General features: G+C 35.5%; 2 protein-coding genes and 1 pseudogene across 4 annotated transcripts in view; all 3 read right to left on the bottom strand.

Annotated features, from left to right (window-relative positions):
• Positions 1 to 5645: 5645 nt before the first annotated feature.
• Positions 5646 to 6446, bottom strand: LOC141497847 (GTP-binding nuclear protein Ran pseudogene; annotated as a pseudogene).
• A 12553-nt stretch (positions 6447 to 18999) lies between these two features.
• On the bottom strand, positions 19000 to 41313 carry F2R (coagulation factor II thrombin receptor). Of its 2 annotated transcripts, XM_074208596.1 has the most exons (3): positions 40530 to 40592; positions 28557 to 28740; positions 19000 to 27477 (listed from the first exon to the last, which is right to left on the bottom strand). In XM_074208596.1, exons 2-3 carry the CDS (start codon positions 28636 to 28638, stop codon positions 26288 to 26290), a joined length of 1272 nt encoding a protein of 423 aa, XP_074064697.1. In that variant the 5' UTR covers positions 28639 to 28740; positions 40530 to 40592; the 3' UTR covers positions 19000 to 26287. The 2 variants fall into 2 exon arrangements, with proteins under 2 accessions (XP_074064697.1, XP_074064696.1); XM_074208595.1 differs by lacking the exon at positions 28557 to 28740 and having other exon boundaries at positions 40530 to 41313.
• A 26802-nt stretch (positions 41314 to 68115) lies between these two features.
• Positions 68116 to 72089, bottom strand: part of IQGAP2 (IQ motif containing GTPase activating protein 2) — a 347950-nt gene continuing 343976 nt past the window's right edge. For both annotated transcript variants that reach the window (XM_074204624.1, XM_074204625.1), the window contains 2 exons: positions 71828 to 71936; positions 68116 to 69054 (listed from right to left, as the gene is read on the bottom strand). In XM_074204624.1, the coding sequence (XP_074060725.1) occupies positions 68941 to 69054; positions 71828 to 71936 (223 nt within the window). In that variant the 3' untranslated portion in view covers positions 68116 to 68940. The remainder of the gene's footprint in view (positions 69055 to 71827; positions 71937 to 72089) is intronic.

Below are 72089 nucleotides of genomic sequence, written 5' to 3'. Positions count from 1 at the left end.
TCATCCTAACTCAGCAGTCTGAGGTTCCTTCTAACTTTGCATGTATGACTTGATGTGATAAGATTTGAATGACTGGATATAACCTGAAAAAAACAGAACTAAGAGGATAGGACACAGAAGAATGCAAACAATATAAACAAACTGATCACTAAAAGGAAGCTGAATTCTGAGGAATGAAAACATTTTTGAAAGTTCTGGAGAATAGATACCAAAACTCAGTGAGGGGTAGTGTGGAAAACCTTCTCTCCTCTCCTACTCACTGACTACCTATATAACCTTTGGCAAGGGGCTCAGCTTTCCTGGAACTCACCTTCCTCCATGAGATGATTGAACTAGACAACTTTTCCAAAATTCTTTCTGGTCCAGAGTTGTGATCATATAAACTCTCATAATAAAGTGCTTAGTGATTGACTATTAGGATAGAATTTTCTCTCTCTCTCTCTCTCTCTCTCTCTCTCTCTCTCTCTCTCTCTGTGTGTGTGTGTGTGTGTGTGTGTGTGTCTCATATTCAATTATCCTTTCTATTGAATGGATTTGCTAAATAGTTTTTCTTTGTGACAAAGGAAAAGAATCTATATTACAAAAATATTAATTAAAATTATTTTTGTGGTGGCAAGAAACTGGAAACTTGAGGGATACCCATCAACTGGGGAATAGTAAAACTAATTGTGGAATATGATTGTGATGGAATACTACTGTGCTGTAAGAAATGATGGAAAATGGCTTCAGAAATGATTGAACACAACAAAAGTCAGTGATTGGATTCATCTAAGCCTGACTTTTCTTCATGGTATGGAGGTGAACCTGAGAGGTTACATGAATGGAGTACAAACAGATCCAGTAAAGCTAGGAAAGGTCTGAATATGGATCCAACAGATTGTACACCTGTCTTCCAAAGATTAACCTGACTAAATTCAGAGCGACTCATCACCATGTTTTTGGTCATAATAACTTATTAAGACTCTCATTTATAGGGGTGGCTAGGTGGCACAGTAGATAAAGCACCGGCCCTGGAGTCAGGAGTACCTGGGTTCAAATCTGATCTCAGACACTTAATAATTACCTAGCTGTGTGGCCTTGGGCAAGCCACTTAACCCCATTTGCCTTGCCAAAAAAAAAAAAACCTTAAAAAAAAGACTCATTTATGGAATCTCAACTCATTGAACAAATTTTGTTTGATGTCTTAGACCTTTGAATAAATCAAAGTCATTCTTCTATATAAACCTGGAAGGAGACTTTGTTTTGTTGTTGTTTGACTCTGTGATCTCATGGACCATGGTAGAGCAATTTGGAATTATGCTCAAAGGGTAATAAAATTGTTAATAACCTTTGATCCAGCAATACCAATACTAGGTCTATATCTCAAAGAAATCATAAAAAATGGAAAAAGTCTAACATGCCCATGTACCATAGCATGCCAGGTCTTTCTCTCCATTATCTATTGAAGTTTGTACAAGTTCATGGTCATTATTTCCAAGATACCATGTATCCATCACATACTCTGTCATTCCATTTTCCTTTTGCATGCAATCTTTTCCAGCATCAGTCTTTTACAATGAGGGAAGGTATTCCCAGACAGAGGCAATTTTGTCCATATATATATATATATATATATATATATATATATATATATATATATATATATATAATTTCTTATTATGCAATAATATATCTTAAAATACCTTACTGATACCATTTTTTTGTATATCACTGCTACCTTTCACTTTCTCTCCCAGTCCCAATAGAATCCTCCTTTGTAATAAATAAGTTTATTCATATACAATTAGTTAATTTGCCATGTTGGAAAACTCATGCCCTGTTCCATGACTCTCTGCTGAGAGATAGAATGTATACTTCACCATCAGTCTTCCAAACTTATGTTATATCAGGCATTGAGCAGAGTTTTGAAGCCTTTGTTTTCTTCCTTTACATTATTATGGTCTTCCTTTACATTATTATGGTCATTCTATAAATTGTTCTTTCAGGTCTACTAATTTGTCTCTGCATTACTTATCCACCTTATCCAAATTTTCTCTGAAGTTTTTCTATTCATTATTTATTTTTCTAAAAAACTGTAATAATAATGATAACTAACATTTATAAAGCATTTTAGCTCTTGAAAATAACTTTACATATACTATTCATTTCATTCTCACAACAACCCTGAAAGGTAGTTACTATTATTATTCTTATTTTACAGATGAGGAAATTGAGGCAAGTTAAATGATTTGTCTAGGGTCAGAAAATTAGTGAGTGTCTGAGGTCAAATTTGAACTCAGATCTTCCTGACTCCAGATTCAGTATTCAATTAACTATATCACCTAGGTGCCTAGAATTAGAAGAAACTTAGAGTCTTTCAGTTATTTTTATTTTTTAAATTAATGTTTTCAATTAGTAAGTATTACTTTACTATCTGATACAACTTCCTTCCATTAAATAAAAAAAAGAAAAACCCTAATAAACAAGTATGCATAACAAATCTCACATTGCCTATGTCTCAATCTGCATATTTAGCATGTCATTTCTCTGTGTGAAGGTGAGTAACATTCTTTATTATTTGTCCTCCAGAATTATTTTTGATAATTGTGTTGATCAACATTCTTTTTTCTTTTTCAGATTTTTAAATTAATATTTTATTTGTTTACCAGTTATATGCAATAGCAGTTTCTACCCATCATTTTCTGTAAGGCTTTGAATTTTATAATCTTTCCTCCACCCTCCCTTACATTGTTTCCATGCTATACATTGATGAAAATTGAATGTGTTGGGAGAGAAATCATATCCTTGAAGAGAAAGTAAAATATTAGAGATGGCAAAATTATGTAGTACATAAGACACTTTTTTTAAATAAAATAATTGAAGGTAAGAGATGTTGGTCTTTGTTTAAACTCCGCTGTTCTTTCTCTGGGTATAGACAGTATTCTCCAGCACAGGTGCTCTAAAATTGTCTCTGATTATTGCATTGATAGGATGAGCAAATCCAATAAGTTTGATCATCACCCCTGTGTTGCCATTAGGGTGTACAATGTTCTAGTTCTCCTCATTTTGCTCATCATCAATTCACAAGTCTTTCTAGGCTTCTCTAAATTTCCATCCCTCTTGGTTTCTAATAGAACAATAGTATTCCATAACATACATATACCACAATTTTTTCAGTAATTCCCCAGTTGATGGACATTCACTTGATTTCCAATTCTTTGTTAACATAAACAGGGCTGCTATGAATATTTTTGTGCAAGTGATATTCTTACCCTTTTTTCATGATCTCTTCAGGCTATATACCCAATAGTGGTATTGTTGGATCAAAGGATATGCACATTTTTATTGCCTATTGGGCATAATTCCAGGTTTCTCCCAGAAAGGTTGGAAGAGTTTGCAGGTCCATCAAAAATGTATTAGTGTCCAGATTTCCCACATCCTTTACAATATTGAACATTGTCCTTTTGTGGTCATATTGACCAATCTGATAAGTGTGAGATGGTATCTTAGAGCTACTTTAATTTTCATTTCTCTAATCAGTAATGATTTAGAGCAATTTTTTATGACTATAGATAACTTTGATTTCCTCATCTGTATATTGCCTTTGTATATCCTTTGACCATTTGTCAATTGAGGAATGGCTTGTTTTTCTTTTGTGAATTTGACTCAGTTCTCTATATATTTTAGAAATGAGTCTTTTTGTCAGAAATACTAGTTGTAAAAATTGTTTCCCAATTTACTACACTTCTTTTGATCTTGGTTGTAGTGGTTTTGTTTGTGCAAAACCTTTTTAATTTAATAATGTTCTCCATTTCTTCCTTGGTCATAAACTGCTTCCCTTTCCATAGATTTGACAAGTAAACTATTCCTTGATCTCCTAGTTTGCTTATAATATTGTCTTTTATGTCTAAATCCTGTACCCATTTTGATCTTATCTTGGTAGGGGGTGAGATTTTGATCTAATCCAAGTTTCTGCCATACTAATTTCCAATTTTTTTCCAGCAGGTTTTAATCAAAGAAAGAATTCTTATCCTAGAAGCTGGACTCTTAGGGTTTATCAAACAGCAGAATACTATAATCATTTCTGGCTGTCTCTTTTGCATCTAATCTATTCTAATGATCCACCAATCTCTTTCTTAGCCAATACAAGACAGTTTTGATGACTGACACTTTGTAATCTCATTTTAGATCTGGTAAGGGTAAGTCACCTTCTTCAGCACTTATCTCATTAAATCCCTGTATATTCTTGACATATAAAAAATATGAATTTAGTTACAATTTATTCTAGGTCATTAAAGTAATTTTTTTGAAAGTTTGGTTAGGTACTAAATAAGTAGATTAATTTAGGTAGAATTGTCATTTTTGTTATATTAACTCAGCCTATCCATGAGCCCCTGATATTTGCCCAGTTACCCTATTTTATTTGTGTGAAGAGTATTTTATAATTGTTTTCATAGAGTTTCTGAGTCTGCCTTGGCAGGTAGACTCCCAAGTATTTTATATTGTCTGAACTTACTTTAAATGGAATTTCTCTTTCTAGCTCTTGCTATTGTATCTTGCTATTAATATATAGAAATGTTGAGGATTTATGAGGGTTTATATTATATCCTGCAAGTTTGCTAAAGTTGCTAATTGTTTCTAGTAGTTTTTTAGATGCTTTTTTTAGGATTCTCTAGGTCATCTGCAAAAAGTGAATTGTAATTCTTTCAATTTCTTTTTCTTCTCTTATTGCTGAAGCTAACATTTCTAATACAATATTGAATAGTAGTGGTAATAACGAGCATCCTTGTTTCACCCCTGATCTTATTGGGGATGCCTCTAGCTTTTCCCCATTGTATATAATGATTATTAATGCTTTCAGATAGATACTGCTAATTATTCTAATCCATTTCTTCCTATGCTTTCTAGTGTTTTTAGTAGGAATGGGTGTTGTATTTTGTCAAAGGCTTTTTCAACATCTATTGAGATAATCATGTGATTTCTGTTAGGTTTGTTATTGATATAGTCAATTATACTAACAGTTTTCCTAATATTGAATGAACCCTGCATTCCTGGGATAAATCCTGCTTGGTCATAGTGTATTATCCTAGTGATAACTTGCTGTAATCACTTTGCTAAGACTTTTATTTAAGATTTTTGCATCCATATTTAATATTCTTTCTCTGTTTTGACACTTCCTGGTTTAGGTATTAGCACCAGAATGGTGTCATAGAAGGAGTTAGACAGAGTTCCATCTTCACCTATTTTTCCAAAGAGTTTATATAGAATTGGAACCAATTGTTCCTTAAATGCTTGGTAGAATTCACTTGTGAATCCATCTGGCCCTGGAGATTTTTTCTTATGGAGTTAAATGATAGCTTTTTTTTTTTTAGATATTTGAAATACAACTTTATTATGATCTAAACGAAAATGGAATGACAGTAACAAACAAGACTCACCACTGAATATTGTGATGGGACTGCAGCAGTCTTATATTTGAAACTCAAGGGGACGTAATTGCGGTCCAAAACAGCTAAATACGCAGGTCCAAAATATGAATTATATTTTTTTAAACTGCCACATTCACTTGGAAGCCCATTCATCTCCTTCAGCATCCCAAAGATTAAGCACATGTTCTGCTCAGCTATATAATAAAGTGGCAAACACACTACACCACTGACATCACAGGACAGTTGCCTATAAAACTAGACCTCTGACACTGGGCTCTAGCTTCATTCCCTTACAGGTTATCATCTTCATCAGGGAGCGCAGTTGTCTGAGCAATCTGTAAGTCCTGCTCATACTGTGCTGCCAGTGCTGGGTCCATGACAACCTCTGGAGGTGCAAGAGCAGGCATGGCAACAAACTCCAAATTAGGATCTCCAATAAGTTTTCTAGCAAGCCAAAGGAAGGGCTTCTCAAAGTTGTAGTTACTTTTGGCTGAAATGTCATAGTACTGGAGATTCTTCTTCCTATGGAAGACGATTGATTTCGCCTTGACTTTTCTGTCCTTAATATCCACTTTGTTGCCACACAACACTATAGGGATATTTTCATATACTTGTACCACATCTCTATGCCAGTTAGGTACATTCTTGTAAGTAACTCTTGATGTTACATCAAACATTATAATGGCACACTGAGCTTGGATGTAATAACCGTCCCTCAGACCACCAAATTTCTCTTGCCCAGCTGTATCCCATATGTTGAATTTAATGGGACCTCTGTTAGTATGGAAAACGAGGGGGTGTACTTCAACTCCCAAGGTGGCTACATACTTCTTCTCAAATTCACCAGTCAAGTGACGTTTTACAAATGTGGTTTTTCCAGTACCTCCATCACCAACTAATACAAGTTTGAACTGCACTTGGGGTTCTCCTTGGGCGGCCATCGCGATGGTTCTTCCAGAAGCGTCTCCGTCTCCGCCTGACTGAACGATGGAAAGATGGCAGAAGCGCGATTCTAAATGATAGCTTCTTGAATTTCTTTTTCTGAGTTAGGGTTATTTAGGTATTTAGTTTCCTCTTCATTTAACATGGGCAACTTACATGTTTGTAAATATTCATCCATTTCACTTAGCTTATAAAATTTATTGTCATACAGTTGGGCAAAATAATTCCAAATTATTACTTTAATTTCCTCCTCATTGGTGGTGAGTTCACCTTTTTCATTTATGATACTACTAATTTGTTTTTTCTTTCTTTTTTAAATCAAATTAACCAAATGCTTATCAATTTCATTGTTTTTCCCCTTAAAACCAACTCTTGGTTTTATTAATTAGTTCAATAGTTTTCTTGCTTTCAGTTTTATTAATTTCTCCTTTAATTTTTAGAATTGTTAATTTGGTATTTAATTGGGGGGTTTTGATTTGTTCTCTCTCTAATTTTTTTAGTTGCATGCTTAGTACATTGATTTCCTCTTTCTCTATTTTATTCATATAAGCAGTTAAAGATATAATATATCCCATAATAACTGCCTTGGCTGTATCCCCCAAGTTTTGGTATGTTGTCTCGTTATTGTCATTATCAAGAATGAAATCATTAATTCTCTCCATAATTTGTTGCTTGCTTCACTCATTCTTTAAAATGAGGTTATTTATTCCAATTAGTTTTAGGTCTGTCTCTCCATGGCCCTTTATTGCTTGTGATTTTTATTGCATTATGATCTAAGAAGAAAGTATTTACTATTTCTGCCTTCCTGAATTTGATTATAAAGTTTTTATGCCCTAGTACATGGCCAATTTTTGTGCAAATGCCATGTACTGCAGGAAAAAAGTATATTCCTTTCTATCCCCATTCAATTTCTTCTATAGGTCTATCATGTCTAGGTTTTTTAACATTCTAATTACCTCAGTAAGTTCCCTCTTGTTTATTTTATGATTAGATTTATTTAAATCTGAGAGTGGGAGGTTAAGGTCTCCCACTAGTAGAGTTTTGCTTTCTATGTCTTCTTGTAGCTCATTCAGCTTCTCCTCTAAGAATATGGATGTTATACCACTTGGTGTATGCATATTTAGTATTGAGAGGATATAGTTTCCTTCCTTATCTCATTTAATGAAATCTATTTTTGCAGCTGCTTTGTCTGAGATAAGGATTACTACTCCTGCCTTTTTCACTTTAGCTGAAGCAAAATATATTCTGCTCCAACCTTTTACCTTTACTCTATATGTACCTCTTTGCTTCAAATGAGTTTCTTGTAAGCAGCATATTGAAGGATTCTGTTTTTTAATCCACTCTGCTATTCACTTATGTTTTATGGGAGAGTTCATCTCATTCACATTCAAAGTTATAATTACTAATTCTTTATTGCCCTCTATGTTATCTTCCCTCTGTTTGTATTTTTCCCCCTATTTTACTTTATCCATATTCCCCAGTATTTTTACTTATGAATACCACCTCCTTCAGTATATTTTCCCCCTTATATCAACCCTGCCCCTTATCTTTCCCCTTCACCTTTGCCCCTTTTTCCTTTCCTACTTTCTGTTCCCCTTTTCCTCCCCTTCCCCCTTTCCCCTTTTAATATTTGAAAGGTTGATAAGTTTGTTAACTGAGTGTGTGGTTTTCACCTCCTCCCTTCTTCCCCTCTGTTGCAATAGGTCCTTTGTACCTCTTCATGTAATATGATTTACCACACTCAATCTCCTCCATACTCCCATCTCTTTACTGTGTCCCTCTTTTTAAGGAGACATTGTTTTCATATCATTCTGAGTCACAGACAAGTCATGAGGGTCCATTACTTCTGGCTAAGTATATTCTCCCTAATTACAATTCTCAAGAGTTATAAGAATCTTTCTCCCACATTTTCCTTTTTACTTCTTGCAAGGGGCTGGGATTGGATGGCCTGTCCAGGACCACAGGGCCAGGTGGATGCTGGGCCTAAGAGGTGGTAGGGGGGGCTTGGGGCCTCTTGGCCCCAGGACCAGGGATCTCTGTCTGCTGCACCACTCAGCTACCCCTACAGCAGAGTCAGTGTGAAAGGAGAGAGAAAATATAGTAAATTATAGTGGAGAAATACAAAAGGAAGGAGTTGTGATCAGCAATGGCAATGGTGGAAAAATGTGGAAGTAACTTTTGCGATGGACTTACCATAAAGGATATGATCCACCCGCGACAGAGTTGTTGGTGTTGGAACAAAGACTGAAGCACATTTATTTTATTATTATTATTATTATTATTTGGGGGGGGGTGCAGGGCAAATGGGGCTGGGTGGCCTGCCTGGAGCCACATAGCAGGTTGGGTGTCTGAGGCCAGATTTGGACCCGGGTGCTCCTGGCTCAAGGGCTAATGCTCTGTTCACCACCCAGCCACCCCTACTATTATTACTATTTTATTTTATTTTGGATCTTTTTTTTGGTTTTTGCAGGGCAGTGAGGTTGGGGTGGCTTGCATGTCACATGGCTGGGTGATTGTTGGGTGTACAGGGCGGGATATGGGCTCGGGTGCTCCTGGCTCCAGGGCTGGGGTTCCGTCCATTGCACCACCTGGCCATACCTACAATTATTACTATTACTTTTTTTTATTTTAATTTTTTTCTCTCCCCTTTACTTTTTCACTCAAGCAAGTCTGTCTATATTTTGTGGGGGGGTATTCTGTTTACTCTTAAACAAGAATATTTTATTAATGTATAAAAAACATTATTTGTACAAAAAGAGAATAAATAAATATTAAAAAAAATCTCTCTCCCAGATGGGGACATAGCCAGTTACACTTTATTGGATAGAATTTTTTTTCTTTTCCCTTTTTTTCCCTTTTTATGTGTCTCTTTAGTTTCCTGTTTCAAGTTCAAATTTTCTATTTAGCTCTGGTCTTTCCATCAGGAAAAGTTGGAAGTCTCCTATTTCATTTAATGTCCATCTTTTCCCCTGGAAGAAAAGGCTAAGTTTTGCCAGTTAGTGAATTCTTGGCTGCATTCCAATCTCCCTTGCTCTTTGCAATATCATATTCCAGGCTCTTTGATTCCTTAATGTTGATGCAGCCAGGTTCTGTGTAATCTTTACTGTCGTTCCTTGGTATCATAATTGTTTCTTTCTGGCTGCTTGCAAGATTTTTCTCTTTTATCTGATAGTTCTGAAATTTGGCCACAATATTCCTCGTGTTTTCATTTTAGGATCCCTTTCAGAGAGGATTGATGTATTCTTTCAATAACTACTTTGCCCTCTCATTCCAACTCACCTTCTTCCTTTAACTCTTCAGGATTTGTGACAATTAAGTTTTTTCCCTTGAGAAGTGGGGAAAAGGATCATACTTCTTCCTCAGCCAAGTACTACTAATAGCTAACACTTATATAGCACTTATGCACTAAGCAGGGCAACTAAGGTGCCATGTCTGAAGTCAGGAAAACTCATTTTCATGAGTTCAGTCTGGGCAAGTTACTTAACCCTCTTTGCCTTAGTCCTTCATCTCTAAAATGAATTGAAGAAGAAAAAAGACCGTCCACTCCAATTCTTTGCCAAAAAAATAAAAAACCCCAAATGTAGTCACAAAGGCAAACAAATTAAATGACTTTCCCAAGATCACTCAGTTAAGGAAATAGAAAACACAGCTAGCAGGGGAAGGGTGTAGAGCAAATGTCAAGATATATACAATTAAATTATGGTTCATGTGGAACTGAAAAGATGGAGGTGTAGGGGATGGTACAGCAAGAATGGTGGCAAGGAAATCCCTGTGGAGTTACAGATGACTATAGAGAGTGCTTGGAGGAGATGGTATGACTGCTCAGGGAAGCAAACATAGGTAAAGGCAACCTCTGTGGAGCTGAAGGTGGCCAAGAAGGTAATTGGAGTGCATTCTCTGTCACTTAATTATTTTGTGACCTTGGGCAAATTATTTGATCTTACTGAGATCCAGTTTCGCCATCTGTAAAGCAAGGACACTATGCCTCTTAGTTAAGTGTTGTGAGAGAAGATATTTATGAACCAAATTGTAATATGCAATTGGGTGTGAATGTGTGTGTATGTGTAAGCTTGTCATTGTATTGCAAGTCTTTTTTACTGTTATATTAGATTTATGATTAAAACATTTGATCAGTATATAATTGGAATGGTAAGATTACAATAATATTACAATAATAGAAGGAGCTTTCCCTCTTTATTGAGAATACCTAAGTATCATCATTCATCAAAAAGAACAATGGGTGCAGCTGATTCAGTTCACCAGATATTTATTAAGTTCCCTCTTTTTGTTGAATTGAATTGAATGAAATAGGAAGGACTGTGTATTTGTACATAGACCTCATCCTTGATTAGATTATACATTTTTGGGGTGACATCTTTATATCCCTTTCATCAAGTATACTATCCATCATATAGCAAGCACTTTGTTGAATTAAATTCAGTTATTGCTAGAACAAAATCCAATAGTATATTGGAAAGGACAAGATTATATATAATGGTGAGAGGTTAGCTTTGCCAAGAGAGAATGATCTCCCTTTCAGAGACTAAAGGGAATGAATGGGAAAATGTATAGGAGCAAAAGAAATATCTAAGGATGAAAGAAGAGAAATATGGAAGCTCATGCATGGGTGGCACATGATGAGGATTTCAGGATCCTTATAGTCACTCAGGTTCCCAACCTCTGAATCATGCTTTTGGATCCATACTCTTCCTTACCCCCCCCCAAAGCCCATAAATTGCCAAGTCTTGTTGATTCTACTTCTTTCATTTACCCCTTTGTTATCACTAAACTACCATCTTCATTCAGGTCCTCATATTCTCTGCTTTATGTTATTTCTATAGACTCCTAATTGACTTCTCTACCTTAGTTTCTTCCCTTCTCCAATCTATCTTCCATATAATTGCTAAATTTCAAAAGCACCATATCTCCTCCATTCCAATAAGCTTCAGTGACTACCAATTGCTTCTTGGTTAAAATACAGAGTCCTCTGTTTAGCATTTAAAACTTGAAATCTTACTCCAATATATCTTTGCAGACTATTTTTCATTATTCCCCCCCTAACAAAATCTGTTTGTCTATTTACTTACTATTCTCTATATAGGATGTTCTGTTGTCTGACTTTGCAAATTTTGCACAGTGTTTTTCTAATACATTCTTCTTCAACTCTATTTTTTTGAATCCCTCTCTCCCTTGAAAACTCAGCTTAGATGCCACCTCCCAAGGAAGGCCTTTGCTGTTTTCTTCAAATGTTAGAGCTTTCCCTGACTGCCAATTTGCTCTACATTCCTTTGTAAATGTTTTATATTGATCAATCTAGGCACAAGTTGTTTCTCACAGTAGACTATAAAGTCTATTTTTGTCTTTGCATTCCTGGCACTTAATATAATGTCTGATGCACAGTGGGCAGACATTAAATGTTGGTTGAATTGAATTAAAATAGATCCATGGTTTCTATCTTCCCAGTAAGTTAAAAAAGAAAAAGAGGTCAAGTCATCTGTTGAGGGAGATACTGAGGCAGAGATAGAGTTAGGGACTTGAAGGGAGAGAAAAAAGTTTTAAAGAGTCTCTGAAGGAATATAATTTATGATTTAATCATAGATTAGCACAAAATATAGTCATGTAGCATAGATGTCCTAGTTGTGATTAAATAGAATGGATTTTCAGTAAACTTGAGTCAGCATAGTTTCCTTCACTCTTCCAACCATACTCAAAAACCCCAGAGCAAGCATGGAGGAAGCAGATAATGAGAGTTGGAGCAGGTCAAGTTTGGGAAATGATGAGCAAAACAAAATCAGCAGAAACCAGTTACTGAAATGAACAAAGTTCTGGAAATTTTTCTAATCATAGTAATTTTAGAAGAGCTAATATTCTTCAGAATACAATACATAGTTGCAGCAATTATTTGAGTTGGAAGGGAATGGTTGATGAAATGGAAAGAATGCTAGACTTGAATACAGAGGATTGGGGTCGGAATCTGTTATTTACTGCTTCTTGGGCAAGTCTTTTAATTTCTCTGGACCTTACTTTCTTCACCTTTAAAATGAAGGGATTTGATTAGGTAATTTCTAAAGTCCCTTCTCTGGTCCTCTGATCTTTTGATTTTTTTTAGAGAAAGAAACTGAAGAGATAAACACAATGGGGCTGGTTCAACTTCAGATTTGTTTAGCTTGTTATGGGAGTGCTTGTTATATGATGGCTAATATACTCGATGAAAGGTATATAAAGATGTCACCCCAAAATGTACAATTTAATCAAAGATGAGTTATATGTACAAATAACACATAGTCCTTCCTATTTCATTCAATTCAATTCAACAAGTATTTAAGTGACAGCAAAGTTATTTTTACTGGATAGGAAGTGATTTAATTACATCCTAATTAAGATTGATTCACTTCATTTACTATCTACTGGATGAAGGAGCACTATGCTGGCTATTGAAAACCTTGAAGAAATTGATAAGACATGGTACCTGCCTTCATGTTTTTATAGTCTAGCATGAAAATGTGTCACTCATAAAAATATTTATGATTTAAAAATATATGGGAAGTTTATTTTAAGTTATACAAATGTATCCATCTCCCTCTTCTATGTAGAGGAGGGAGATGAAAACCATATTACCAGAAGAAGATCAATGAGCCATTAGGATCTGGATAGAATATTTGTAGGTGTTGGTAACAAATGAACACAATCTAGTGCTCTTGGGGAAAAAAAAAAAACATCTGCTTTCAAGGAACGATTTTAAGACATCTTGTTACAGAACTTTCTTATCCAACTTCAGAGTTCCCTGAGATGTTTCTTTTGGATCTTTGAAAGTATCACAGTAAGTACTAAATCAATTCAGGACCCTATTGGAATGACATAGTATGACTATGTAAGTAGAAAAAATTTATAGGGACAAAAAAAACTAACCAAATCAGATGAGAACATAGAGGGATATGATGTATAAATCCCTTTAGACATAATGAGTCAACATTAATTTATTCTATGAAGGCAGTTATGAAATAAAGTCAGTTAGTTTTGTTGATATTTGAATATTTGAATTCAACTATATTTGAATATTTTGGTGTAACCCTTGTTTATTCTTATAGATACTTTCTGTTAATGAAGACTACAATCCATCCTTTCATTCATCCTACAATCCATCTATCCTTTCTTATGCTGTGGAACTGATTTCTCCTCTTTTTTTGTCCTTAAAATGTTTTTTCTCAATTACATGTAAACAAATATTTTTAACATTTGTTTTTAAAAATGTTGAATTCCAAATTCTTTCCCTCCTCTCTCCTTGAAAAGACAATTATATATATATGTAAATATATATGTATATATATATATATATATATATATATATGTATATATATGTCCATTTTTCTGGTCCTAATATTTCATGGATATCAGATTAAGTTTTGGTCTGTCCACCTATATAGTTTATATCTTTACTACATCTACATCTCTAGCCTACTTTCTTCTTTTGTGTGTATATATATATATATATATATATATATATACAAAAAATTATTACAATTATTACAATAATCTTGTTATGAGTAAACATAAACCCTCCTCCCCCCCAAGAAGATAAGAAACCTCAAGAATAATGAGAGAAAAAAATGTAAAAAAATAATAAAAAAATTTTAAAAAATGTACTTCAATCTATGTTTAAATTCCAATGGCTCTGTCTCTAGGGTGAGTTGCCTTTTTTATCATAAGTCCACCAGAGAAGTTGCTTCAATATTTTTCCCAAAATTGCTATTGCTAGCTGTATTTTCCTCCACTCTATTCCTCCCCACTCTCATTTATTCTTTTCTCCTCTCCTTTCATCCTGTCCCTGCCCTCTCCACAGTCTTTCCTCAATTCTATCACCTATTCCCCCCCTTCCCTCCCCCCCATTCCCCCTTATCCCATCCCTTTCTTCTCAATTTTCTCTAGGATAAGATAGATTTCTATACCCTATTAAGTGTGTATGTTATTTCCTCTCTGAGCCATTTCTGATGAGAATGAAGGCTCACTCATCCCCCCTAGCCTTTCCCCCATTCCATTCCATTGAAAAAATTTTTTCTTGTCTCTTATGTGAATATCTTAGCCCTTCTTCCTCTCCTTTCTCTTCCTCCCAATGTTTCCCTTTATCATACATTGACTCAATCTTTTTGCTACGTTATCCCATTATAATCAGTTCCTTCCTGTACCTTATCTTTATATGCTCCTTCTAACTGCTCTTATACCTGAGAAGGTTCATATGAGTTATCAATATCTTCTTCCCATGCAGGAATACAAACAGTTCAACATCATAAGTTCCTCATAGTTAGTCCTTTTCATCCACCCCCTCTATGGTTCACCAGAGTGCTGTACTTGAAAATCAAACTTTTGGTTCAGGTCTGGCTATTCCAATAAGAAAGTTTGAAAGTCCCCTGTTTTATTAAAATCCATCTTTTCAGGGGTGGCTAGGTGGCACAGTGGATAAAGCACCAACTCTGGAGTCAGGAGTACCTGGGTTCAAATCTGGTCTCAGACACTTAATAATTACCTAGCTGTGTGGCCTTGGGCAAGCCACTTAACCCCATTTGACTTGCAAAAAACCTAAAAATAAAAGTCCATCTTTTCCCTTGAAAGAGGATGTTTAGTTTTGCTGGGTAGTTGATTGGATCTTTAAGCTTCCGGAATATCGTATTCCAGATCCTACAAGCCCTTAATGTAGATGCTGCCAGACCCTGTGTAATCCTGACTATAGAGTCATGGTAGTTGAATTGTTCATTTCTGGCAGCTTTTAATATTTTCTCTTTGACTTGGGAGTTTTAGAATTTGAGAATAATATTCCTGTAAGTTTTGCTTTTGTGATCTCTTTCAGAAGGTGACCAGTAAATTCCCCTCAATTTCTATTTTACCCTCTGCTTCTAGGATCTCAGGGCAATTTTGATGGATTATTTCTTGAAAAATCAAGTCTAGGCTTTTTTCCTGGTCATGACTTTCAGGTAACCCAATAATTTTAAAATTATTTCTTCTGGATCTGTTTTTGAGGTTGGTTGATTTTCCAATATGATATTTCAAATTTTCTTCTAATTTCTGACTTTTTTTGGAAGAGTTTTATTTCTTCCTGATTTCTCACAAAATCATCAGCTTCCTTTAGTTCCATTCGGCATTTGAAGGAGTTATTTTCTTCAGAGAACTTTTTTTATCTCCTTTTCCAGCTGGCCAATTCTACTTGTTAAGGTGTTCTTCTCCTCATTTGCTTTTTCCATTTTGCCTAAACTGGTTTTTAACATTATTTCCTTCAGTATTTTTTGTATTTCTTTCACCAAGCTGCTGATTTGGTTTTTATGATTTATCTGCATTGCTCTCATTTCTCTTCCAATTTTTCCTCCACCTCCCTTAATTGCTTTTCAAAGTCTTTTTTTGAGTTCATTCCTAGCCTGAATCCATTTTTTATTTCTCTTATAGGCTTTGGAAGCTTCAAATTTGTCATCTTCTGAATCTTCCATGGGACCAAAATAATTTTCTATGGTCAAATTCTTCTTTTTCTTTTGTTTGCTCATTTCCTCAGCCCAAGACTAATTTATTATACTCCAAGACTTTGGGGTTTTTTAGGGACACCCAACTGGGACCAAGGTCTTATGCTCTCTTGTCTGTGCTTGGATATGTAGATGACCACAGGCACTCCCTTCTGCCCTGGAGCTGTCCCTGCTCAGCTTAGTATTGAAGCCCAAACTGCAACCTGGATCTGAGTGTGGGCATACAGCAGTGTCCTGCCCCAGGGAGAGCAGAGAGATTTTTACAATCTCTTCCAACCCCCTTACCATCTGGGCTGTTCCCTGGAAGTGCAGGCTGGTTTCCCGGATTACAGCTGCAAGTTCTCACTGCAGGGCTGTTCTGAGGCCAATGCTCCTCACTCTGCACTCATTCTGATGCAGCAGAGTTCCCTCACCATCTCTTCAAGCTGTTCCCAGTGATCCCTGGGCTGCTCTGTGCTGTGCTGCAGTTGCTTTTTTCCAACCTCTTGTCCTGATGAAAAATACCTTTCCCTTGGAACTTCTAAATTATCTTGGACTGGGAAATTATATCACTCAGTTTTTCTGTGGGTTCTGTCCCTCTAAATTTTGGCTAGAGTCATAATTTAATGACTTTGGGAGTTTTGGGGGGAAGGAGTTTTTGGGAAATCCTCCCTTCATGTTGCCATCTTGGCTCTGCCCCCAGCCTACTTTCTTAAATAAATAACTTTTAAGAATGATATTCTATTTTCCCAGTTATATGAAGATAATTTTAGCATTCTTAATATATTTTAATTCTGAATTTTTCTTTTTTTTCCCCCTCTCTTACCTTTCCTCTCCCTGACATAGTAAGAAATTTGCTATAGGCTCTACATATTCAATCATGCAAAACATATTACCATATTAGTCATGTTGTGAAAGAACATCCAAAGCGGGAAAAACACACATAAAAATAGAGAAAATGAAAAAAAGAGTATACTTTGATCTGCTTTCAGACTGTGTCAGTTCTTCCTCTGAATTTGAACAGCATTTTACATACTGAAGTCTTTGGAATTGTCCTAGATCATTGTATTGCTACAAAAAGTTGAATCATTCATAGTTGATCATTATAGGTATTGCGGTTTCTATGTATAATGTTCTTCCAGTTCTGATAAACATGTTTTGAAGAGATGATACTTTTCTATTCAAGTTTAATTGACACATTTTTCATGTCACTATAATTTACACATAATCCTTGACCTACCTTATCCATCCAGCAAAACTTCTATTAACCAAAAAAATCAGTTAAGTATAATCAAACAACACAGCAACCATGCCTGGCCGTGTAAAGAACATTATACACCATAGAGTTCCATCTCTCCAAGGAAAGTATGGAGGTCTATTTCCCCATTACTTCCCCAGGAAACCATTTATTTATACATTTACAGTTTTTATGGATGTATTTTGTTTTTATATAACTTTATTTTCTTAATGTGTTCATCTCTTTCCTCTGTACCACAAATTAAAAAAAAGAAAAAAAAAACAGTTTCATAAAATCAATCCATACATTCAAAGAATCTGACAATATATGCAATATTCTGAAGTCATAGTCTCTCATCTCTGTAAAGGGAATTTAAAAAAATATCTCTTCTTGAAGGCTACACTCAGCCATTTATAATTTCACATCATTCAATTTCTTAGCCATTTATTTTTATAAAAGAAACAGTGAGAAATCTCAAATTTTCATCTCATATAACAATTATGATTAAGAAGGAACTGGTGTTCAAGATATGTGAGGAAAACATGTAACCACTTAGGGGAAAAAAAGTCATGATTTTAAAAATGCTCAAGGGTTCCTATCAGAAAGGTTCCCTTATTTGGAAGGGAATTTAGTTATCAGATAATTAAAGGTCATATGCAGCACATGATGCTGCAGTTTGTCCTTTTACCTCTTCTCTTCTCTGACAGGAATATAACAGAATATTCATCACTCTTAGGTAGCTCTGATCAGCTACCTGAACTCTCAATTGAATACCATTGATATTGGAGTCTCCTGACACTGTCTGGTACCCTAAGAAAGCCTCTTGGAAGCATGGTACTTTATGATACAGTATTAACTGTAGGAAATCACCATACATGCCCTGTTAAATTGTGTTGAGGTTTGGGCAGTTCTCTAATCACATTTATTATCTCCACAAAAATATAAGTTGAAGAGATGACTCTTAAGCTCTAACTCTTGCAAAATACTTTTATCTGAGGGATTAGAAAAACCCTGCACAGAAAAGTGCCTGAAAAGACAGATAGAACCATGGGAAAAAGGTATATTTATATTTAAAAAACTTAACCTTTTGACAACACCCCACCATGCTCAAAATTGACCTAGAAAAAATTTTGGACACTCCTAAATAAATAAATATCCTTGAATAAATATCCCACAAATCCATGAGGAACATATATAGAAACACAGACTTAAACATGAATGCTTTTGAAAATATCAAAGAAGTGAAAATATTATTCAATAAAGGAATGCTTTGCCAACTCAAGGTCCCCCTGAACATTGCACTAGTCTTTGGGGTTCTGGGGCATGGTAAAAATGTACACAGGCTCTTTCTCTGGAGGAACAAAAACATTATTTAATAGGAAAAAATATTTAGCAAAGAGTTTATTTCCCAATAGAGAGGTAATGCTTTATAGTTTCTAGGGTGATACCTTGGTTCAAATACTGTGTTAATTTTGCTACTCTGGGCAAGTCACTTAACATCTCTGTATATAAAATGCAGAAAGAATTCTGATTTTGAGTCAGTGGAAGTAGATCCTATATGAACAAAATCCTAAGTCTTTGACATTTGACATTGGCCAATGCTGACCTTAGCTATCTCTTAGTCATTCCAGTCCACACTATAATCTAAACCAAACCAAACCAAAACCTGTGGTAGATAACATAATGATATCACAACTAATAATAGCTCATATTTATATATCTAGCACTTCCCAACTTAGTCATTCCTCTTCATAACCACTCTGTGAAATGAATGGTATTCCCTCTACACCAGAGGTATTCTAATTTCAGCTGAGGTATATATAATTTCTCTCTCTCTCTCTCTCTCTCTCTCTCTCTCTCTCTCTCTCTCTCTCTCTCTCTCTCTCTTTCTCTCTCTCCCTTCCCCCACCTCCACCCTTTTCTGGACTTCCTGTCTGTCTCTCTGACTTTGATACAGAGATCAAAGAGAATTTGACATATCTTCCTGTGGCTGAAAACATCGATGTATGAACACAATACAAACTATGTCTGATCTTGAATTTCCAACTATAATTACTGCCAACAAAGACTCACTGGTCATAGCTAAACAATGCAGATCTAGCTGTTTCTTTGATTTCCCATAAGTTCATGAGGAACATATATAGAAGCACATACATAAACATGAATGCTCTTGAAATTCTTCTTCATTCCCCCCAACTTTCAGTTGCCCAAGTAATAAGAGAAAGAAGCAATTTGGGATTTTTTTGGTTCTGTTTTTGTTTTTGCAAGGCAATGGGGTTGTGACTTGTCCAAGGTCACACAGCTAGATAATTATTAAGTGTTTGAGGTTGGGTTTGAATTCAGGTCCTTCTGACTCCAGGGCCAGTGCTTTATCCACTGCACCACTTAGTTATCCCAAAAGAAGAAATTTGAACCTCTGATAGTCCTTTATCCTTCACAAGTACTGGATTGAACAGTTTGGATGAGAATAATTTCATTGCTACTAAATTGGGTATGTCCCATTATACTATCACACTGATTATGTTTTTGATATTTAGTTCTCAATTCAATCCACAGTATCAGCATCCAGGTTTTTTGCTTGCAGGGAATTCAGGATTTTAAAAATTTATCCACTAATTTTTCAGTTTACTTATTTATTTGTTTATTCATTTATTCGTTGGTTCAGATCTGTGATTCTACCTCAATAAAGATTCTTACTCTTGATGCACATCTGCAACTATTCAGCAAATCAGTTTTAGCAGGTTGTTTGTGGGAATGAGAAGTAAAGTGAGTTGCCCAAGGTCACACAGTTAGTACATCTCAGAGGTAGTGCTTGAACCCATTTTTCCGGATTCTAAATGTAATGCTGCTCAAGTCTAGGTCTTATTACTTTATAGAACAAGATTCTTTCTAAGCAAATTGTCGGTTTGGGCCACAACCTGATGGTTTGTCACTCATAACTTTCTGGGAGATTAAATGTTAGGGTTGAAATTTTCCAAGTGTATTTTCAACTACAAAAAGAACTTCAAACAACTTCCTTTCCATGCTATTTTTGTTTGATGTGTGAGTGGAACAAACAAACCAATCCATTTATTTGTCTATGTATTACATGAAGTATTTTATTCTGGTAGTTTAATTCTTTTTAAAAATTGCTTTATCTTGAATGAACAAATAGTTAAGTAGAAAGAATATTTCTACATATGTTAGAACAGAAAAGAAAGGTGGCTGAGTTAAGCTTTATGAATCTTAATCTACATTCTATCTGATCTTTATGAATCATGAATCTATAGCACATGCAGTTTGCTTCATCTTCCAACAACATAAGCAATTTAACTTGTTATATTTTCGGAACTGTTTGGCTTGTCTGTAGATCCTATTGAGTTTCCTTCTTTTCTGTGCATTCAAAAGAATACTTTTAATGACCTTTTAATTTTTTTTTCTATTTTGGTATAATTAATACTATTCTCCCAATCTGACTTAGCCTTCAAACTCCTCCTCCCAAGAAAAATAGTAAAAATCTTTGTATTAAATATGCATATTTAAGTGAAACATTCTCACATTGGGCATATCTTAAAGTACATCTTATAATGTATATTAGCATCACTTAATTCTAATGAAATTATTGGGAAACCATAACTGGGCCCAAGGGACTTGAAGTATTGCATATATTCCCTTCTCCATTAAGTGACTTCTCTGCTCTTGGTCTAAAGATGGTACACAAAAATGCATAGCATCCTTTGATTGAACAGGATTCATTAGCTTAATTGATACCTGCTGTTGCAAGTTTCTGAGAGGCAGCAGTTCAGTGATAGAGGACAATCCTAAAAGATTTGTGGTAGAAAATGTCATCTACATCCAGAGGAAAAAAACTATGAAGTATGAAGGCATAGCATAGCATACTATGTTCACTTTTTAAAACTTTTGCTTTTTTCTTTCTCATTTTTTTCTCTTTATTTCCAATTCTTCTTTCACAACATGACTAATATGGAAATATGTTAAACACAATTATATATGTATATCCTATATCAGATTAATTGCTGCCAAGGGTAGGGAAGAAGGAAGAGAGAGTGGTAGAAAAATGTGGAACTTAAAAGTTTGCAAAAAAGATGAATGTTGAAAACTATCTTTGCATGTAATTGGAAAAAATAAATAAAATAAACAAACAAAAAAAAAACTAGAGGCAGTATTGTGCTGTAATTCTAGGAAAAACAAAACAAAACAAAACAAGATTCCAAGAGACTGATATATCTTCTAGAAAGCCAGGTGAGGATTTCTTCCATGAAGCTTACATTTCCACCAGCTAGCTCTACTCATTAGACGTATAATCTCTAGTCTTCTCCAACTCACAAATCTGCTTCCAAGCCTAGACATGTCCCTCTTGAGAAAAACGTTCTGTCATTTACTCAGAAAAAAGAAGAATGAAGAAGAAAAGAATCCAAGGGGTTAGGCATAGGCTCAACTATTTAAGTCAATGCTCAATATGATGTAGGGGCACAGGGAGAGATGCATAGTCCATTCTTCCCCATTCCTCATAGGAAGTCTAAAGAAAGAGCAAACTACATGCCAAATAAGAGAATTGAAACAAGAGACTTCTTTTTATATGTCAATTTAGATATCAGCTCCTCTGGCTTAGTAGCCATTTGGGGGTTGCTTTCAGACCTAAGCTACAAACAATCTAAAAGCAGTAAAGTCTTCATCTCTTTGTGAAGAGACTGACCAGAACCAGCAAGGATAATGCTGAATGACCTCCAGGAAATGCTTCTGTCAGACTTAGATCAATGAAAATGTACTTAGGAAAAAAATTAACATGGAAAATATTTTTCTTTAAAAAAATTCACTGCATGCAGGTAAGAAGCTGATATGAACCCAAAAAAGGAAGACTTTGCCAATTAATTTTTTCTGATGATTGTGAGCTAAAACTTCAGGTTGTATGAATAGAAATCTAATTTCCTCATTCAATAGTCTCTGTAATTGTGTCAATTTTTCTATAAACAGAACTAGATTTTTCACAGACATAATTTCAAAGATGACATTTTAATTTCTCAATACTCTTCAATGATCAAAGGCTATTAACATTTTCCATATATCTTCTCTTGTTCTCATAAGTCAAGATTCTTTTTTTAGGTTTTTTCAAGGCAAACAGGGTTAAGTGGCTTGCCCAAGGCCACACAGCTAGGTAATTATTATTAAGTGTCTGAGACCGGATTTGAGCCCAGGTACTCCTGACTCCAGGGCTGGTGCTTTATCCACTATGCCACCTAGCCACCCCATAAGTCAAGATTCTTTAAAGAAACATGTTAAGATACCTGAAGGCTCTGCAGTTTGGAGGAATCCTAAATCTTTTTTTGAAGAAAAGATTTCTTTTCTGAAGGTTATGATATCTTTCATTCATGTCTCATTTTTTGTGACCCTATTTGGAGTTTTTTTCGCAGAGACTGAATAGCTTGCCCTTTCCTTCTCCAGTTCATTTGACAGATGAAAAAAGTGAGGCAGACAGGGTGAAGGGACTCACCTTAGTGAGTCTGAGTTGTGTCTGAGGCCAGATTTGAATTCAGGAAGATGAATTCTAGCCACTATGCTACCCAGCTGCCCATTATTGATTAGAATATGTTTCTGTTTGTTTTCTCAAGGAGGGCAGGGAGCAAGACACCTTTTAATGGAAGCAACAATGTGGCATAATGGACAAAACATTGTATTTGGAGTCAGAAAGACATGGGTTCAAATGCCTACTAGCTGCACAGCACTGGACAAATCACTTACTCTCTGTTTGCTTCAGTTTTCCTATCTGTAAAATAGGTAGAACAAGAATATCTACCTCTTAGTTGCTATAAGAATAAAGGTAAAGAATATGAGTAAAGCAATGTGTAAATCTTAAAGAATTATATAAATGTTGGGATTTTTGTTACTTTCATTGATAAGTCAGTCACTAAGCACTTATTTGACTTTTATTATGTATGAGGAGCTCTGATAAGTGCTGGGGTTACAAATAAAAGTAAAAGATAGTACAGAAAAATATAGAAGTTGTGGGTGTAATTTAAAAAATAATCAATGCAGTTTGCTTCTTGTTCTTAGGAAATGAGGGTTCAGGAGGACATGCTTTTATTTCCCATGAAATGAACTCAGTCAGTCAAGGCTAACTTACAGGAAAATGCCTATTGATGACTAATTGATATCTTCTATTATCTGTTTCAACTTTTGCTAAATTGGGAAACATTAAACTTTGTTCCATCTAATCATTTATTTCAAATGATCTTTTATTTTAAAGGAACTAATTATTTCATATCTACAGTGGCTCAAGATGAACAGAGGTTTTTTTGTTTGTTTTTAGTACATAAGCAATAAAAAAAATATTTATACCAATTTGGGATTTCAACATGTTCCTTTCTGGTTTTAGGGCCATTGTTTTATTTCATTCTAATAGCTAGGTTCTTTGCTCTCATATTTCCGTCATGCTTTCAGACATTCTTATTATCAGTTCTTTTTAATATCATTTCTAATGATAATTCTAGAGAAGGAGGAAAAGCTCACTATCAATTTAGCTGGATTTTCATCTCTTCCAAATAGATCCCAAACACATTTTACAAGTTTATTAGTATAGGTTAAGTGTAATGCCAAACAATAAAATTGAACATAGTGACATATTACTTTTCAAAGACAGATAATACACAGATACTTCTATTAATCTAGGCCAGTTTAATATTATATACAAAATGAATAGATCATAAAACACACATTAATTGGAAAGAGCATATTGTAAAGTCACTCTAACTTGGTGTTAGATAGTCTTGTGATAATTTGTAGGTACATACCTTTGTACTTTAAAAGGTAGGCTTGTGATGTTACTAGGTGATCCTTAGCTTCATCCTTGCTATAATGAGTTTATCAGAAAGATTTGTTCTGAACATATCAAAGAAATTCCTATGGTAGATAGTTTTTACTTACATTGTAATCCTTTTACTGGTATATAAATGGTTATTTAAGAATTATTTGATACAGTTTGTTCTTTTAAAAAGGTCAAAATTTCTCTGCCAGTTTTGTTGAGAGAGCTTATTTTCCCCCACGAAGATAAATTTCAATGAGGTTTCCAAATTACTAGGGTCACCTACAGGACTGAACATCTTCTGTACTTAATAATTAGATTATAGTGATTTTTTTAAAGAAAAGGTTTTTATGATTTATCCATGAAATTTTTTTTAAAAAAAGAAAAACCAAAAATGTACTATTTAAAATAAGGATTCATGAGTACCATAAAGATATAAGTAGAAAAGAAAGCATTATGGAAAACAAATGATTAAAAAACGCAAAAAAGTTCTCTAATTTCAGAGATTAAATTCCATGAACTTTTCTTATGGAACCATTCCAAAGTTCTCAATTAATTATTCAGAAGAAGCTGATTTAAGAAAATTCTTCAACAAAACATTCACTAGTAGATGATGTCCAAATTAAAGCAGGTTGAAAGATCTATTTCCAAAAACATACCTTTGTGGTTTTGCTCTTTTTATCTTAATACCATCAGAAAAAGCATGAGTTATCAATTCTCTTTCCTTGACTGCCTTTACAAAACTCTTGCAAAAACATGTATGAACCACATCCTTTTAAATAGGTTTCTAAATACAATAATGAATGCTTTTGTAAGAAAATGAAACTTATGTGATAAACACTGTAAAGGACCTGTCCTTTTCATGCTCCTAGGCATATGGTCTACAAATATAGATACATCATTCAGAAAGAAATTCTCTGGTACCCTTGTTTACACATCTGGTCCTAATAAGCTTCATGGATACAGAGTAGTAGGAACCCTGCCTGTTTTCTTGGTAGTGATGACTACTGCTGGCATTTTACAACAGCAGGGCTCCTGATCTTTTAAATCTGACAAACCTCAGAAACCTTGTTTACTATTTCCAGTTTCTATTTTAATGCTGATTTGGAGTGATAAAGATCATAAACCTACTGCAATTTTTTCTTTTCTTTCTTTCTTTTTTGTCCAGATGGGTGATATGGAATCTTTGCCTACCTCTATAATCTTAGAAAGTTCCTTGGGGAATTAAAAAGTTAAATAACTTACTCCAGAGGCATGCGGTTAGAATATATCACAAAATAGAACTTGATCCTAGACTTACTATTTGGTCCAAGCCAGGCCCTCTATCACTACAATAGCCTACCTCTAAGTGCAAATTTACAATTTTAAATTCATAATTATGCAGTGCTTCTCTACTACTCCTTGGGCACTATAATATGCTTTCATCCTGGGTCTAATTTGTGACTTCTTTGTTCTATGACCAGCTGAGATACATGCTTACAAATATAGTTTTTGATTTGTTAATGTCAGAAAGCAGTCTTTAGAATAGAAACAGTTAAAAAGGTAATCTTTTCATTATTTCAGTGGCTTTAATTATCTCACACTTTAATTTTCTCTTAAAAATTTAAGGTCTAGCTTCTGTTATTCTATTTTAAATATCTAGTAGTCCCATAATAATTCATATGTTATCTACCATTGTTTGAAAAGTTTTAATAGCAAAGATTTTCATAGGGGGCGACTAGGTGGCACAGTAGATAGAGCACCGGCCCTGGAGTCAGGAGTACCTGAGTTCAAATCCAGCCTCAGACACTTAATAATTACCTAGCTATGTGGCTCTGAGCAAGCCACTTAACTCCACTGCCTTGCAAAAAAAATTTTTTCATAGATTATGCTCATCCATGAAAACTGCACAAATCTATACCATCCCTCCATAATTGCTGTAATTAAAGAAATAGCTACATTGCCAGTTGGTTACTATGAGTTGACCAAGGCTACATTATCCCAAAGATAGTTCATAAAAATCTGTTTAAATATAAAATTTTCAGAAAAAGAAGTTATTTTCACATAATTTGCACAGAATTTTAGAAGAAACCCCTTGTCATTTTATCCAAATCAAGAAAAAAAGGAGGGTTAAATGGTTTTTTAAAGGGCCCAATGTAAAGTGACAGCAAGTGTCAAAGAGAAAATCTCTTTGAAACAGTCTGCTTTATAATAATATAATAATGCCACAAATGTACTCCTTCAATAATGCCTTTGTTATCTTTCATGAAATGTTTTTATCAAACATCCATGCTCAATGTCTGTGGTTGAGAAGAATGCATCATAGGTCATCTGCTCTCTTAGCTAGTGAGATTAATGCTTTTTGACATGTACTAAAAAGAATCTCAAATACGATAGTTGATAATTCTTTTCAAATACATTTTTAAAATCTAATCACTTACTAGGTTAACAACTTTTTGTATATACTGTTACTCATATTGGTGGAGCAAGTATCCATTTTACTAGCTCTAGTCATCAACTGACCACTGCAGGTGAAACTACCTGGATCAGAACTGTCTCTGCAGTATAAGAGACTTCGGAGATATCTCTGGCAATCAGAAGAAGCATAATAATAAATCAAGGGATCAATGCAACAACTGATGCTGCTGATGCACACACAGAGTAGGTAGATAAAGTAGATTTTCTCAGTTGTGGTGCTATAAATAAGTGATGAGTAGTGGGTGATCAGAAAGACATTTGTGGGACCAAAGCAAATGATGAAGATACAAAACACAGCTGCAGACAAGAGTAAGGCTCGGGTCTTTTTGTTCTGGTTGGCAATGGAGGCAGAACTAAGACACCGAATAATTGACACATAACATATTGTGGAAATAACTAGAGGTACACAAAAGAAAACTGAAGAGAAAGCCAGGAAGTAATGAACAAAATACCCTTCAAGTAGGTCTTGGTTTAAGACATCATGACAGGTGGTTATATTTAGTCCAGAGATCTCTTTAGTTTGTTCTTTGATGACAAGAGGTACAATACCACCTACAGCAATACTCCATATGGCTAGACAAATGAATGAAGCACGCCCCAGTGTGCGCCAGGAGAGAGACTCCATTGGATAGACCACAGCCAGGAAACGGTCCACACTTATGGCAGTCATCAGCATTATTGAAGCATACATGTTACAGTAGAAAGCTGCAGTGACAAAGCTACACATTTCAGACCCAAAAGCCCAGTCACTTCCCGAAAAGTAGTATGCTATTTTAAAAGGCAGCACACTGGCAAACAGAACATCTGCAGTAGCCAGATGGAGCATGTATACTACAGCTGGTTTTTTGATCTTCATTTTCACAAGGAACACAATGATTGCAATGATATTTAAAGGTAGACTTATCACAAATACTACAGTATAAACTGAAGGAACAAAGAGAGTCAACCAGGGACTGGTCAGATATCTGGAAGCATCTTCAGATAGATGTTTGGGTTGTTGCTTTTGAATACGATTTGTCTTATTGATGGAGACCGATGTATTTTCAGGAAAAGTTACTTGAATTTCTTCCCAGGGAATTGGTTCATAATCATTAGGGGTATTCCTGAATATAAATGTCCTTGGGCCCAGGGTTCTATTATTTTTCTCAGAATCTAAAAAAAGGGAAGGAAAAGACAAAATATTAGAGATTAGAGGAAAAATTCACTTTTGTTCATTTCTGATATCTCATTAGAAAAGTTTGGAGTATAAGTTCTAATTACTTAAGGAGCAATATGGTATAACACAAAGAGCCTAGAATTTAGAATCCATGAATTTGAGTTCAAATTTTGGCACTATTACTTCCAACTCATTTGATCTTGGGCAATGGACTAGACTGTTTTTTTTGGGGGGGAGGCCCTTTTCAATGCTTAATATTATGATCCTATGGCAGCTAGGTGATGCAGTGCATAGAGTGCCAGTTCTGGAGTCTGGTAGATTCATCTTCCTGAATTCAAATCTGACTTCAGACAATTATTAGCTGTGTAACCCTGTACCTTTCCAAAGCACAAACCTGACCATTTAATCCCTTAGTTGTGGTATCCCCTCTCCTCATTAGAATGTAAGTTCTTTGAGGACAGGCACTGCCTTCATTTATATATACATACATATATATGTATATATATATATGTATATATATATATATATATACATATATATATATATATTTATCCCCAGTACTTAGCAAAATATCTGGCAAAAATAAGCACTTAATAAATGCTTTTATACTCATTCATTCATATTGAATATTTTCTTCCCTTACTCATGAATAATTTTTTCAGATTTATCTTACTGCCAGGGGAAGTCAAAAAATACTTGATGATTTTATTTTTTTTGAATGTCGATTTATTAGGTATTTATTAAGCATGCCCAGAAAAGTTGAAAACCTGAAAAATTTTAAAGGTCAAATAGAAGGGGTTTTATTTATAGTTGTTACTGGAGACAAGAGGAAGCCCGTGGAACTTGGGACAGTGACAAGGTCAGAAGTGTGCTTTTGGACTCTGGGTAGCTATGGACAGTCTGAATTGGAGCAGACAAACTCATCATAGACTAATCCCTCTCACTTCTGAACAATCATTTAGACCTAAATGTAAAATAAGTTGTCATTAATATAAGCTATTATAACTCAATTTTCTTGGCCTAGACAGTTTTGGTTGCCTGAGTTCAAATCTAGCTTCAGACCCTTGAGACTTACTAGTTGTGTGACCTTGGGCACAATATCCTGATTGCCTTGCATCCAGGGCCATCTCCAGTTGTTCTGATTCATATCTAGCCATTGGATTCAGATGATTTAGGAGGAGAAAGTGAGGTTGATGACTTTGCACTTAAATTCAGTTCACAAGCTTATCATGGTATCACCTCCTTGTTGTCATGGTCTTCTTCAAGAAAGAAGAACAAACATGAGATGATTCCCAGATCTATATAACCAACCCTGGTCTTTTTCCTGAGCTTCAGTTAGATGTCAAAAAATATAACATGTCCAAAATAGAACTTAGTATTTCACCTCCCCAATAAGAGTTTATAGTTTGAGTTTCTCTATATAGTGAATATATAATTATCTTTCCAGTACCCTGGTTCACAACCTCAGAATCACCCCCTCCCATTCTTTTATCCCAGATCTCCAATCAGTTGCCAAATCTTGTCTACTCTACCTTGACAACATCTCTTATATTAACTCTTCTCCAGTTCCACAGCCACTGCTCAGGTCCTCATTGTCTCTTGTCTGAGAAAATGGCCTCTGAATTGCTCTTCCTGCTTCAAACTTCTCTCTGCCCCAATTCATTTTATTTGTACAAAGTTGGTTGCAAGTTGTCTTCTCTATTTCAATGTGAACCTTTTGATGACAGGGACTTACTTTTTATTTTTATTTGCATACATAGCATTTATCTGATACATAATAAATCCTTGACCATTTTTGAGATGAAAAAAAAAAACAGAAGAAAAAGGCTTTATCTCCCTAAAGTTATCCATCTAATTATGAAGAGTCAGCAGTATTATCAGATATCCCAAATACCATCCTAGTACTTTGTCCAGTACCTAAATATCCTGTGCTATTTGTTTAAAAATACTTCTTCCCCTCATTATGCTTTATTTTTCTTTTTAGCATGGAGTATGAAGTGGTCCTCTTACTGAACTCCAGGGGGCGAGTTCAAAAAAACAATCCCTGTAATATAACTATAATATGTAATAGGCATATTACAATCTCCTGCCAATCTCCTTTCCCAGTAGTTCACATGGCTATCACAAATGGCTTCAGGATCACAGAATGGTAGAGCTGTATGGATTTTAGAAGACATGTCTGCAAGGCATTCTTGTATCTTTTTGTGTCAGGGACCCCTTCAGAGGTCTGGGGAAGCCTATAGGCCTTGGCAGGCTGTTGCCTATATTCCTAATCGAAGGAAATGATGCATTTCAGTTAGAGGTGAGTAAAGATTAAGATTTAATTTTTTTCTCGTCTAAGTTCAGACACCCCTTGAAATTAATCAACATAACCCTTTCCATTTACCCCAGTTAAGAACTCCTATTTAAGTGCAACTCTGACCACTGCTCCCTTAGATGTGGTATCCTCTCTCTTCTTTAGAATGTAAGCCCTTTGAGGGTAGGCATTGTCTTTATTTTTTGTATTTTTATTATTGTTTATTATTATTTTTTAGGTTTTTGCAAGGCAAATGGGGTTAAGTGGCTTGCCCAAGGCCACACAGCTAGGTAATTATTAAGTGTCTGAGGCAGGATTTGAACTCAGGTACTCCTGACTCCAGGGCCAGTGCTCTATCCACTGTGCCACCTAGCTGCCCCCATTTTTTATATTTTTATACTTAGTACTTAGCAAAAAGTAAGCACTTAATAAATGCTTTTCACTCATTCATTCATATTGAATATTACTCTTCCCTTATTATTTTCCAGGATACTAAGAAACTTATCTTACCATCGGGGGAGTCAAAAATATTTATTGATTTTTTCTATTGATTTTATTTTTTTCATACATTGATTTATTAAGTATTCATTAAGCTTGGCCAGAAAAGTTGAAAATTTTGAGCTAACTTTCAACTTCTTAGGAATGGAACTAAATTTAGACTTCCATGCCTTAAAAAAAACTCATTGACTCCATTTTGTCTTGACCTTTTATACTTCTTTACTCTGTTCATGTTTATAGTTTATGAGGACTAGCATCACATTCTGTCAGCTTAAGGTCTAAGGTTACTCCAGGGATATTGTGAGTCTGAGTGTGAACTGAAAGGGAAGGGTGAATGAAAGCTGAAGCTTGCATTCCATGATGATATAATAAAATAAAGATGATGAAAGTGTAAGACAGAAGACACAGAATTTGTCTTCCCATTAGGCCAAACTAACAATTTTTGAAAGCTAGAGAATGGAAAGTGCATGTGGGACCATGCATACACACTAATATCCACATACCATATACTCATGTACTAATTGGTACACTATTTAAGGACAAAACAATTTCATAATTGCTAAATAACCAAAATTAAGCTTCCTGTAAATCACCACCAGATTTACAAAAGAAAAGGTGCTCTTATACAATTTTATTCTCTATTTACTATGTCATTATCAAGTACAAAAATTTTATTTTCAAGTAAATCTTTTTTTTATTTGAATTTATTCTCAAAGGCATTTTCTTTGGGCAAGGTTTACTTGAAGTTGGAACATTTACAACAGACACACAATACCATTAAAACAATTTGCTATTACATGAAGACATTCTCTAGTTTCCAGGAAGAATTCAAAATCCCTTGATTAAATACTTGCCTAAGGTGTTACCTTACCTTATAGTTAGGACTCAAGCTAAAGATCAGCATTTTGTTAATGTCTACTGACAGCAAGGTGATAGCAAGCCTGTGCAAGCTTATATAAGTCTTTGCAAACCAGATCCAGGACTTTAGGTCAAAAGTTAAGTTACAGAACAGTATCTTGCTCTTTGTGCATTAATAAAAGAACTGTTCTAAGATTTTTTTTTGTTCTAAGATATTTTAAAGGTCAAGTAAAAAATAGCCTATTAAGTTTCTAAAGGTTTCCTTTATCATCTACTGTTCTGTTATCAAGCTATTGCTTAATGTAAAGAATTCAAGATCCCAAAACAATTTCTCAAAATTCTCAAAAAACTTCATCTGCAAAGGTACCTCTGAAAAGTAAAAAAAAACAACAACAAACCCTATGTTAGAGATTATGAAATCTGTTCTCTAGAGTTTTTTTTAAAATAGTGTGGTAACAATCTTTCTGATTCAGTTGCTTGAAAAGAGGTGTGAGCTGAATGATCTTTCAAGGTCCCATTTTTAAATTTATGACTCATCCCACAATGCATAATTCTCAATTCTGGTATAATGTGATTCTATTACTCTTTGGGGATAAACATCTAAACAGAAGCTTCAGTTTCTAGTCACTTTCCAATAAAGAAGAACTGGTTAATTTTTACTCCACATTTTTTCTAATGGTTAAAACCTTTACCCAGCTCTCAAGGAAGAAGAAAAGAGATTTAAAAAATAGGATGATACCATTGTTATACATAGATCTTAAAAAGTTCAAAGAAAGAAGGAAAGGCTATAGATGTACAAAAATGTTTATAGGAGCTCTTTTGGTAGTAGTCAAAAATGGGAAGTAAAGGGATGTCCTCCTAGTGGGGAATAGCTATGATACATGCATGCGGTTGGACATTATTGTGCCATAAGAAGTGACAAAATGGACAGTTTCAGAGGAAACTGGAAACACCTCAGTGGACTGATGCAGAGTAAAGTGAGCTGTACTAGAAAAATTGATACAATCTGAACATTATAGAGAAAAAAACAACTTTGAAAGATGTTAGAACTTTGATCAATGCGATGATAAATCAGGATCTCATAGGACTAAGGATAAAACATATCACTCATCTTCTTCTAGAGAGGGAATTGACTTAAATTGCATGGAAAAGTATACATTTTGGTCATAGTCAAAGTGGGACTATGGATATTTAAGATGAGGATTCTATTTTTGTTTGAACTTTCGTTTTTGTTGTTGTTGAGGGGGAGATAATAAAGATTATAAATGCATGTAAAAATAAACATGAACTTTTTTAAATTAAAAGGAGAAAAAAGCTGAGGAAGATTATAGAAGTGAAGAAAATGATAGACAGAAACATTTTTCAAATGGTCAGAAGAAAAAGAGGAGATATTTTTGGTTGAGTTATTAAGCCCAAATCAGATAGAGCTTCATCTATTTGTTACTAGAAATTAAGAGTATGAAGTATGGGTCTTTACTCAGTCACATACACTTTTTTAGTATGTAAATTTTTTGTTTTTCCAACTACATAAAATGGTAGTTTTTTACTAATCATTATTTTTACAAGGTTTTGAGCTTTAAAATTTTCCCCTCCCTCTCCCCCTCCCCCATCAGAAAGCAATCTGATATAGGCTTTATATTTGTAACCATACTAAACATAGATCAATATTGAACATGTTGTTGGAGAAGAATCAGATCCAAAAGGAAGAAAGAAAACACTAGAGATAACAAAATTACAAAATACATATGACAGCTTTTAAAAATTGAAGATAATAAGCTTTGGTCTTCATTCAAACTCCACAGTTCCTTTTCTGGATGCAATTGGTATTTTCCATCACAAGTCCCTTAAAAAACTGTCTTTGATTATTGTACTTCTGAAATGAACAAGTCCTTCTTGATTGCTCATCACCTCATGATGCTCTTATTGTGTATAATGTTTTTCTGGTTCTGCTCATTTCACTCAGCATCATTTCATACAAGTCTTTTCAGGCTTTTCTGAAATCCCACCCCTCATGATTTTTTATAGAACAATAGTATTCTATCACATTCATATACCACAATTTGTTCAACCATTCACTAATTGATGAAGATATTAACTCTACCTATCTAACAGGGTTGTTGTGAGCATCAAATGAAATAAAACATAATGTAAATTTATAAAACTTGAGAAAAATCACTTAGCATAATGCTTGGTAGGCAGTGGACACTATATCAATGCTTATTCCTTTCCTTTCTGTTCATGTTACAACACAGGGAAAGATTTTAGTTAAATAAAAAGGGAACCTGGGGAAAATCCAATAAATAGTCAAAAATTTTGAGACTGTAGTTTTTCTCCCTCCTACTTTTGAACTATTAAAGCACAAGAGTTCTATTTGAAGACTGCTAAAGAATATATTATGTAATATATTCTTTATATATAGGTATAAAAAATTGAATTAAAAAGTGTGCCACCTTTCTTCTTCTCCTCCTACTCCTCCTGGTTGTATGGATTAAGGGATTTGCCTTGCCCTACTACTATTAAGTGTGTGAGCCTAGATTTGAACTCAGATCCTCCTGACACTAGGGACTGTGTACATCCACTTAGATTCCCCACTTCTTTGAACTAAAGCATGGTTAAAAGTTTTGCAGCCAGAATTTTCAAAGGAAGAAACCCAAGCTATTAGGGCCAATTTGGGGAGAAAAGTTCCAAATAACTAATAATTAGGGAAATACAAATCATAGCAAGTTCAAATATCTATTTCATACCCATTAGATTGACAAAGTTGAAAAAAAGGAATGACAAATGTTGGAGTGACTGTGGGAAAACATGAATATTAATATGCTGGAGTGGAACTACGAATGGGTATAGTCATTCTAGAAAGCAATTTAGAATTATGTCTAAAAAGTTACTAAACTCTATTTACTTTTTGACCCAATAATAACTTTACTAGGTTTATATCCCAAGATATCCAAAGAGAGAGAGAGAGAGAGAGAGAGAGAGAGAGAGAGAGAGAGAGAGAGAAATGACCAATCAGTACAAAAGCATTTGTAGCAACACTTTTTATAGTAGCAAAGAACTGGGAAACCAAGAGAGGGTGCTCATCAATTGGAGAATGATTGAACAAATAATGGTATATAAATATATAAGGGCAGCTAGGTGGCAGAGTAGATTTCAAATTCGACCTCAGACACTTGACTTTTACTATCTCCGTGACCTTGGGCAAGTCAGTTAACCTTTATTGCCTCACATCCAGGACCATCTCCGGTTGTCTTGTTTCATATCTGTCCACTGAATCTATATGGCTCTAGAGGAGAAAGTGAGGCTGGTGACTTAGCACTACATCCTTCTCACTCAAATCCAATTCATGTGCTTGTCATGGCTTCATCTCCCTGATGTGATCTTCTTTGAAAATGAAGGACAAGGAGCAGCTAGGCGGCACAGTGGATAGAGGACCAGTCCTGGAGTCAGGAGGACCTGAGTTCAAACTTGGGCAAGTCATTTAATCCCATTTCCATAAATGAAATTAAAAAAAAAGAAAATGAGGGACAAAACATTAGATGAATATATTAGAACTATTGTGCCATAGGAAATGATGAAAGGGACAGTTTCAATGAAACTTGGGAAGATTTGTGTGAACTAACAGAGGGTGAATTGAGCAAAAGTAGGAGAATTCCCAAGAGAGTTCATACAATAGCTAGCAAATGGGAAAACCTTGAAAACTCTGGTCCAAGCAATGACCGACTATGATCCTAGTGGACATATAATGAAATATATTGTCTATCTACTAAAAAGGAGGTGATGGATTCAGAAAGTAGAATGAAACATGCATTTTTTGGACATGGTCAAATAGTTTGTTTTGTCTGACTATGCATATTTATTTTAAGGTTTCTGTATTTATTTTTAAATGATAGTTGAAAGGAAGAGAAAATTTTTATTATTAAAAATAAAATTTAATTTAAAACATTTTAAAATTATATATTCTTCTTGAAATTGATATGTTCTTCCATTTTATTCCCCACAAGAAGCTCACTTTTTAAAATCTATGACGGTCATTTTTTTATTTCCATGATATAAAAATATATTTTATAAGTAACAGTCAAATTATATTAGATATACTTTTATATACCATTAATAAGTTATTGATCTAATTTCTATAGCCTGAATTATAAAAGGAATTTGAATTTATTAATATTTTAAAAGTGACCTTCTAGAGACAAAGTCAGATAATGTCTTGGAAGTGACACTGAATAGAAGAATTTCAGAATTTCAGACACAGCAAAGCTCCTCCCCTAAATGATCCTATTCCATTGCCTCAATCACTCTGGACTCTATAGAACACAAACTGGAAAGACTTTAAGTCCATTTCTGTTGTCTAGAGACTAACTAAAATCCCTTTGAAGAGACACCTCTTCAGAGAATTGATCACTACTTGACGAGTTTTTTTCCCTTAAGTTTCTATAACCAATAAATATCAGCCTCTTTGAGCATAGGGATGTTTTTTCAATAGAAGTTAAACTATTAGTCTCTGATTATTGAGAAAAATGTGTATTGAGAAAAAGCTTCTATGAATTCATTAATTTCTTAAACTACCTTTCTCCATTTTTCTGCTTTTCAAATGTGTGGTCTTCCCCAATTAAAATGTGAGCTCCTTATTGTTTTTTGTTTCTAATTGTTTCCTCAGCACTTCCACACTGATTGGCACAAAGGAATCATTTAATAAATGCTTGTTGACTTGCTTCTTAGATGAATTAATATTTCACTAATTATTATATAGTTTTCTTACTTTTGAAATATAGTTGTGTATTTTGGAGGCATATATAGTTTTACAGAACCCTAGCAATGGCTATCCACAGGTTGAGAACCATATTGTACTAAGAAGAAGAATACTTATTTATTTATTTGTTTGTTTGTTTATTTATTTTTAGTTTTTTCAAGGCAATGGGATTAAGCAGCTTGCCCAAGGCCACAATGGCTATGTAATTATTAAGTGTCTGAGGTCGGATTTGAACTCAGGTACTCCTGACTCCAAGGCCAGTGCTCTATCCACTGCACTACCTAGCTACCCCAAAGAAGAATACTTATAATCTGCACTCACACATACTATCAAAATCAAGAAAATGACAAGGAAAGTAGGGTAGGAGAGGCTTTTGATTCCTAAGAAAATCACATTTTTTAGGCAAGTGTCTATTTTGCTATCCTTGTCCATTAATGAAAATAATTTAGTAAGAAAAAAAAGAGAGGGGGGAAAAACAAGCAAACTAAACATGGGAGGGAACAATTAGAAATTATTGATTTTAACAGATCATTACCAACTGAGTTAAAATAAACAAGAAAGTTGGCAATGGCCTTTTAATATTTGACAGACTTCAAAAATTGCAAATTTACTGGAGCCCACTGAATAGAGGTGGGGTGGGAGGGGAGGATGAAAAAAAGATCCAGAACTACTTACAAAGCACATGGAATGAGCAGTAAAGATTAAACAATGGAAATAGTCCTCTTGTCAATAATAAGGCAATGCTATTGGCTCTGTTCCTTCATCAAAGTTTAGGAACTCAGACTAGAATCTTTCTACCTTCCCTGTACAGAGAGGTAGAAATTTACCTTTCCATATTACTCCTCTTCATTTTTGTTACAGTTCAGTCAAAATGACTTTCCTTGTACACAATTCATCCTTTTGCACATTGATGTCTGGAAGTCACTGTCCTCTCACCTTTGCTTCTTAGAATCACTTGTTGTTCAGTCATGTCTGACTCTGTGATCTCATGAACCATAGCATGTCAATGCTGTCTTTAGAGCTTTCTTGGCCAATATATTGGAGTAGTTTGTCATTTTCTTCTCCAGCTTCTTTTATAGATGGGGAAACTAAGGCAAATGGGATTAAATGACTTGTCAGGGTCATATGGCTAGTGAGTGTCTGGAGGTCAGATTTGAACTTCAAGAAGATGAGGCTTCCTGACTGAAGGCTCAGCACTCTATCCATTGTATCATCTAGCTGCATGTATTCAATGCAAGTCAATTCAATAACCATTTATTAAATATCTTCTAACTCCACAATAGTTGCTAAGTTGTGGGGAGATAAAAAATAAGATCATAGGTACAGGGATTCAAAAATGTAAATACAAATATAATAAACATGCAAAATTACAAATGCAAAAGAACTACAAATAAGGTTTCTTTAAGAACTTAGGAGGGAAAAAGCATCTCAAATGAGATGGGAAAATATGGAAAATAGTGAGTACTATTAGGGAAGATTTATTGATGAGCTGAAATTTCAGGTAGGCCCTAAATTTCAACAGCAGAATGGTGTGGATATTTCAAGTATGGAAAATAGTGTGGGTAAAACCATACAGGAAATAGAAATATAGAATAGTGTAAGATAAAGGGAATATGAGATGAAAGTAGAAAAGAGGATTAAACCAGATAATGGAAGTCCCTGAATTCCATATGGAAGAACTTAGATTTCACTTACCAGACAAAAGGAATAGGTGTTTCATAAATGTTTATTGATTAGTTGATTTTCACCAGTTCAGAACAATTAGTATCTTTTTGATTAGAGTTAGCATTTGTTAGTCTAAACAAATTATAGAATTAGAATTTTGAAATTTTAAAGGATGCTAAATATCATCTAGGGCACCTAGGGAGGCACAATAGATAGAGTATCAGTCCTGGAGTCAGGAGGATTAAACTTCTTGAGTTCAAATTCAGCTTCAGATACATAATTGTGTGATCTTAGGCAAGTCCCTTAACCCTATTTGTCTCAGTGTCCTCATTTGTAAAATGAACTAGAAAAGAAGATTGCAAACCACTTCAGTGTCTTTGCCAAGAAAACCCCAATTGAAGTTACAAAGAAAAGGACACAATTGGAAAAACAACTAAGTATCATCTACCTCAGCAATTCAATCAGTTTCATGAATTCCCCTTCTTTCACCACAACTGAACTGACTGAAGTTATCCATTCTCCAATTCAACATTTCCCCTTAAAGGATATATTATATTCAGGGGGATAAACTACAACTCTAATTACTACCTTGTATTGGGGAAAAACCTCTCTGTAAATTATGTGAAGCGACTTTTATTCTATCTTCTGGAAGCTAGCATAACCTATCCAATTCTTTTTCTGTGTCTAACTGCTTTAATTCAGCTATATATATATATATATATAACATCTCCACTTCTATAAATCTCTTTTCTGAGCCAGAGTCCATTTTACTATTTGTCATCTTCCATGTTCTTCAATCAAAGTTTGCATTAACATTTTGGGGCACACTTTTGATTCATATTAGGTTTCCATTAAAGTAATTCCCCACTTCTTTCACTAGTTTCTACCATCTTGAGAACTTGATGTTTTGCTCTGAATGCTAGATTTTACATATATTCCTATTAAGTTTCATTATATTCTTTTCAGTCTCTACTTATAGCTTATCAAAAATGTTTTGAATCTTGATTCTACCACTCAAAATATTAGCCCTGTATCCCTTTTGATTTATTACACCAGCAAAATCCATTAGTATGTCTTCTATGTTTTCACCCAAATCACCAGTTAAAGTAGTGTTAGGATAAAATCTAGTGGTTGACCACTGACAACCTATCAAAATTATTCCATATAATCACCATTCTTTTAGCATAGTTATATCATTGGCTTTAATTTGATTTAATTGTGCTACCAACCAACCTATATTTCCTCATCTTCTTCATGAGGATAGGATTAAAGTCTTTGTCAAATGACCTGCTGAACTCTAAATAGAGTATGCAATGATATTCTCCTGTTCATTAAGTTTAGTAAATTTAGTAAAAAGAGAAATTGGTCTAGTATAACTTGGTTCCTAAAAATCATTGTTCTCTTTCTTGGAACTTGTCAATAGGTTGTTTAATGAACCTGGAATTATCCCTGGGATTGACTGACATCTCAACCAATTGGTAAAAGCAATTGGGCACTTGCTTTTTGGTGCCTCTAACCAATTCTGTTTCATTGTTTCATTGTTTCAAGCTTGTCTACAGCCATACTGTAATTCTTAGTGATGAATGTAAGTGATGTGATTCATAGAATGTACTGTAGTAGAGGGTGTTTATAAGACGAGGAAAATGGCTGGCAAACCCAAACCTTTAATATACCCACTACACACAAAATTCTTCTATCTTTTATGGCAGTCTGATTATTTTGTGATATTTTTGTTTATTTTAAAGTTTTTAGGTCTGAAAATATTAGCCTCTGGATGATAAAATTAACTTTACTTTGAATTTCCCTTCAAGGTCCACCCAAAACACACGGGGTGGGGGGGACCTTCCTCTATTACTTTTGCTTCTGTATATCTACATTATGGTGAATAATTTCAGAGTTCACCCATTCTTACTGTCAGTTTGATCCTGCCAGTCTTCTCTCTGAATGAAAAAACAATTATAGCCATTCTATTTCATAGTTTCACTCTACTATATTATGAACCTCAAGTATTATGTAATTTCACTCCTTTGGGCAACCTCTAAAGTCTAAAAACACCCCTGAGCATTTATCAAAAAGAAAAAAATTAAGCACTTGCTCCCACTGCAAAGTAACTGGCAAAGTAACCAGTTGCCTGGGCACAATTTACTGACGGAAAACTATTCTCTTAGGTAAAACAAATGAAGGAAGTAAAACAACTTCTTCGTACAGTACACTAAAACAGTGAAAAAATTTTGAAACTTTTGATGAGAGAGTGTGGCAGAAACCAATTTCGTAGAATAAATATTTTTTTCCTGTAAGCCATTTCTAGGAATCAGAATAGACACAGGCCGTGTCCTTGTCATTCCTCGGGAGCAGTTACTCGTTTCATTTTTTGTCTTGATGTACAGAACCCAGCACATAATACAAAATTCTCTACCAGTCATGTGTAAGTTACAAGGGTGTTTTCTTCATCTTTAAGCTGTAAAATGGGAAGAGCTAAACAACAGCAACAACAGAACTAGTCAGGAACCGTATCAGACTAACGAGCCTATTTGGTTCCTGCCTAGTTTTGTTGTTGTTGCTGCTGCTGTTGTTTAAAAGATGAAGGAAAAACCCTTGTTATTTACGCGGCAAAGTTTCAAGACGTTGAACTGGGCCATCTTCACGCCCCCGAGGATGGCCTGAGCTGTCCCCCAAATCCTACACCAGCTCCATTACCATCTGCCTCTCCTCAGTTGATAATGGGCACCTGCTCACTCGGAGCCCCAGGGTACGATTCTTAGGGCAAGCTCCCCAAGTCTCAGAACACAGGCTAGCTGCTCCCTGATTCTTTGGGGGCAAAGGGCGGGGTCCAGGGGACTCGGCCAGCCAGCCGGGTCTCTCCTGGTTATTCAAGTCCAGGTGCGAACAGCCGGCGCGGCCCCCTCCACTTCTTTGCCCGCCCATTCATGCCCACTGAAGTCCGGGGTGTGAGAGGGAAGGCCAGCCTGGGGTCTTACCGAAAGGATGCGCTGGGGTCTGGACACCCAGGAGGGAGCCGGGCAGGCTGAATCCCAAGCAGGCGAGCAGCAGAAGACGCAGCCCCATTGTCCACAGCGGGACCCCGCCTCTCCTTCCCCGCTCCCCCTCGCTGTTGCAGCCGCTTTGTCCGCCGGTGGGGTGCCCCTCTTTCTTCCCGGGCAGCCCGGGCAGGAGAGGAGGCGCACTCGTTAGCCCACGCTAGGTCAGTCTCACAAGGAAGGTGGGGGGAGGGCAGGGAGGCCAGGGGGCTTCTCAGCCTAGCGACCCCCTCGGGCCTGCTTTGTGTCCGCTCGCGCTTTCCCTTTGCCCCTCTGACAGGATGTTGGTCTGTCGATCAGACTCGAGAGTCGGTCCCAACAACGCCCCCCCAAACCCCACGCAGCTTGGGCGGGACCTGGAGCCGGAGTGGGGGCGTCGCGCTGCTCTCTGGCCTCAGTGGTTCCGCGGATTGGAGGTGGGAGGACAGGCAGGGGCCGTCTGGCTTTCACAGTCCCTGCGGATCCCAGGCTGGTGCGGGCTCCTCCGTTATGTTCATTTCCTTTTTGCACTGCCCACTGGCTCCTCCTGGGCTGCTTCTCCAGGCTTATGATGCCAGAGAGAAGGAAGCTCGTCCAGTATGTTGCTGGCCTCGCAGTCTGGGGCCCCCCTCTCTGGTCCACTTTCCCGCTCCTGGTTTGTGGCTGCTGCTGGCGGCGGCCGTGGTGGTGGTGGTCAGAGTCCCGCTGTAGGAGGGGTCAGGTCTCCTAACTGCCCTTCTGCTTCCTGCCCCCGGGTGGCCCCCCTGCCCCTGACGCCAGGCCTGGGCCAGCTGCAGTCAAGTCGGGGAAAAATGAACTGGAGCTTTCTGTCCCGCCCCCCCGCTTAGAGTCTCCTGGACACTGCTTTCAGGAGCTCGGTCTGTACATGCCAACTGACCTTGGAGCCCTGATTGGTAAGGTCAAGAAGCAAAACACATTTTATAAAATATGTACTTCTGGACTCTAAATCCATGACCTCCATGATCTTTTGGGATAAATTGCGGGGGTGAGGGAAGCAAAACTCAGTTGGAAAAGTGTCTGTGTGTGTGTGTGTTATAAATTTAAAAGATAAGGTAGAAAAGCCATGTACTATTTAGAGTAAGGAAAAGGTTTTGATTAAAAGGAGCCCTTTGTCATGATATAGGCAGAATTCATGAAACTGCCCATTTTACTTAATAGGAAACATGTTGACCATTTCATGAAGTTGGATAAATCATGTTCTAAGGATTTTTGTCCTTAATTACAAGCAGCCTGCTTTTTGTTGCTAGACATAACCCATTAAACGACAGGATGGAGCCATCAAGTTTTCCTTCTCTTCCTTCTTCTATCTTTCACATTATCCCAGAATGTCAAACCTTGAAGGCCGCTTCCAGATCTTCCAGTCCAACTCTCTCATTTTACAGATAAGAAAAGTGAGACCCTAGAATGAATTGCTGAAATTGTGTAGCTAGGAAGTGGCAGGAGTAGGACTTTAACCCTTTTCTGACGCAAAGATCAATGCTCCTGCAGGAATACCATTATCTGGTCCTATATACCTTCCATAGGAAGTGTAGTTGATAAAATCTCTGAAGGAAAATGAAGGGATTGAGATTAAGGGGGGATTTTTTAAAGAAGGCTTTAAAGAAGACTTGAAGCCAGGGAAGCTAGGAGTTGAAGGTGAAAAGGAAGAGAATTCCAGGCACAAGGTACTAACTATCTGGAGCTGGAGACTGAGGAACAGAAAGAAGGCTCCTCAGTATTTTTGAGCAATGGGGAAGAAAACATAAGAAGACTGGAAAGATCATATGGCACATTTTGTTGCTGAGTTCTGTCGTTTTTCAGTCCTGTTGGATTCCTCATAGTTGGCAATTAATTAATGTTTCCTGACTGATAAATTTACCCTCATATTTCTCACTGATATTAAGATACTTTTATTAATTTACTTTAGATTATAAAGATCCAAGTGATTCATTATTCTCTCTGTTCTCTAAAGGAAGTTAAATTTAAAATGACTCACTTCTAATAGCATTTCTTCAGGTTGTTATTTCTTTTGGGTTGCTAGTAAGTGTTTGCTTTTGTTTTGCTTTGTTTTATAAGCATTAATAATTGTTAGAAAGTTTTTTCCTAATGGTGTAACCTAACTCTGACCCACTTCTATCCATTTTTTTTAGTTTTAGTCTCTGAGAACAAGTAGTATATATCTAAACCCTTTTGAAAACAATAGTCCTTCAAATACATCTGTTGTGCATTCCCCCAAATTTTCTCTTCTCGAGCCTCAAACATTTCTTCTCCACTAGTCCTTATTCCTTTCTTTATAAACATGTTCAGAGAGCCCCTATCTGGCACAGTTGGGAGTGATGGTATTACAGAAAAAAAAACAAAAAATGTCCCTTGCAAAGTTTTGCCCTTTTCCTCACAGTCCCCTCTCATTTTCAACATCATGTTCTACTTCTAAAAATGTTGTTTGCTGCCTCCTTTCTGAACATTCAACCTGCCAAACTGACTTCTGTCCATCATTCAACTGAAACAATTTTTTCCTAAGGTCCCAAAAGACATCCTAATTGCCAAATTCAATGGTATTTATTTTTCTCCAGACTTCATCTCTTTTTGTCATGGTTGACACCTCCACATAGATATCTCTTTAACCCTTCAAGCTCTACAAGTCCAATCTGAAAGCATCTTCCCTAAATCACTTCAGTTTCCTACAATCCTGGTTTCTATTGACAATACCAATATATCCCCAGTTTGGGGGAATATTTACCCAGGTTGGAAAACAAGTCATTCTTTTCTTTTTCTTCCTTTTTTCCCCTTTTTTCCTTCCTTCCTTCCTTCCTCCCTCCCTCCCTGCCACCCTTTCTTTCTTTCTTTCTTTCTTTCTTTCTTTCTTTCTTTCTTTCTTTCTTTCTTTCTTCCTTCCTTCCTTCCTTCCTTCCTTCCTTCCTTCCTTTTACTTTCACACTCCTCTCTGCTTATCAAAGGGAATTATAATTCAAAAATATTTATTCCCTTTATTCTCTCTCTCTCCCTTTCATTGCCATTATTTGAACTAGAGTAATAACTTCCTATCCAGTACTCCTGACTATGATCTCCCTACTTTCAGTTTCTGAGAACTAGCCTTTGAACTGCTGACAAAGTAAGGTTTTAAAAACACAAGTCTTATTAGGTTACTCCACCACTCAAAAATCTTCATTGATTTCCTGTTGTTTATCAGAGAAGATACAAACTTGGAAGCCTGGAACTCAAGACCCTCTCAAATTTTACTGTAAATCACCTCCCCAGTCTTGTTTGGCAATTCCACTTCTTCACATACTCTATGTGAACCACTGCCTATTTCTAGTTCTCATATTCTTCCATGACTGAATTCCTACTTTCAGCTTGTTCCTAACATCTCTCTTTGTTGACATCCTATCTATTTTTCTAGGTCTAACTCTGGTGCTCATCCTCCAAGTGTGAACTCCTTTGCCACTCCTCACCCCACTTAACAGTTTTCTCATTTGTATTGTAATTGGGAATCTAGCTCATACACTTACCAGAATGTAAAGTTTATTGAAGGCAGGGACTATGTCATTCTTCATCTTTGTGTAACTGGATTTCTCTGACTCCAATATGATGGTCAGATCTGTACTTACAGCTCTAGTTCTGTTGTTTAGTACCCTGATGGAACTGAGAGTCTCTTCTTTCCATCACTAGAGCCCACACTAACATTGAATTGCATTTAGTCACTTAACTTCAGATTAGCATTCACAAAGTATTTGCTCAAAAGTGTAGCAAGAACAAACATACCATGCCTTATACTTTGGTATTATAATCTCCCCTACAACGCTTTGATCTTTGCACAGTTTAACTCAGTTCCCTTATGGCAGTAATCCCACAAAATTCAAGTCCAAAGTTTGCTGGGCTGGCATCTTCTGAGTGTCTGGTATCAACATTCTGTCTGGTTTCCTGGACTCAAAATTATTCTTCGATTATACTTACAGGTCAGACTCCCCTTCCTATGCCTAGAACTGAAAAGGGCAAGGGAAGTAGACCAAAACCCCAGAACAATTTGTTGGAGTTACATGGCCTAAGGGGGAGAGGAAGTGGACCTCAAATCTTCCCTCATTGCTGGGTGTGAATAAAAGAGTTCTTAATTCTTTGATGTACAGGTTGCTTTAAAAGCTCAGAATTCCAACTATATAACCAATGGGAAAAGTATAGTCCCAATCATGTGATAAACCCCAAATGCCCAGTCCTCCTGTCTCCCAGAAACAGGAACCCTAACTAAATGGCACAGTAAATAGAATGATGGGTCTAGAGTTCAAATCAGATCTTAGTTACTTTTTTTTAAAATTTCTTTTTTAGGTTTTTGCAAGGCAAATGGAGTTAAGTGGCTTGCCCAAGGCCACACAGCTAGGTAATTATTAAGTGTCTGAGACTGGATTTGAACACAGGTACTCCTGACTCCAGGGCTGGTGCTTTATCCACTGCACCACCTAGCCGCCACTCAGTTACTTTCTAAATGTATGATCCTGAGAAAGTTACTTCATTTCTCTGTACCTCAGTTTCTTCATCTGTAAAATGGGGATCATAATAATACCCATCTTCTTGAGGTGTTGTAAAGATCAAATAAGTTAATATTTGTAAAGCACTTAGTATAATGCCTGCAAACTAGTAAACATTTAAGAAATACTTGTTCCCTCCCCCTTCCCATCTCCTTCACAGGTGACATCTTAGGTGATCTGGATATGTGCCAAACCCTAATTATATTTGAATTCTTGGCGCTTGGTGCCAGGTGCTCCTGGCACTTAACACATTGCACTGAATCACTTGAGTCACTGAACACCAGAGGTAGAAGGGACCTTGGAAGTTCCCTTGTCAAATCAATTCCTAAATAAGAATCCTCTCTACAATATACATGATAAATGGTCATCTAATCTTTCCTTCAAGTATTTTCCCCTGAGTCAATCTATTACACTTTTGCATAGTTCTCATTGTTGAACAATCTGTTCCAAGGCCATGAAGGCAGATGAAGCAGGTGCTGTGGAGTGCTTAGAGCTTGGGCAATCATTGAAGATATCAAAGTCAACTACTGTATCCTGGGCCATTGCCAGACATCTTGACTTTTGTTTCACCACTGGACTTCAGTGACTCTGAAAGAAAGATTGAGGCTGAAGACTTTGTGGAAATTTGATTCACTTAATCCAATTCACATTAAAGGCAAGGCATCACCTCTTCAAGCTACTGGTTCTCTTTGAAGGATGAACATTGTTAGGTAGTGATTTCTTATACTTCTTTGGACACATCCACCTAGATGCACCTGAAATTCAACAAGTCCAAAGTTAACTCATCATGTTCCTTTCTCAGACTCCTACTATCCCATTTCCACTGACAACAGTAGCATTTCCCAGTTATCCAGGCAGGAATTCTGGGTCACCTAGGTACACTATGTTGGGACTTCTCTTATTATTGCTTTGAGTCCCTTATCCTCTCCTCTTCCATGACCTGCCTCTCCTTTCAGCTTCTCTTATTTGTCTACTCCCCTTAGATTGTAAGCTCCTTAAGAGTAGGAACTGTCTTTTTTATTTGTATCCCCAACACTAGGCATAGTGCATAGCTTAATAAATGTTTAATTATTAATTAATAAATCTTTATTAACTATTTTGATTGTGTTTTGCTTAATACATAAATAATTATTGGGGGCTGCTAGGTGGTGCAGTGGATAGAGCGCCGGCCCTGCAGTCAGGAGTCCCTGAGTTCAAATCTGGCCTCAGACATTTAATAGTTACCTAGCTGTGTGGTTTTGGGCAAGCCACTTAACCCCATTTGCCTTGCAAAAACCTAAAAAAAATACATAAATGATTAGAGAACAGTTCATCTGCTGAAGATATGTGGGTTTCTGCATGTTGCAATCTTTATGAGTCATAAAAGTCTATTTGATTTACATTTAGCAAGGCAAGGCACACAACACTGGTCCATTGGTTGGGCCTGGTGGGGTAGAGGAGGAGAGAGGGCACTCTGTGGGTCCCACATAAATGTTGCTTAATAAATGTTTGTTGACTGTTATTGACTATGTTTTTCTTCTGTCTAGAAGAAATAATTTCAAAGGGGGAGAAGACAGAGAAAAGTAACACCTTGGAGGATTGAAGCTGCACTTTCTTGGAGCCTCATTTTGCCTCAAAAGACTACTTGAAACCAATTAAAAGTTTCCTCTTCCACAGGATGTAAGATATCTGAACATAGCTGTTGTGTCTTCATTAAGTTTTTTTCTTCAGTTTAAATAGATCCTTCAAATAGACTTCAAATGGCAGGTGTTCAATGCCCTCTACCATCTTGGTTGACCTTATTTAAATGTTCTTCAGCCTATCACAGTCCTTCCTTATATATGCCACTAAGATTTGAATGCTATTTTCCATGTGTGTCCGGAGCAGAGTATAATGGGTCCTACCACTCCCTCCCCTCCCCACCTTCCACAATGTTGGGTGCTTGCCTATCTAGATGCAATGAAAATAAAATGAGCTTTGATGGCTGTCAATCCATCATAACAATAACTCACTGAATTTGCAATATGCTGAAATCCACATATCTTCAGAGATGAACCATTGTTGCATCATATCTCAGTCATCTTATAATTGTGAAGTTTTTTAACCAAAATATGAGACTATATTTATTGCTCATCAACTTTGGCATATTAATACTGGTCCAACATTCTCACTTGTTGAGATTTTTTTAAATTGTGCCCATCATCCATTGTTTTTAACTAATCCTCCCAGTTACATATCATTGGGAAATTTAAGCATGCCCTCTTATTTCTTTGCCTAAGGGATTGATTTGATGTCAAGTTGAAGAGTGTTATTGCTCCCCAGGCTTTACTTCTGATTTCCTCTACTATGATTTTCATCCTGGGAGCCCTCCCCAGGCTTAGAATTCACACTTTATATCCATCACAATTGCTGCATCTCTTGAAATCGAATGGGCTCTTTCCAGGACCTCTATTCAAGAGGGATGCCCAAACCAGTTCCCCAGGATGCACTCTGATTTTTGTCTACTGTGTTCCCACACTGGTCCACTTTTGTATTTATTTTGATTTATTTTATTTTATTTACATTTATATTATCTTCCACCATTAGAATTTAAGTTTCTTGAAGGCAAGTATTTCTTTGTACCTATATTTGTATTCTCAATACTTACTTAGCACAGTGAGAAGTGGGAAAGGGAAAGGAAATAACAATTTATTAAACACCTACCATTTACTAGATATTATCTCATTCAATCTTCACAGAGGGAGAAGCTATATTATCCCCATTTTACATTTAAAGAAACTGAGACATAGAGGTTAAACAACTTGCCCAAGGTCTCATAGGTGGGAAGTGTCTGAAACCTGATTTGAACTAGGTTCCTACTGACTCCAGATCCAGTTCTACTACCTAGCTGCCAAAGTACTTAGATATATAAAACTGTAGAGGTCTAAATTTGCATCAAAACATGCCTACTCATTGGGTCCAGCCATTCAACTTCTTCCAAATATAAACATCTATAATGTGATATTCAGAAATGGACATGTGAGCTGACCAGGGCCAACTATCACTGACTTGGTCCTGGACATTATGCTACTCATGGTCTAGTTCAGAGCTCTCCATTTTGTGCATATTGCTGCTGAAATGCTTTGTTAAAACCTTGCTAAATTACATATGTATAAAATTCTTCTTATCTGCTAACATAATTGTTCAGTCATTTTTCAGTCATGTCCAATTCTAAGTGACCACATTTGGTGTTTTCTTAGCAAAGATACAGGGGTGATTTGCCGTTTCCTTTTCCAGCTCACTTTACAGATGAGGAAACTAAGTCAAACAGGGTTAAGTGATTTGTCCAGGATCACACAGCTAGTATATATCTGAGACTGTATTGAACTCAGGTATTTCTTATCCCAGACCAGAACCCTACAAACTGTAGCACCTAACTACTGACATCTTGGTTTTCAAACCATTATCTAAGAAATTTGCTACAAGAATTTTTTGGATATCTGTTTTCTTTCTTATTTAAATTGCATTGATTTTGTGGTACAAACTTTTTTTAAAATTGTATATCATTATCACTATTTTAACTTCTGTGATCCTCTATTCATTATGTGAGGAAAGGTGGGGTGTTGTAGGACTTCACAGGGTGGAGAGTTCCTTTGAAATCCATTACAAAGGGGGAATGGTCCCAGTCTATCACAAAACTGAGAGAGTTCTCCTAATCCCATTCCAAAAATGACAAACACAAGATTAGAAGAAACTAGTCCTTAACTGGTCAAGAGTGACCTAGAGATCTTGACCTAATGCAACTGAGTTTGCACAATTAGGTAATTGAATATTATCCCAACCCCCCCCCTCCCTTGATGATTGGGGTTCATCAACATAATATGTGTCATATGATGTGGAAGGGAATCATATTAGGGACATGTCATGGGATGGGCAGACCTCTTAAACTGTAACTCAAATTCTGAGAGCCTATGAAAATCCAGGTGGTAGGGGAAAGAGTTTCTAAAGACTATATAATACCTGATGTAATAACCCCACCTTGGTCCTCATGCTGGGTGACATAACCAGCAACCTGTAGGATTTGTGATTAAAGTGTTCAATTTTTCTCTCACTCCAGCAGATTTCTTTCATTTAAAGATAACACTTATTTGGTTAGAACTCTTATTGTTGACATAATTATGAAAAGTATTTCTAATACACTGAAGGGGGTGGTATTCAGAAACAAAATACTGGGGAATATGGATGTGGGGAGGGGGAAAATACAAACAGTGGGAAGATAGCATGGAGGGCAATAAAGAATTAATAATCATAAGTTTGAATGTGAATGGGATGAACTCTCCCTTAAAACTTAAGCAAATAGCAGAGTGAATTAAAAATCAGAATCCTACAATATGTTGCTTACAAGAAACTTATTTGAAGCAGAGAGATACATACAGAGTAAAGGTAAAAGGTTGGAACAGAATATATTTTGCTTCAGCTGAAGTAAAAAAAGCAGGGGTAGCAATCCTTATTTCAGACAAAGCAGCAGCAAAAATAGATAGCATTAAAAGAGATAAGGAAGGAAATTTTATCTTCCTAAAAGGTACGATAGACAATAAAGTCATTTCAATACTGAATATATATGCACCCAGTGGGACAGCACCCAAATTCTTAGAGGAGAAGCTGAAAGAACTACAGGAAGACATAGACAGCAAAACTCTACTAGTGGGAGACCTCAACCTTCCACTGTCAGATCTAGATAAATTGAATCATAAAATAAACAAGAAAGAAGTTAAGGAGGTAAATAGATTGTTAGAAAAATTAGATATGGTAGACTTATGGAGGAAACTGAATGGGGATAGAAAGGAATATACCTTTTTCTCTGCAGTACATGGAACTTATACAAAAATTGACCATGTACTAGGACATAAAAACCTAATGATCAACTGCAGAAAGGCAGAAATAGTGAATACATCTTTCTCAGATCACAATGCAATAAAAGTCATATGCAATACTGGGCCAAGGAGATATAGACCTAGAGCAAATTGGAAACTGAATAACCTCATCTTAAAAAATGAGTGGACCAAAAAACAAATTATAGAAAGAATTAACGATTTTATCCTAGATAATGATAATAATGAAACAACATACCAAAACCTATGGGATTCATTCAAAGTAACTCTCAGGGGATATATTATAGGGCTAAATGCTGACATAAATAAATTGGAGAAAGAGGAAATCAATGAACTAAAAATACAACTAAAAAAAATTAGAGAAAGAACAAATCCTCAATTAAATACCAAATTAGAACTTCTAAAAATTAAAGGAGAAATTAATAAACTTGAAAGAAAAAAAACCTATTGAATTAATAAATAAAACCAAAAGTTGGTATTATGAAAAATCCCAATAAAATTGATAAACCTCTGGTCAATTTGATTTAAAAAAAAGAAAGAAGAAAATCAGATTTTTAGTATCATAAATGAAAAAGGTGAACTCACCACCAATGGGGAGGAAATTAAAGTAATAATTTGAAATTATTTTGCACAACTCTATGCCAATAAATTTGATAATCTAAGTGAAATGGATGAATATTTACAAAAATATAAGTTGCCCAGGTTAAATGAAGAAGAGATTAAATAGATACCTGAACAACCCTATCTCAGAAAAAGAAATTCAACAAGCTATCATTGAACTCCCTAAAAAAAAATCTCCAGGGCCTGATGGATTCACAAGTGAATTCTACCAAACATTTAAGGAACAATTGGTTCCAATTCTATATAAACTCTTTGGAAAAATAGGGAAAGATGGAACTCTGCCTAACTCTTTCTATGAAACCAATATGGTGCTGTTATCTAAACCAGAGGAAAAAAATTATAGACCTATTTCCCTGATGAATATAGATGCAAAAATCTTAAATAAAATCTTAGCAAAATGATTACAACAAATTATCACTAGGATGATACATAATGATCAAGTAGGATTTATTCCAGGAATGCAGGGTTTGGTTCAATATTAGGAAAACTGTTAGTATACTCAATTATATCAACAACAAACCCATCAGAAATCATATGATCATATCAATAGATGCTGAAAAAGCTTTTGACAAAATACAGCATCCATTCCTATTAAAAACACTAGAGAGTCTAGGAATAAATGGACTGTTCCTTAAAATAATTAGCAGTATCTATCTGAAACCACCAACAAGCATTATATTCAATGGGGAGAGGCTTGAGGCATTCCCAATAAGATCAGGGGGTGAAACAAGAGTGACCATTATCACCACTACTATTTAATATTGTATTAGAAATGTTAGCATCAGCAATTAGAGAAGAAAAAGTAATTGAAGGAATTAGAATTGGGAAGGAAGAGACAAAACTCTCACTCTTTGCAGGACATGACGGTCTACTTAGAGAATCCCAAGAAATCATCCTAAAAACTACTGGAAACAATTAGCAATTTTAGCAAAGTTGCAGGTTATAAAATAAACCCTCATAAATCCTCAACTTTTCTATATATGTCTAGCAAGATACAGCAGGAAGAACTAGAAAGAGAAATCCCATTCAAAGTAACCTCAGACAATATAAAATACTTGGGAGTCTGTTTGCCAAGACAGACTCAGAATCTTTTTGAAAACAATTATAAAACACTTCTCACAAAAATTAAATCAGATTTAAATAACTGGGCAAATATCAACTGCTTGTGGATAGGTAGAGCTAATATAATAAAAATGGCAATTCTACCAAAACTAAACTATCTGTTTATGAGTTAACTATCATTAATGAGTTAGAAAAAATTGTAAGTAAATTCATATGGAGAAATAAAAAGTCAAAAATTGCCAGGAGCTTAATGAAAAAAAGTGTAAAAGAAGGTGGCTTAGCTCTACCTGATCTAAAATTATATTATAAAGCATCAGTCATCAAAACTGTTTGGTAATGGCTAAGAAATAGAGTGGTGGACCAGTGGAATAGACTAGGTGTAAAAGCAGGAGATGATTATAGTAATCTGTTGTTTGATAAACCCAAAGAGTTCAGCCAATGGGATAAAAACTCCCTCTGATAAAAACTGCTGGGATAATTGGAAGTTAGTATGGAAGAAACTTAGATTAGACCAACACCTCATACCATTTCCCAAGATAAAATCCAAATTTGTTACAGGACTTAGACATAAAAAAAAATACTATAAGCAAATTAGAAGATCAAGGACTAGTTAACTGTCAGATCTATGGAAAGGGGAGCAGTTTATGACTAAGGAAGAGTTGGAGAACATCACCAAAAACCAATTAGATGATTTTGATTACATTAAATTAAAAAAGCTTTTGCACAGATAAAACCAATGTAACCAAGATCAAAAGAAATGTAGTAAATTGGGAAACAATCTTTACAACTAATGATTCTGACAAAGGACTCATTTCTAAAATATACAGAGAACTTAGTCATATTTTTAAAACAAAAAGCCATTCCCCAATTGACAAATGGTCAAAGTATATGCAAAGGCAATTTACAGATGAGGAAATCAAAGCAATCCATAGCCATATGAAAAAATGCTCTAAATTATTAATTATTAGAGAAATACAAATTAAAGCTTCTCTGAGGTACCACCTCACACCTCTCAGATTGGCCAATATGACCAGGAAGGATAATGATCATTGTTGGAAGGGTTGTGGGAAATCTGGGACACTATTACACTGTTGGTGGAGCTGTGAACTCATCCAACCCTTCTGGAGAGCTATTTGGAACTACACCCAAAGGGCAACAAAAATGTGCGTACCCTTTGACCCAGCAACACCACTACTGGGTCTATACCCTGAAGAGATGATGGAAAAGGGTAAAAACATTACTTGTACAAAAATATTTATAGCAGCCCTCTTTGTGGTGGCAAAGAATTGGAAATCCAGTAAATGTCCTTCAATTGGGGAATGGCTTAGCAAACTGTGGTATATGTATGTCATGGAACACTATTGTTCTATTAGAAACCAGGAGGGATGGGATTTCAGGGAAGCCTGAAGGAATTCGTATGAACTGATGCTGAGTGAGATGAGCAGAACCAGAAAAACACTGTACACCCTAACAGCAACATGAGGGTGATGATCAACCTTGAAGGACTTGCTCATTCCATCAGTGCAACAATCAGGAACAATTTTGGGCTGTCTGCAAAGGAGAGTACCATCTGTATCCAGATAAGGAGCTGTGAAGTTTGAACCAAGTTCAAGGACTATTCCCTTTAATTTAGAAAAAAACAGCTTATTGTCTGATCTTGTTACCTCTTAGACTTCTAGTCTTTTCTTTAAGGATATGATTTCTCTGTCATCACACTGAATTTGGATCAAGGTACAACATGGAAACAAAGTAAAGACTGACAGATTGCTTTCCATGGAGGGGTGGGGGGAGGGAAGTAAAATTGAGGAGAAAATTGTAAAACTCAAATAATATCTCTAATAAAAATAAATTTTAAAAAAGTATTTCCTTCCATTTTTACTCATTTGTTTGTGATTTGACCTTTTATGTGTAAATCACAAATCCATTTGGGGCTTATTGATAAATGGTATGAGATATTAGACTAAAACTATTTTCTACCAAACTGCTTTCAAGTTTTTTTTATCAGTAATTTTCATTAAATAGTGAGTTACCAACATTTTATAGATGAACAAAACTGAATCACAGGGAGGCTAGATCACACATGCTAATATATGTCATAGGAATAGGAATGAAGATCCTCTGACCTCTAAGCTAGTTCTTTTTGCAATGCAGCTTTCTTCTTTTTTCTCTTCTTCTTTTCCTCCTCCTGCTCTCCTCTTTGAAACTGGCTGCTTCTTGGGTAATAGTAGAAAGATAACCTGTTGGATATAATTGCTAAATCTCTGTCAGGAAAAGGATATGTTTTTCTTTACATTTAAATTTTCTTTAAAAATATTAAAAAAGTTTTCATTGAACACCAAAAAGTAAACTTGCTTTGCAATAATTTACTATTTTAAGCTTAATAGTTTTCTCTCATAAAGCATGATAACCATTATTTGATCAATCCAAGTTTCCATAGGTTATCTCTATTGTTCATATATTCTCATTCATTTTGAGGATGTTTGTGCATTCAGAGTGTTATCTTGCAGTGAATTTTGTAAGGGACGTATTAGACAGGAACAGGAAAAAGATTCAGATGCTATTCTAGGGAAATGGACTATTAGTGTTTTTGTTTTCAGACACACTGTTGAGTAGAAACATGCTCAGTTTCCTATACAGTTGAAAGGCAACAGATGATAATGCATAGTAAGACTAAGATAATTATTTCTATTTGGCATTGCTTTAGTGAAACTTGCTGGGAAAATATTTATTAGGTTGTATTGAGGGATGGGTATCACCCAATTAATATTTATGATATATTTTTAAAAATCTTTTCTATTTTCAGTTCTCCTGGGAATGATGTATAATATGGAATATGTGTACTCATGCCATACACACACACACACACACACACACACACACACACACACAAAACTGAAATGTAAAGCTAGGCTAATGGCAAAGGATACTGACTTTATACAGATTTTTTTAAAAAACTTTGTTGAAACTACCTATCTGGAAAGCACTTTGATTTAAAAAAATGCTTTTGGTTGAGCAAAGGCTATGCAAATTGTGGTACATGAATATAATGGAGTACTATTATGCTTCAAGAAAAAATAGACACTAATAGAGAAATGTGTAAAAGCCTGTATGAAAAACAAGAAAACAATCTAAGCTGAATATTGCAAAATTATGATGACCAAACCAAGTCCTACCCAGGGAAGACGAGAATACGCTTTCCCTACTTCTGTTCAGAGGTAGGATTGAAGCCCACAAGTGTGGAACATTTAATATAGTCAGACTTTTTCAATGAGTTAATTGATTTTGCTCAAAAAATTTTTGTTTTAAGAGATGATTTTTCCCTAGGAGTGAATGGGAAGAGAAACAGGGAGAAATATAGGTGATATAAAAAAACAAAGGTTATCTGCAATGTGGTGTAGTCAGGTGATGAACTTGGAGTTAGGAATAGCTGAGTTCAAGTGTCACCTCAGATGCTTCTTTTTTAGTTATTGCAAATCATAACTTCTCTCAGTGACAGCTTTCTTATCTATAAAATGAAGGAACTGGATTCTCAGCCCTCTAAGTTCCCTTCTAGCTCCAAATCTACATTGCTAGTTGAAGTGGATTCTCATTTATTTCTTCACTTATTTCTGTTAGATGGCTTCCTTGATTCATTCTCATCCCAAATCTAAGCTCACAAACATGAGGGGTTGTGGGCACCCAGAGCTGCAGCCTTGTTAGCTTCAGTTCAGTTACTTTGAGCCATATAAAAGAGGAGGAAAATGTGAGTGAGGAAATATAACAGTGGGGTAGAAAAGAAATGGAAACCTTCTGGTTTCTTGAGAGCCATTACCAAAAAAAAAAAAAAGGCAGTCTCTAGATGTTGGCAACCTAGGTGCAGGGCTCTGGTCACTCCACCCTGCTTCTATTTCTGCTTCTTTGGTGGTAGAGATGTTGTTGTTTGTCCTTCCTTCTCAAAGAAGAACATTACATCAGGGAGGTGATGCCATGCCATGCAAATGATTGCTTTTAAGTGAGGGGGCTGTTGTGTAAGTCATTAGTCTCACTTTCTCCATGGGAGCCTTCTGGGTTCAGTGGCCACATAGGGATCAGGATGACTGGAGATGGCTCTGGATACAGTGGGAGACCTTGGATTTTTCTTTTTTAAAAGAAATATTTTATTTATTTTGAGTTTTACAATTTCCTCTCTATTCTTGCTTCCCTCCCCCCACCCCCCACAGAAGGCAGTGTGTTAGTATTTACATTGTTCCCATGGTAGATCGTGGCTTTTTAAAACAAAATCTTTCCTAGGTCACAGTCTGACTGAGGCAATACCCATTTAGTCATTAAGGTAGAATCCTCAAGGTAGAGTAAAAAGTGAATGAATTCATTTCAATCCTTAATTGATAGAGTTTAGTCTACCTCTTAGGACCTTTGCCTACCTCATAGGAATACTTTATTTTTTACACACAGAGACCCCCTCCCCAACTTCCTTGGTTTTTCATGATGATATTTTCTCCTTGATTTAATAGTTTCTAAATGTTAATTATTAAAGGAGGAGCTGGCAATTAAAAATTGAAACGATCCTCTAAAATAAAAGAAAGTCAAACCAAATGAAGTGTGTGTTTTTGGCCAGCTATAGAGTCTAGGACCTCTTTTTATGTTGATCGATGTGACAAGTTCATTAACTTTTGATACTCTTCAATGAGATAAATCATGATCTCCCCCCCCCCCACTTTAAAAAGTCCTGGAATATTTCCCATTTCTAAGTCTTTTTGATTATAGCAAAGAATATACTGACAGGAATATGTGAAAGCAAACTTTCTTCTCATACCTTGGTCTAAAGGTCTTTAACATTTGTTTTTAAAATGTCGAATTCCAAATTCTTTCCCTCCTTTCTTTCCCTCCTTCCTCCTTGGGAAGAGAAGCAATTTTATATATATTTTACATGTGCAGTCATATAAAACACTTCCATTTTTCTGGTCCTTCTAATATTTCATGGATATCAGATTAAGTTTTGGTCTGTCCACCTATATAGCTTATCTTTACTACATCAACATGTCTAGCCTACTTCTTTTTTATATACATATTTGGTTTATTACATTATTACAATAATCTTGTTCTAAGAGTAAACACAACCCCCCCCCCCAAGAAGATGAGAAACCTCAAATGTACTTCAATCTGTGTTCAAATTCCAGTGGCTCTGTCTCTGGGGTGAGTTGCCTTCTTTATCATAAATCCATCAGAGAAGTTGCTTCAATATTTTTCCCCACACTTGCTAATTACTAGCTGTATTTCCCTACACTCTATTCCTTGCCACTCTCATTTATTCTATTCTCCTCTCCTTTCATCCTGTCCCTGTCCAAAAGTGTGTTGTATCTGAGTACCCTCTCCCACAATCTTCCCTCTCTTCTATCACCTATTCCTCCTTCCCTCCCCCCATTTTCCCTTATCCCATCCCTTTCTTCTCATTTTTCTCTAAGATAAGATAGATTTCTATACCCTATTAAGTGTGTATGTTATTTCCTCTCTGAGCTATTTCTGATGAGAATGAAGACTCACTCATTGCCCCTAGCCTTTTCTCCATTCCACTACACTGAAAAAGTTTTTTCTTGACTCTTATGTGAAATATCTTAACCCCTTCTTCCTCTCCTTTCTCTTCCTTCCAGTACTTTCCTTTATCATCCATTGACTCCATGTTTTTACTATATTATACCATTATATTCAGCTCCTTCCTGTGTCTTATCTATATATGTTGCTTCTAACTACTCTTATAAATGAGAAAGTTCAAATGAGTTATCAATATCTTCTTCCCTTGCAAGAATACAAACAGTTCAACATCATTAAGTTCCTCATAGTTAGGTTTTCTTGTCCACTCCATCTATAGTTCACTTGAGTCCTGTACTTGGAAATCAAACTTTCTATTCAGTTCTGGTTGTTTCAATAGGAAAGTTTGAATGCCCCCTGTTTCATTGAAAGTCCATTTTTTCCAGTCCAGTTTTGCTGGATAGCTGATTCTTGGTTATAAACCAAGATCTTTTGACTTCCAGAATATCATATTCCAGGGCCTACAAGCCCTTAATGGAGATGCTGCCAGACCCTGTGTAATCCTGACTATAGAGTCATGGTAGCTGAATTGTTTGTTTCTGGCAACTTTTAGTATTTTCTCTTTAATTTGAGAGTTTAGGAATTTGGCAATAATATTCCTGGAAGTTTTTCTTTTGGGATCTCTTTCAGAATGTGACCAGTAAATTCCCTCAATTTCTATTTTATCCTTTGCTTCTAGGATCTCAGGGAAATTTTGCTGTATTATTTCTTGAACTTCTTGAAAAAGGAAGTCTATGTTCTTTTCCTGGTCATGACTTTTGGGTAACCCAATCATTTTTAAATTATCTCTTCTGGATTGGTTTTTGAGATCAGATTTTCCAATGAGATACTTCACATTTTCTTCTAATTTTGGATTTTTTTGGAATAATTTTATTTCTTTCTGATTTCTCACAAAGTTATCAGCTTCCTTTAGTTCCATTCTGCATTTGAAGGAGTTATTTTTTTTCAGAGAGCTTTTTTTTCTCCTTTTCCAACTGGCCAATTCTGCTTTTTAAGGCATTCTTCTCATTTGCCTTTTGTATTGCTTTTTCCATTTGACCTAAACTGGTTTTCAACATAATATTTTCTTCAGTATTTTTTTATATTTCTTTCACCAAGCTGCTGATTTGATTTTCATGATTTATCTGCATCACTCTCATTTCTCCTCCCAGGTTTTACTCTAACTCCCTTAATTGCTTTTCAAGTCTTTTTTTGAGCACATCCATAGACATTTTCTACTTCTCTTGGAGGTTTTGGGTACAGAAGCTTTGATTTTGTCATCTTCTGAATCTTCCATGGGACCAAAGTAATTTTCTATGGTCAGATTCTTCTTTTTCTTACTTTTTTTTTTACTCATTTCTTCAGCCTATGACTGATTTACCATGCTTCCAAAGCTTTGGGGTTTTGGGAGATAACCCACAGGGACCTTAATTCCTCCAGGTCTTATGAGAGGCTCTGAGCCCAAACAGTGACCTGGATTTGAGTGTGGGTAAACAGCTGAGTTCTGCCTCAGGGAGAGCATAGAGACCTCTGCAATCTCCCCCTCTTTGTGGGCTGTGCTCTGGAGGTACAGGCTGGCTTCCCTGATTCCTACTGCAGGTTCTCAACACAGGGATACTCTGAGGCTAGCATTGGCTTTGCACTCACTCTGGTGTGGCTGAGTTCTCTCACCACCCCTTCAAGTTGTTCCCAGTCATCCCGGGCCAGGAGGTCTGGAAACCTCCCCTTCTGCCAGGCACCCTAAGGGATCTAGGCCCCTGACTGCTGTAGCTATGCTTGCCAATGGCTTTACAATGCCCAGTCCTGGTGAAACAGACCTTTCCCACAGAATTTCTAAGTTGTCTTGGACTGGGAAATTGTGTTGGTTAGAGTCATAATTTGATGGCTTTTGGAGTTTTGGGGAGAACAAGTTTCTGGGAATTCCTGCTTTCACACTGCCATCTTGGCTCTGCCCCATCAAGAATTTTTTAAATGAAGAGGTGAGGAGAAGGAATTCATAATTTTTTAATAAAGTGATATTCCCAATTGAGTGGGAAGAGGGGAAAATATAGTAGGGTTTAAGAGGTTTAAAGTAGCTTCTTAGGAGAGTAGGGTAGGGATTCAACTAGGAATCATTATAATTAGCATTTATGCAGGCTTTAAGGTTTACAGAATGCTCTGTTTTATCTCAATTCAACCTTGTAGTGTTATTCCTATTTTACAAGTGAAGAAGGGTCATCTTTAGTCATCCTGATCCATATCTGGTCACTGGACCCAGATAGTTCTGGAGGAAAAAGTGAGGTTGGTGACTTTGCACAGTCCACTCCACTTGCCCTCAACTTACATCTAATTGATTTGCATGACACAGCATCACCTCCCTGATGCCATGGTCCATTTTGAGAACAAAGGACAAATAGCAGCAAGTGAGGAAACTGAGACTGAGAGACATTCAAGTAATTATTTGCCTAGGATCTAACAAATAGTAAGTATCTGAGACAAAATTCCCTCGCTGGCCTTCCTATCTTCAAGTACCAGACTTATCTAGTTATACCAACTAGTTCCCCTAGTAAAAGGATTTCCTTGCTAGAAGGAGGGTCTGAGTTTGCTAACATGAGTTTACGGGGTACCCAGTCAGTACAATTGTGTGACTTCCTCTTACTCCATTTCATAACACAGCTGGTCAACTAATACCAAAACAATTCTTCAAATCCTAATTTGTATTTTCTTCTTTTGATATTAAGTGCACATATTTTTTGCTTCTTATGTAGATTAACTTGAATTTGGAGTGCACTGTCTTCGTTGGCCAGTATTTGTACTGTACTAATTTGGTTTTGATTAGGCTAACATAAAATTAGTTTCTATTTCTGTAAAACACAATAATTCCAGGAAGAGACAGAAGGTCAGTCAGACATGCAAGCCATCACTGGAAACCAACATAAGAACTAAATTTTGATTCAAATAAATTGTAGATACTTGACATTAGTCTCTCTTATTTCTTTTCAAAGTAAGCCTCCCTAAGAAAGTTTCTTTGTACAACCATCAGGTTATTAAAAGAACTTTACAAGCAATAAATCAAAAGACCTTTTATAGTTTTACTCCTAGCTGGGAAATGTGTAGGGGCAAAATTTGCCTAGGAAAGTTTTACCTGATGATACCTTATACCCAAATCTATGATCCCCACACAGGAGTGTGAGGATTTACGATTTAGCAGCTCCCATGATACTCAGCTCCCACTGAGTTCACTCCCACTGCTTTTCTAAGCCATTCTTGATTTGCAAGGCGAAACTTGCCTGCCTGTTTATAGGCACTTTTCTACTGAGCTCTGTTCAAAGAATAACTGCATATAAGTGGAGACCAGGGGTGTGAAATATGACAAATATCAACGCACTTTTTTTTTCATGAGATGATTAGTTTTATAAACTTTTTTCCCCCTTTATTTTTAGCTTTCTTTGATATGAGATAGCTTTCTAAGAGGTAGTGGGAGAAATATAGGTATATGAAAATAGTGAGAAATATAGGTATATGAAAAGAAAATAAAACAATTAAATTTATCTTTACTTATTATGCAACTGCATGGTAAAGATAGTTTTCAACATTTTTGTAAGGTTTTTAAGTTGCACATTTTTCTTCCTTTCTTTCCTCCCCATTCCCCCAACAAACAGTAATTTAATATACCTTATAAATTTATAATTATGTTAAACTTATTTCTGTATTAATCATGTTGTGAAAGAAAAATAAGAATAAAAAAGAAAAAAACAGGAGAGGGGAAAAATCATAAAACAAAACAAATTTTGAAAATTGAAAATAGGAAGCTTTGTCTGCATTCAGGCACTAAATTTGCTTTTCCATTTTCCATTAATAGACCTTAAGAATTGTCTGTGATTATTATATTCCCAAAATGAGTAATTCCATCATTGTTGATTATTACACAATGTTGCTGTTAAAATCTTCAGTGTTTTGGCTCTGTTAACTTCATTCAGCATCATCATGCAAGTCTTTCCAGGCTTTTCTGAAGTCCTGCCTCTCATGGTTTCTTAAAGAATAATATCACTTGGGGGAGGCTAGGTAGCACAGTGGATAGAGCACTGGCCCTGGAATTAGGAGGACCAGAGTTCAAATCTGAATCCCAGACACTTAATAATTATCTAGCTGTATGACCTTGGGCAAGTCATTTAACCCCATTGCCTTACAAAAATAAAAAAAAAGAATAATAGTACTCCATCACATTCATATACAACAATTTGTTCAACCATTCCCCAAGTAATGGACATCCCCTCAATTTCCAATTCTTTTCCACTACAAAAAGAGCTGCTATGAATATTTGTGTACATGTGGGTTTTTTACTCTTCCTTGTGATCTCTTTGGATTACATATTTAGTAGTGGTATTGCTGAATCAAAGGGTATGCACATTTTTGTTGCCCTTTGTGCATAGTTCCAAATTGCTCTCCAGAAAGGTTGGATTAGTTCACAACTCCACCAACAATACATTAGTATAGCAGGTTTCCCACATCCCCACCTGTTGTGCCCCAAGAAGCAGGTTGGAGATCAAGTTCTGAAATTTAGGAGTGGACTTTATTTAATCCAGAGTTTCTAGGGGTAAAAACCCAAATCTAACAACTCTGAGAATAGAATGAGAAATGTTTTTATAGTATTTTGAAGGGCGGGGTAATCGTGAACAAGCAGGGTACAGAAGCAGAAATAACAGATATATTTCCTTGTCAGACTGTTGCACACATGTGACATAGTATAGATAGGAGGCCAATAAAAGATGGAAGGGGGTCAGGGTCTAACATGTTTCTTGTGGTACAGGACAGTCACAAACCAGAGAGAGGGTCAGGGGTCTGCCTGTGGCACAGGTCAGTCATGTACCAGGGAGACTTTGGTCAGGTGGAGTTTACTATCTCACAGCTCCAGCTGCACCTGGGGAAGGGGAGAGGCAGTTTTAGGAGTGAGCAGGAATATTGCAGAAACAGCAAAAGGATTAGGTTAACAAGAACATTAGGTGTGTCTCAGATGAAATTTATGGTATATCTTGACTCTCAGGGTCAACTATTTTTACCCTGTCAGGATGTTCCCAGACTTAGGGGCACCAACTATATTTCTGGGGAGTTTCTCAGGACCCAGAAAAGTGTCAAGGACCCCCTTTACGCAGTGTTGACACATATTAATATTGTACTTTCACTCCAACATTGATCATTTTCCTCTTTTGTCATAATGGCCAATCTGGTAGGTAGGAGATGGTACCTAAGAGTTGTTTAAATTTGAATTTCTCTAACTCAGTAATGATTTAGAGTATTTTTTTTTTTAGGTTTTTGAAAGGCAAATGGGGTTAAGTGGCTTGCCTAAGGCCACACAGCTAGGTAATTATTAAGTGTCTGAGACCAGATTTGAACCCAGGTAGTCCTGACTCCAAGGCTGGTGCTTTATCCATTACGCCACCTAGCCACCCTGATTTAGAGTATTTTTTATATGAATATAGATAGCTTTAATTTCTTCATCTGAGAACTGCCTGTTCATAGCTTTTGGCCATTTATCAATTGGGGAAGATTTTTATTCTTGTAATTTAGATTCAGTTCTCCATTTATCTTAGAAATCAGTCCTTTATCAGTTATACTAATTGTAAAACTTGTTTCCCAACTTGCTGCCTTCCTTTTAATTTTGGTTCCATTGATTTTATTTGTGCAAAAACTTTTAATTCAAATCAAAATTAACCATTTTGCATTTTATATTGTTCTCTATCTCTTCTTTGGCCACAAACTTCTCCACTTTACAAAGTCTTGACAGAGCAATTATTTCTTGTTCTCCTAAATGACTTGTGATGTCACCTTTTACATCTAAATCCTGCACCGATTTCAACTTTATCTTGGAATAAGGCATGAGATGTTGGTTTATGCCTAGTTTTTGACATACTATTTTCCAATTTTCCCCCAGCAGTTTTTTAAAAGAGTGCATTTTTATTCCAGAAGTTGGAGTCTTTGGGTTTATCAAGCAGTAGATTGCTATAGTTGTTTCCTACTGTTTCTTTTATATGTAATCTATTCCACTGATCCACCACTCTATTTCTTAGCCAGTATCAAACAATTTGGATGATTGTTGTTTTATAATATTTTAGATCTGGCACAGTTAGTATACCTTCCTTTGCATTTTCATTAATTCCCTTAATATTCTTTCTTTATTAAAGATATTATTAAATATTAAATTTTATTAAATATTAAATAATAAAGATATTATTTGAGTTTTACATTTTCCCCCAATCTTGCTTCCCTCCCCCTCCACAGAATGCACTCTGTCAGTCTTTACTTTGTTTCCATGTTGTACCTTGATTGAAATTGGGTGTGATGAAAGAGAAATCATATCCTTAAAGAGAAGTCTAAGAGGTAACAAGATCAGACAATAAGCTATCTGTTCTTTTTCTAAATTAAAGGGAATAGTCCTTGTACTTTGTTCAAACTCCACAGCTCCTTATCTGGATACAGATGGTACTCTCCTTTGCAGACAGCCCAAAATTGTTCCCGATTGTTGCACTGATGGAATGAGCAAGTCCTTCAAGGTTGAACATCACTCCCATGTTGCTGTTAGGGTGTACAGTGTTTTTCTGGTTCTGCTCATCTCACTCAGCATCAGTTCATGCAAATCCCTCCAGGTTTCCCTGAAATCCCATCCCTCCTGGTTTCTAATAGAACAATAGTATTCCATGACATACATATACCACAGTTTGCTAAGCCATTCCCCAATTGAAGTACATTTACTGGATTTCCAATTCTTTGCCACCACAAAGAGGGCTGCTATAAATATTTTTGTACAAGTAATGTTTTTACCCTTTTTCCTCATCTTTTCAGGGTATAGTCCCAGTAGTGGTATTGCTGGGTCAAAGGGTTTGTACATTTTTATTGCCCTTTGGGCATAGTTCCATATAGCTCTCCAGAAGGGTTCACAGCTCCACCAACAGTGTAATAGTATCCCAGATTTCCCACATCCCTTCCAACAATGATCATTATCCTTCCTGGTCATACTGGCCAATCTGAGAGGTGTGAGGTGGTACCTCAGGGTAATTCCCTTAATATTCTTGACCTTTTGCTTCTCCATATGACTTTTTAAAAGTATTTTTTAGTTCAGTTAAGTAACTTTTTGGTATGGCATTGAATAAGCAATGTGTGTAGAATTGTCATTAAAAGCTTTAAAAAGCTCAAAAGCTTTCTGACACAATTATTGAATAATGGTAATGATAACAGGCATCCTTTTTTCACTCCAGATCTTGTTGGGAATACTTCTAGCTTATCTCCTTTAGTTATAATATTTGCTGATGAGGGGCGGCTAAGTGGCATATTAGATAAAGCACCAGCCCTGGAGTCAGGATTACCTGGCTTCAAATCTGGTCTCAGACATTTAATAATTAATTACCTAGCTGTGTGGCCTTGGGCAAGCCACTTAACCCTGTATGCCTTGCAAAAAAAAAACCTAAAAAAATTATTTGCTGTTGGCTTTAGACAGATACTGCTGCGATAAGGAACTCCATTTATTTCTATGCTAATGGTTTAAATAGGAATGGGTGCTGTATTTTGTCAAAAAAATGTTCAGCACCTATTAAAATAATCATATGATTTGTTATTTTTTTCAGTGATATGGTCAATTATGTTGATATTTTTTCCTAATGTTGAAACAACCCTGCATCCCTGATTTAATCCTACCTGATCATAGGATATTATCCTAGTAATAATTTGCATCAATATTCATTAGGGGAAATGGTCTATAATTTTTTTTTGTTTTGACTTTTTCCATCAGCACCATATTGATGACATAGATGATATTTGGCAGAACTCCTTCTTCACCTATTTTTATAAAAGTAGTTTCTATAGAATTGGAATTAATTGTTCTTTAACTATTTGGTGAATCCATGCAGCCCTGAATTTTTTTTTCTTATGGAGTTCATTGATGGCTTGTTTAATTTCTTTTTTCTGAAATTGATTATTTAAAATTTTAATTTCCTCTTCTGTTAATCTAGGCAACTTATATTTTTGCAAATATCCATCCATTTCATTTGAATTATCATTTTTTTTGGCATGCAGTTGTACAAAATAGCTCTAAATTATTACTTTCCTCCTTAATGGTAGTGAATTCATCCTTTTTGATACTAGTAATTTGGTTTTCTTCTTTCTTTTTTAAAATCAAATTAACCAAAAGTTTATCTATTTTGTTTTTTATAAAAATCAACTCTTAATTAATAATCTTCTTAGTTTGTTTTTTATTAATCTCTTAATTTTCAGAATTTCTAATTTCATATTTAATTGAGCAGTCTTAATTTGTTCTTTTTTTTCTTGCTTTTTGAATTCATGCCCAATTCATTGATTTCCTCTTCCCTAATAACTACTTTGACTATATCCCACAAGTTTTGCTGTGCTATCTCATTATTGTCATTGTCTTGGACAAAATGATTATTTCTATGATATGTTGTTCAATCTGTTCATTCTTTAAAATTGCTATTTAATTTCCATTTATTTTTAGTCTCTCTTTCCATGACCCTTTATTACAAGTGATTTTTACTGTATTATTATCCAAAAATGATGCATTTAATATTTTTGCTTATCTACATTTGATTGTTAGGTTTTTTTGCCCTGATAAAGTCAATTTTTGTGTAGGTGCCATGTACCACCGAGGAAAAAGGTATATTCCTTTCTATCCTCATTCAATTTTCTCCACAGATCTAACATATCTGAGTTTTCTAAAATTATATTTACCTCCTTAACTTCCTTCTTGTTTATTTTGTCATATTTAACTAATATGGAGAGAGAGAAATTGAGGTACCCCACCAGCATAGTTTTGCTGTCTATGTCTTCCTGCAACTCATTTAACTTCTCCTCTAAAAATTTGGATGCTATACCATGTGGTACATTTATGTTTAGTATTAAAATTACTTTATTAGAAAATGTAATTTCCTTAACTCTTTTTTTTAGGTTTTTGCAAGGCAAACGGGGCCAAGTGCCTTGCCCAAGGCCACACTGCTAGGTAATTACTAAGTGTCTGAGACCAGATTTGAACCCAGGTACTCCTGACTCCAGGGCCAATGCTTTATCCACTACGCCGCCTAGTCGCCCCTTAATTTCCTTAACTCTTAATGAAATCTACTTTTGTTTTTGCTTTGTTTGCAATAAGGATCACTATGCCTTTTTTTTCCACTTCAGCTGAAGCATAATATATTCTGCTCCAGTCTTTTACCTTTACTGTGTATCTCTCTGCTTCAAATGTATTTATTGTGAATATATTGTAGGATTCTGGTTTTTAATATACTTTGCTATTTGCTTCTGTTTTATGGGACAGTTCATCTCATTAACATTCAAAATTATTACTCTTTATTATTCTCCTTATCTTTCTTCCCACCGATATTTGACTTGTAACTGCTGTCTCTCTCAATCTTCCCTTCCATCAGCTCTCTTCCTTTTTCATCTCCCTTACATATCAATTCTATTTTTAAATGTGTTATCTTTTTCCATTTATTTTTGCATTTGTGCAATTGCACTTTTAAAGGATTTATTTTCTTCAATTTTTGTGCTTCGTTTCACAAGATGTTAAATTTCTTTTGCATTTTTCTACTTGATTTTTTAAAAACCTTTTCAATTCTTCTAAGAAGTCTTTTTGAACTAGAGACCAATTCATATTCTCTTCTGCAGTTTCACATGTAGTGCTTTTTCTTCCATCCTCTTCTGTGATGGTGTTTTGCCTGTCCTTATTTCCAAGGTAACTTTCTATAGTCCTGGATTTTCTCTGACTTCTTATTAATTCTGAGTTTTGCAAATGGGTGCTGTTCCAAGCTTCTTTTGCTAGGGGAAGGGCTACTCACAGATTTTTCTGTGTTGAAAACTTGCTCAATGGGTTGGGCCATCTAGCCCAGTTGAATTTGCTGAAAAGGAGGTCTGGGGTACCTGTGTTGGATTCCTTTCAACTGACCTGCAGAACTGCTATTCCAGGGGTATCCACTGTATATCTCTCATTTAGCTAAGAACCTCAGGCTAGTCCCCCTCCATGCCCTCTGCCTACATGCAGTTTTTAGTTCTCTGTCCTGGAAAATGCTCCATTCTGTTCTTTTGTAGGTTCTGATGCTCCAGAATCTGTTGTCTTCAAAATATATCCTGTATATTCCTAGATAGATGAATTTATTAATCTAATAGTGATTTGAATTTGAATTTACCTAGATTATTTATTATTAGATTTCTGATGAGGTGTGCTCTGTCTATAAAAGTCCATAATGATTTAATCAATATTTTGTAATCACATTGAAAAATGATTACATTCTTTTAGTATTTTTTTACTAAATTATTTTTACTAAAATTTTTACTAAATTATTTTTTTACTAAATTAAACCCAGATAAGAATGGAACAGCACATGAGAAGTTCCATTACTCCTTTGAATACATGAGCTAACTGATAAGAGCTAGTATTTATATAATTCTTTTAGGTTTGCAGAACTATGTACAAATATTAAAACATTTTATCCTTACAAAAACCCTGTGAGATAATGCTATTAAGAGGCAGACAGTACTTGTTCAGGGTCACATAGTTACTAAGAGTCTGAAACCAGATTTGAGCTCAGGTCTATAACTACTGTAATCACCTAAATAAGGCAACTAAGTATAGACATCTCTTAATTATGCAAATTAACTTTAATTTAGACTGCATGGCTTTTCCCACCTAGTAAATGGGCTTTCTCAGGTAAGTTTTGGTTGGGTTACATTAAAATTAACTTCTATTCATGTAAAAGACAATAACATCAGGAAGAGATGAAGAAAGATCATTCATAAGTACAAGCTTATCAACAGAAGCTAAAATTGGCTACAAATAAATCACAAAGCGGATAACTGAAATTTGGCTATAATCTATTTGTTTGATAAACCTTTTCTGAGTAAGTTTCTCCAAGAAAAATCTTTTCCTTGTACTACAGTCAAGTTAGTTACAGTTAAAATGACTTTACAGACAAATGATGTAATTAAGGAACATTTATTTTACATAGAACAATCTCTCAGGAATACATTTTAAGCCATTTAGATATTGATTTTATTGCATTACAAAAAAAATTGAGAGGCACAATTTAAGTGCACAAATAAACTGGGACCAAAAGAAACCCCTACTGATTGCTATCCACATTGCTTTTTTGCCACTTAAATTAAAGGTTTTGAGTAGAAAGTTTCTGACCATGAGGCAGTAGTGCACTTTTATTTAGTAGGAATAAATCACATAAAATATATACTTTTTTTACAGAAAATGTTATTGTATTGTATTGTAATTACCTACAAAAACTTTATTTGAATTGCACAAAAGTTCACTTTATAGTTGACACTTCCTAGAAGGCAGGGTTTAGTATTAAGTTTATTTGTCTAAGTGATTCCTTACAAATAATTAGGCTTTCATTTCTTCACAGATTAAAAAAAATCTAGGAAGAATTCTAGTATGTAAATGAAACATTTAAAAAATCCTCATAGGAAAATAGCTATAGACATGTCTTCAACTACTTTAAAACAAAACAGTACTTGAAAATGCTATGAAACAGGAGGATTTCAAATCGGAATCCCTACACCACAGTATGATCTGGAAGAGTTTACATTAATTCATATTGTGTAGCATTCTACTGAAATAGCAGATCATCAAAAGGCACATGGGTACATTCTTCTGAACAGTTTTGGTCTTTGAAAAAATCATACACTTTTCATGAGCGTAACTGCAATCATATTTCAAAAGAAAAATCCTGAACAAATGCATTTCCCAATCCACTGGATGCAGAATCCATGATATATCTTGGAAGCATTTTATTTCACATAGAATTTCTTGTTCAGCAGAAATATAAGAAGGTTTACGTTCACTTTAGCCCTATCAAACATTTTCATTACAGCTACTCCTTCATACTGCATCTGAAGCAAATCCTGCAATCAGAAGAACATGATTAAATTTCAACTTTGGTATTTAAGACCTTTTTCTAACCATGCACAAAGAACTAGGTAGAAGGGTTAAATCAAACATATCTGGTCTTTTGACCTTAATTCTTTAAAATCAGATGTTTTACTAATATTTTAACGTCAAAATAGATAAAAGCAACTAAACTTATACAACAATTATTTACATTAAAATAAATTTTAATGAATAAAGCATTAAAATTTTTCAAATGCTGCTTTCTGTATACTCATCAGAATTCTTTACCTCTTCATTATTATTTATCTTTCTTCAAATACTTGTCATCAGTATACAGATATTCTATTCTTCTGTTCCTGCTTTTTTTCTTTTGCATTATTTTATTAAGGCATTTACATATTTCTTTATAATCCTCACATTTGTCAAAATTAATGAGATTATGGATCACAAATTACATTACATTTGTGCTACCCAATTTATTTAACTATTTCTCTAATGTTGAATATTTAGATTACTCATAATTTTGGTGAGATGGAAGACCAAGAGGTCAATTACATATAAAATTGCTATGAAAATCTCTGAAGAGGTAGCTCTTCCTTTTCTCAATTCTGATAACACATTCAGGATACACATCCAACAATGGAATCATGAGGAATTATAATCATTTTTTTCCTTTTACTATGTACATCGCCAAACTACTTGACCAAAAAATAAATGCTTTAAGTTTACAATTCAACCAGCAATGTTTGAGTTACTGTTTCACTAATTTGATGGATTGAGATGGTTTACATACTTACAATGGAGCTCATTTTTGAATTACTTTGGACTGATGTCATTGTCTCATTTCACCATTTTCTGATTTTTGAAACCTTAGTTTTTCAAAAGGACCTCTAATCATGTACTTACTTCCATGTCCCCTACAATCCTCAAAGTCATCTGTAAAAACTCTAAAGGAGTTGGGGAGAATATTCTAAATCTCAATTCCAATCCTCAACTACTTAGACATGCTTCTAGTTTCAGAATCTTTGAATGTACTAATTTTATACACAAGTAACAAATTTGTACATTTAACATCATAATCACTCCTTGGATGGGTTTGTAGGCTAGGAAAACAAAGAAATTACTTTAGTTCCTGCCTTACTAAACCTAGTACTTGTATTTATCCTTTTTAAAAAGAGAGATAGAATATGACAGAAATTCAGTTTCTCATAAAAATCTCTAATATTGCTGTTGATGGTTAAGGTTGCAATAAAAATAAAATTTCAATTAGTTAATGAAAGAGGAAAAAAGACCTTTGTAAAAAGAAAAATCATGATAATAAACATTCTTTTTTTAAATAACAGAAATTAAACCATTTTTAGGCAGGTTAAAGGAGAGAGTAGGAAATTAATATTTGATGGTATGATGGGTATTTTTTCCCCACAATGGATTATAAAGTTCTCATTTGAATCTGATAAACTCCTAGTTGCCTCTCCTCAGTCATTGCCTTGTCATAGGCATGTGTGGGTCAATGAAGGCATATAAGCCATTAGCAACTTTAATTTTATATCTAACAAGAATATATTGGAGTTTTCTGAATAATATGTCTTCTTGTGAACTTTAAGTGGGACTTTTTTGAGAGGAGGGGAAGACAAAGAAGGTAACTTAAGAGGATTAGTTAAGAGGGAATAAAGAGCTGAAAGGAAATTTCCATTGATACCCAAGGATCTAATTTTTGCTCTGGCTCAAGATCAGAAATACAATCTCTTTCTTTCATACTCATACCCACAGCTAGAGGGGACTTTGAAGATTATTGAAGATGATTGATCCCCTTATCTTGCCAATAAGGACATTCAGTATCACACTGGCAGTCAATGCTTGAAGTGAGACTCTCACTTGTGTCTCCTGATATCTAGTTCAGCTCTTCATTATACCACTTATTTTTCCAAACCAAATCCTCCTTCAGTAATATATTATCTATGTGACTATTTAGTAGAGCTACTATATGTTTACAAATGGAAAAGTGATTTTTTTTTATTGCTAATAGCTTTTTTATATTCATCCATTTATGCTTGTTCACAAACACCTGTATGGCCTGAATTTCCAGGGTACACATAAGAAAATGGGACAATGGGAATGGTTAATCCTATGACAAATAGCAAATTCTTGAAAAAAATAAAGCCAAGCTTAGTTTCTATTTCAACACTGGATGCCTTTGAAGGATGCCTTTAAAGATTGTGTCTTTAACACCTGTTATTCACCTGCAGATGAATTCAGTATCCAGTGGCATAATACTTGAAGATCACATGACTATCTCCATCCTCACTAAATCACCTCTCCCCTTTAGTCACCAACCACTAAAGCTCTACTATACAGGTTTCTTTTTTTATGTTTGCCGACATTTTATCGACATATTATTATCCTAGTTGTGACTATAAATAAATTAAAGTTAAGAGGCTTATATATAAGTATAAGTATATATATGTAGATAGAGTTGATCATTGTATTAGGTAAGATTAGAACAATATAATGTATTTAAGATTAATCTTGAACACTATAATTTTTGTTATTGCCTAATTTCTAATGCATTTTGTAATAGTGTGGGTGCCAGGTCAACAACATGTTCCTCTTTCTCAAAGCTCTTTAAAATGCCACAAAAATATCTAATAGTGATTTGACCATAGTGACAGGAAAACAGTTAATAAGTAAAAGATCTGGGATTTGGACATAGGTCCTCCGGATTTCAAATTTAGTGTTCTTTCAATGGCATTACGCTAGCTGCAGGGAGAACAGAAAAGGATGTCTTACCTGAATATCAAGATGAACAGTTTCCATCTCAACACCTCGGAATTTTGCTCTGACTTCAAAGTTGCCCACTTCTTCAGTAGGTATGATGTCAAACACAACATGCTTAAACCTGGAAAGAAAAGCATTCATAATATATGATTTTGTAGATATAGACACAAATCCAAATGACAAGAGACAACAACATGAATCCTACATTTGCACAAAGTGAACTATATGTTTTCACAGGCTATACACAGGTGTAGCAAATGGCAGTAAAACTGAG

The sequence above is a fragment of the Macrotis lagotis genome, chromosome X, assembly GCF_037893015.1.
Source record: "Macrotis lagotis isolate mMagLag1 chromosome X, bilby.v1.9.chrom.fasta, whole genome shotgun sequence".
Lineage (NCBI taxonomy): Eukaryota > Metazoa > Chordata > Mammalia > Peramelemorphia > Peramelidae > Macrotis > Macrotis lagotis.
Note: the sequence above shows the minus strand (reverse complement) of the source record. Positions and strands in the feature narration are given on the sequence as shown.

What these genes read in the sequence shown, in the direction of transcription:
- F2R (XM_074208595.1), bottom strand. Translation starts at nt 40,617, where the DNA reads ATGGGGCTGCGTCTTCTGCTGCTCGCCTGCTTGGGATTCAGCCTGCCC. An exon ending in GACCCCAGCGCATCCTTTCG is followed by an intron (nt 27,478 to 40,529) that starts GTAAGACCCCAG and finishes CCCTTTTTTTAG; the next exon opens with ATTCTGAGAAAAATAATAGA.